Genomic DNA, 60,948 nt, shown 5'->3' with positions numbered 1-60,948 from the left:
AATTGATATAAAAAATATCGGAAGTAGGAATGATTTTTACATGAGATGTAATGCTCGTGAGCAATTCCTGCAAAGTCACTTGATTTTTATGTTCCATAATATACAATTTATTTAAATATTCAACATATAAGGTAGGCGTTGTTTGCGGACTGTCTTCACGGAAGGTCAGCTTCATATATTAGATAATGTCTCGAGATTTTATAATTTAAGTTATAGTTAAAGATTTCTTAGTTATAGTAGGGCTATTTTATATTTGAAATAATATTTTAATTGTAATTAAACTAAGTCGGAGGTTAAGCGGGACGTCATGTGTGTAATGATGAGTTAAGTGTTTAGAACAGGCCGTCACTGTCAATGGACTATAACTTTTAGTAGTTCTTCAATATCAATGGACCAAACTTGTTGCAGTTTTATGAATGTATGTGTACTTTTCGTAGGATAACATTCAACGATGGGTGAATGTGCTTAAAACAGTACATTCTCCTTATAACGATCGTATTGTTATTTTTAAATTCTAATAAGTTGAAAATATAATTACAGTGTTAGTGATCTTATCATAATTTTTTACTTTAAAGTAGGGGGCAACCAGGCAGGCGGGACTCCATGTTTTCCTTGTAAATATTCCTCGCAAACGGATGGAACGTTATTCTTCCTCCTTTTTCATGTTCACTGAAGGGATTTAAACAGTTTGCCTGCGTCTGTGTTCTTGTTTGTTTGTTCCTATTTGTTTTGTTCTCCCGCTTATAAATCAAAGGTCTTCACCTAAAGTGTGAATTGACTTTTAGTGAGAAACTGCGCTTTCCACCCACAGCTACGATTTCGAGTACCATCAGGTAGCATAAACAAATAAGTATTATAAGTCCTTATTAAAAGGGTGACTTAAAAGAAAGCGATAAGCCCAAGGATACTGAGACTCAGCAAAGTGAAAGCGCATTGCGAACCTTTAAAGTCTGACTTAATGTTTTGAATATAATCCATTTGACAAGGAACCCTAGCCAGAGAGACCTTGACAATGAACGTTGATGGTGATCACCATGCAGTTCGTATTTATAGAGATAATGCATTCGGTGGGCGTCTCATAAGCTGGATACTTCTGTCAATTACAGTGTTAAGACAGTGTGATGTGCAGGTGTTCTTCCGCGGGGGCGCGTCACGTGCTGCTCTCACGTGCTGGTTTACTGCATCTGCAACAAATGCTTTGGCTATAAATTATTAGACGAAGATGTGTTTGATGATTGATCAGTAATTAACCTCCTCGTTGTGCTCTTGAATGAAGCTAATTTCTTTTCATGATTTCCAAGCTATTATTTCTAGTACACAAATTCACAATTTTTTTTTAAATTAAGTTTCATTGTTCTTTATTTCTTTTATAGACATTTTTCTTTTTTTCAAAAAAATATGCAGATTTATTTATTAACCAATTATATTATTTCAATATATTAGTCCAGGATAGAATTTGAAAATGTAAGCTGTTTTTTGAACTTTTAGAATGCTTTCATTTACGGTTACAAAATGTTACATTACTTTTATCAAAATACTTAGAATTCATTAGTAGATCTGACAAATCCTTTTAGTGCTGTGCGACGAGTGTATAAAACAATTAAAACCAGTTGAAAAACTTTCAGGTTTTCTTCTAATCCTACAAAATAAAGTAACGTTCCAAACAGTGATAGTTGTGAGTTGTCGCGGAGTTATCATTGCTGTAGTACGGCTTATTATATGAGTATATTAATAGTTACTGATGTATATTTAAATTACTTTCTGTTGAATAATATGATAACAAGCCTGAGTGTAAAATGATTTTTGCAATAATCACAAAAGATTTCCCATTATCTTGCTTTTATAATACATATAGCTATTTATATTATTAAAAGAGTTTTGTCATTTGAGTTTTCTTACAATTACTATACCTCATAATGAAGGATCAATCTCTTGATGCTTGAAGTCTGAATGTATGAAATTGAATAGATTTATGAATAATCTAATATCCTTTATTTAGGTTTAGGACTGGTTGTATGTGTGTGTATGTAATATGTATGTAAGTATGATTTTTTTAGAAAAGAACATATGTATCTTTGGTGTCTCACTGTAGACTGAGCGGACGTTATGATACATTTGAAGTTTCATTAAAACTACAAACGTTTAGCTAATTTCAGGAAAAAAAATTAAGCTTTTAACTTAAACTGATCATTTAATCAATTCAAGATTTCTGAAAATATGTACATCAATAATCTATTGTATGATATTGTTTAAATATTTTTTACTTCTAAAGACAACATAATTAGGTCGCATACCGGTGTTGTAAATCATTGTAATATATTATCTTTGCAGACATACTGACAGAAGAGCCTCTGATAACGTTAGGAATTTCAGACGCATTTTAAATCTAGGCATCATCTGTATCTAGTATCTTCTAAATCTATATATATAGAGCACAGTCTCATGAAGAGTTATTGGATATTTGGACATATCAATGGACCAAATTTTGAAAGTATAACGGTTTGTATGTATTCAGTAAAAATATTTTCATATCTTTCATGTACTGTTATACATCTCTCAACAATAATAAATATATATTTTAAACATTATAATACATTAAGGTTAAATAAAACATATGTAAAATTATTACAACTATGATGTCATTGTAAATATTCTAGTTGCGATTATAATGTAAATATTACCTCATCGTTATTTGCTGTTCTCAGTGGCTACCTGCTCGTGAATATTTTAAGATTCCATACATAAAACAGTTTAATATTAAACGAGGTAAGTAATTTTTTTACCTGAATTTAGGTTACTAAACCAGATTTATGTCGCCGGAACAAACATCTCGGTTACTTCATAAATTAATCACATCTCGATAGAGTTTACTTGATCTGAAAAATACATCAAACATTTGAGATAACTAACTAACATTTGAATATATAATACTATTTATTTTACTTATTTAAATTTTTAATGTAATACCAAGTCTTAATAATTCTTAAATTTACAACATAACATTTATTTCAATAAAGTTTTCGGATTAAAACAAAGGTCTGTTCATTTAAGCCAATTGTAATATCAATTTTAATGGATAGATCTTATTTCTGAAAGAGTTAAAGATACGGTAATAGATAAAGCAATAAAGTTTACTGTGGAAATACAGTACAATGAAATTGCTGAGATAAAACTATTTAATTGTATTAATTAACTGTTCGGAGTGTGATGAGATGGATGACTCTATAGCCGTAGGTTATACTTAGATACATCGAGTGATCATTTTGCTGATCATGATATATTTTATTGTAAGTATAAAAGTAATTTAAAATATCAATTGTACTCATATAGATAACATTTGCTTCCTTTTTGTGTTCAGATCATTATCTTGAACTTCATCTAATATAGTCTCTCTTTTTTTTACAAAGAGGTTTTTCGTGTGATAAAAATTGTGCAAATTCTAAAAATATACTTTTTTGTTATTGTTCTTTTTCATCTTTTTTTTTATTTACATTACAGACTTAAAAATTTGTAATCTTTCTGTAATAGGAGAGATTATATACGAATATATTTTTTTTATACACAATTCTACATTCCTGCTATAATTTTGTGTAATAAAAAGATTTTTTAAAATAGTTTCGTTGGGAATAAAAATATATTTAATATATTTATTCAAATTGGTAATTTTTTCAACCTGAATGAGGTTTCAATTGGGTCGCGTTGCAGGTAAGGAGGCTGCAAACACAGATTAGATATCACTCACAAACACGCCCGAGATAATGTTGGCAGAGTTGGCAGAGGCAGTTAATTAGACTATTACGAAACTATACTTTTGTGCCGGCTTTTGATTAAATACTGGAAAATTTTGCCTATGTTTTTACATTTTTTTAATTTCTTCTCTAATATTGAGGTTTTATAATTTATGTGTTACATTTTATTTATAAATTAACCGTTTAGAAACTAATTATTTTATTGTGATCAATATATAATCTAGCATCAACTTGCTATCATACGATATATATTCCTTTGATTGTGTGAGGAATAAAGGTATTTTTGTAGGACCTATTCCAATTTCAGCGTTCACGTTAGGTTCGTGTGTCAGTCGCGCTGCTCAGAGACTGCGTGAACTGTTCAAAACAAATTCAACAGCAGTAGCTTAGTTTTTATAATAACGATGTGTGTTGTTTGTCCACGGACCGGGCCGTGAGCGCTCTATTTGACATTCCTCGCAAATCTCCACACAGCAACAGTGAAACTGTTATCAACATTCCTTTACTACTCTTATGACGAAGTAATTATTACAGATTCCATACAGTTACATAAAAATATGACAACGTACTTAGACTTAGACGATTATTCAATTAAATATAATGAAAAATAAGTCGATGATAAAATAAGAGTTTTTAATTAGATAGCACATTATTAGCAAAATAGTATTGTTAGATAATAGTAATAAAATAATCTTTGCTATTGTATCCATTAAATATTAACAAAAAAATATTAACCGGACATATAATATTCTAATTATATACTTTATTTTTTGGTAGTAATTAAATACACATACACAATCTATCAAACATGAAATACTCCTTACAATATAAGCACAACTTCTTAAGTTATAAAACAAATGTTAATGATATTATCTCCATGTTAAGATGTTGTAAGTGTAAGCAGCGTCTGTGTGAGATAAAAAAAAATATTTGAATGTTATTAAAAACATCTAACAACGGAGATAAAAACAATTAACGCGTCTTACTCACTAATAAAATAAATAATTTGTTAGAATAAAGTTTAATGACCGATGTCATGCGATCATGACGTTACCAAAATTATAAATATTATAACCTTAATAAAAGGTAATTCAAACTATACTCTAACAGGCTAACAGCTACATCTGATATAAAAGGACTGGTTGAACAATACACAGCTCTTAGATCACCGCGATTTATAAGACCTAGGTCAGGAGCGTGGCTGTGGTCAAATTACTTGGATACACAACAGAACACTGCATTCATTCTTGCTCCTGATAATTGGGAAGCCTCCGATCTTATGAAAACAACCAAATTAGAATGACATTCAAAAACATCATGTTTTCTAGACAATAACTTTGCTAAATATATTTATACACTTTTTTCCTATTCTGGCGTTGAGTGTGATGTTAAAGAGAACGTGAGCACGAGACAGAGAGAGATCAACAGATGTTGGTGTACCAATATGTTCATTTTTCCTTAATTTATTCGTCTAAAAACAGCGTTAAGCTTGGATATAACTACACATAGTTCCTGAACCCAAAAAAATATAACTTATTGATATCGGAGAATTTAGATTTATTCCGATGTTATTTTTCAAACTTAAAATATAACCTAATTAGGTTTTAATTAACTTTACTGCTTTAGTGACTAAATCCACGCTTATCTGTACCTGTAAAGAATACCTACGACCGGACCTGTATTTATGTAGAATTACGTAGTGCTGTGTAGTTCTTTAGGATAAGCTTAGGTCTAGATGACAGATAAAACATCTGTGTACTATAGGACTGTTAAAATACAGATTATTAATAGACAAGCTGATATTACATCTGGCTTTTTAAGGTTTGATCACTTCCATAGACTGAAAAGTTCTGAGAACCTCCTTGTTTGTAAGACTTGGCATAAAGGAACAAAAATGATATTTTGATTTATTTTCATCAGGGTTACATTGGTCTATGAGTTATTTTATGAAGCCACATCGTATATATGTGCTATTTTCTCTTTAAATATATCTCTCTATCATAAGTTTACACTTAAAATTCAAATGCACTGTAACTTCATTATAGAAAACCTTCACTTGCCATTTGCCGGTTCCCCAAAAATAATCCTCAAAACCAAAGAAACCTCAATTCACTAAGAAGAATGCGTTACTTTATTTTTATTATTACGAAGGATATTGTAGCACATTATGTTATACCTATTCTTTCTAAGTTATAGCAAGGAAATGTATTAATTTTACTAAAAACTTATTAAACAAACTGCAGAGACTATACATTTTCTAAAGTTTTATAATTGTATTGCACAAGCTACTTAATTGAATTTCGACAAGGCGCAAATCGTTTTTATACCCGGGAGTTAAGCGTCCTTTCACCTCTGTGCTGTCTCATATGACGATACGAAACATTAATACCATAAATACCACAAAAATATCCTGGAAATAATTGAGATTTTTAGTTTTAATTTAAATCATGAAAAGTATTTTTATGAGCAAATATGAAACAAGGTAATTGTTCTTTTAATATAAATTACTTTAATAAGAATCTTTATCCACATAATAAATTTGAATATCATTATGTAATAATCACATTATCTTTTTTTTAACATTTCCTGAAACAACGGTTGGTTGTAAAAGATCACATTTAATAGTTCAGATCGTCTCTTGTAGATCGTAAGATGTTATACGTTATAAACCTTTTATTGTTTTTAATATATAACAGTTAAAAATATTATTAATTAACGAGTCTACAACAAGACACTGAAAAAACGCAAGCTAAAATGATATTCGCAGTTAATATTAAAAATGAAAACTTAATTTTTGAACTCCATAAGATATTTTTCAAGTCTGGCGATAATCCATCTAATTTTCTCTTATTCATTTGTAGTTTTTATTATCAGAAACACATTTCGTTTCAAAAATAAATTCCAATCAATCGTGACTCACAGTGTTCGATCGCCCGCGTCACGAGCATACAGCGAAGGTCATGTTTTCAGAATTAACACAAAATCTACATTCAATCCGATTGGAAATTTGAACATTGGCTACATGAAAGTTAGCTTTAAGAACTGTTACTGTTTGATTCTTTAATTTTTATAGATTAATTTTTAAGAATTTCCCATTCATGTCCCGTGATATTTATTTAATAAATTTGTGTTATCTTTAACAATATTAGATTTTTTGACGCCTCGTCGGCGCAAACAACGGAACCAGAAATATAAGCGAGTAGATTTGAAATCTATATATTTCTTTAGTTAAAACATCTATATAAATTTGAGCTGCCAAGAAGATCCTGGCACGACTGGAATGCGGCGTTGGTGTCTGTTATAAGACGAGTCGCAGTACCACAGTTACACTTAAACAAATTAATCGGGTACTAATTAGTACTTTAAGTATTATGTTGCTTCTATTGTTATAAATAGAGAGTTGTGTAAAATATTTGTGTTATATTGTAGTCATAAAAATATTATTTATATCAAATTAATAAAGTAATTAATAAATTTGACACAGAATTTATGTTTTATTCATAAACTCACCAGCAATTTAAACGACCTTCCCTAAGAATTATAGTAATAAAAATATGTACGTGTAAGTATAAGCTCTTCAAGAATAATGTTACAAATAAAGGAAAATAATCTCAATAGGATTATATACAAGGAATAATCTTCTAAATATACAAAGAACGAGTCCGCGACGGAGGGCTTAATAAGCAAAAAATTTTATAGCGAAGATCTAGTTAAGTGAGGCGATCTTTTTACCCTCGCGTAACTTGATTTTCATATTAAAAAAGTCTTTTAGAGCAAATTGTATCGTAAGCTCTGGTGTTAAAGATATTTGTGTAACGACAACTCGGAACTGAATAAAATGATATTATTAAAAATAATAGTTTCCTATAACAATTTCAACAGATTACTTTAATCTACTGAAGTTTCATGAAAACCGATAAAAAAATTCCAATTAAATTCAACCGTTCTCAGCTTCGCGTTCCGTTACCGCGACACGCATCAGCGGTTAAAAAGCGATGCGTTGCATTAGTTTTGGTTCAGATCAAGGAGATACATTAAACAAGCACCTACTTGATCGGAGCAATAAACAAACATTAGATAAAGAGCACTAATAACGTAACGGAAGCATACATCTAGTGGGCATACGTGCGCGCGCGCACTGTTTGTTCATTGATAAAGCTCGCAATTTTAGTCAGTCGGTAGTGAGCCGTCGTCGGGGACGGACCTGTTGATGGTCCATAGCGGCGTCTGACGAAGAAGTGGCATGCTCATTGTGATAAAATAAGGGATAATAAATATTACCAGACGGACCCGCTCCGACGCATGTTTATATTTGAAAAGGTATGTTCAGTTGTTATTTAATATTATAAATATTTTATGTCACAGCGACTGGTCATTAAGGATGTATTTGTTTTCGTTACGTAGCTTCTGCTTTATGTCATAGATTTTTCATGAAACGGAAATACATAAAAAAAATATTTGAACTACTATTTTATTTTCAAACATTTTTATATATATATTTTAAAAACTATTTGATTTTTAAAAATTTAATCTAATATTAATTTATAAATATTTCTTTACTATAGAAAAAGTACTAGATAATTTTATTACTATGAAGTATTTTATTATAAAGATAAATGAATGTAGAGTCGGGACAACACCTGGCTCGTGATTGATTACTATAACTTATATTCATCATTTACATCACCGACTGTTTTTACATTATAATTAAATACCATCTCTATCGTAGAGCCGCACGCAATAATAAATTTTGTAAACTCCAGTTACGACTAAGCTCTACCGGTACTTTATAAAGATCATCTCTACAGTGTAGCAATATATAATTTTCCAAAGCTCTATTTCACTATCAAACATTTAGCGTGAACATCCTCCGCGAATAGGGCCAGGGTTAGTGTCTTATCAGTAGGAACAGAAGGCTAGTGATTTGCGCAATCATAACATATCACGTCCGTTACTAAAGTCAAATTTGTGGGAATATAATTATAACAAAAGCTGTCAGTCGCCGGCTTGCTGAACATTTTGTTTGGCAAACTATATGATATCATATTTATATTGAGACTACTGACTGCTACAGAATAATAATCAATCACAAGTTAAACTATTTCCTATTAGACAATCATCTTTAGTAAACCACATTCCTTTTGGTAAAATTTTGATTTTTTTTTTTTTGTAAAGCCTGGATGAACTTTTTTATTTACATAAAAAGTGTGTCCATTAATAATGACAGTTTTGTAAAAGCAAGACTCGTAGATGAATAAAATAAAAATTAAATAAATACTGCAATAAATAGATTCATAAAAGCTAAGTAATTTAAGAGATTGCATCAGAATTCCCAAAATAATATATTCTATTCAAAATAATAATCATAAATTGACAAAAAATATGATAAGTGTAAGTTGGGTAGGTGTAGTTTATATTGTCGTTTTATTGTGTGCACAATTATGGAACATGGAAACTTATTTGGTCTCGGATAAATATATTATGAAAAATAGGATACTTCTCTGTTAACATTTTTATATGATTTTATGATCAAGTTAAACGAAAACGTTTGTTACGAAGCTCAACAGAAAATTAAGGACATTGTTCCGCGTTGAAAAGACGAAAAATTAAATTTTTGCGTATTCCTTATAAGAGAATTTCTTTCTCAAGAACTTCGTTATATTTTGTCGCCCAAGTTGAATTACTCTTTTCTCAGCGTAGAGAACTGTGACTAAATAATTTTAACATACAGTATGATGTGATTATTATAATAATTATTTTTTCATTTCCTGTATTAGTTAACTTTTATCACTGTCATGATATGTTGTCTGATGAATCATTATTTGTTTATATATCGGAGCTTAGTACATGCCTCATGTAGGACTCCGCTACACGATGCCCTACAAACTGCCCATATATGTAAAGATAAAAGTATTTTATAATTAAGAAAATAGAAGTCAAATGTTTGACAACAGGTTCCTAATGTTTTGATCTGTGTTGGACATCAGATTGTTATAAGTAACTATGTGTTATATTTTAAGAAGTTTTAATGACCTTCTAGAGTTTTTCTTGGTCGTTGATATTACATTCTGTTATAAATGCAAAAGCTAATGAGATTCCATTTTGTTGAGCATTTTGTACTTTTGTCCATTAATGAAATTACTTAAACTGCCTTTAAAATATATAAATTAGCACATATATATCATGTTTTATAATTTGGGAAGGTTTCCTTTAATTTGGGATACTGTAACTGATAAGAATAATATAAAAGCAAAATAACAGAACGCTTAATATTTATTTTAACAGTTTATAAAGAAAAGCTTAATTTGAGAACCTTTTAACATAATTTTACCGAACGGATTCTGCTCAGTAGAGGTAAGACTACAACACACACAATAAGGGTATGGTAGAATTGTTCTTAAAGCTTTTCTGTTACATCGTCTTTTGGTTCAAGACTGTACATATTATTCTTCCTCTCTGTTTTCAGGGCTTCCTCCTGATATAATATAACTCTACGTATATTTCCTTTGAAATAAGCTCAGGCTATATTTAATATTAATGGCGCTGTTGTCATTGGACCGTTGCTCCTTTCATAAGTTAATTTGTCATTGTATTTGCGATTTTACTGGCCAATAATTCCCACATACAATCTCAACAAAGATAGCGTTTATTACATTGTGTTAAGGTCGTATTCCTTTTGAGCGTTTTGCAATATTCGTAGGAATAACTGACGATAAATTATAACCAGCTGTTAAGAGTGACGTTCAGTTCTATTGTTAATAGACATAAAAATATTTAGGATTAGATTTAATTTGGATTACGCGTTACAAAGAAGCAGTGAATTATTCATGTGCTGCCAAAGATAATGACAAACGGTTCCTTGTCCAAATTGGCTTTATTGTCTTTGAAGGCTTAATAAGGTTAGCCTTATATTTGGCTAGTTCGTTAATTGCATGATATATAGTAATAGCCTTGCTAGCAAATTTTAACAGCTTTCTATATAATTTTAGTTGTTTCAGATAATTTAATTGTATTACGTGATACTTTATAAGTTGACAATTTAAATCCTTGTGAAAGTGAAATGTGTGCCGCGTGATAAATAAAGATATTATTGTTTGTCTTTATTTAGATATCTGTTTGGAATTTTAACAATTTAATTTATAATCAGAAAATTGTATTGAAATTTTGACTAAAACTAGGAGTTAAACGATATTTTATGTACTTAAACAATTTTTTTTTGTAATTAAAATTTAAAATACTGAGATTATTCATTATAAATACACATTTACGTTAAGATTTTTATTAGTAATTTAATCCGATCTATGTTTTTATTAATAACAAACATTATCTATATTAACGTAGCACTACCGGGTGCGGTTAGTTAGTTCGTCGGCACACTGTTCCTTTGATCTGAGCGCAGCATCCGTGTCATCTTTATCAACGAAGCTCTGTGCTTCAGATAGTGTTATGATACAAGAGACTTAGGATGAATACCTCTGGCTAATTTGTTATATACTTTAACATAATATAATGGAAAGGTCTGGGATTACTTGTTACACATTGAAGTATTGATTTGGCATTTAGAAAACTATTACAAATAAGAATACTTTTTCTAGCATGTTTTACAAGTAAGTCCTTTGTATTTCTATAAACACGTATCGTATTTGCAAAACAAGAAAGACGCTTTTATAAAAGCTATCATAAATATTACATATGTCGTTTTCATATGAAGGTCTTTTGTAAAATAGTTTTAGGATACAAGGTCGTATGAACTATAAAGGTCGTCCTGCAAGTTGTCACCACGAAGTCATCAATCACAGTACATTATCATTATGCTGACGATTGTTTTACATCAATCTATTGAATTACGATTGATTGTGAACATCGTAAGATATAAATTAATTTAGCTCCATCATTACGTGTAAATTATTTCGTTTTATTTATAATTTATTAAGGGTTTCGTTTACTTTTACATGAAGTTAAGTTAAGTTAAGATAAGTTCTTTGTCATTTGATGTATCGAGAAACAAATATAATACTATAGAAGGCAGCCTTCAGCTGATTGTTCAAATTAATTATATTGTTAAAAAGTATTATTTTTATATTGTTTCAATGTATCAATAATCAAGATATTTTTTTATTTATAAAACATCTGGATTTAAGACAATCTTCTGTACCTTTCTGAAAAAAGCTTTGATGTCCTAATCAAACTCGTTTTTACAGAAAAATGAGAAGAAACCATGGACTTCTCTAAGTTTGAGTAAAGTGACGAAATAATTTATAAAACAAATACTGCATTTTCCCAAAAGACATTTTTAAATTGTCTTATTATTGTTAAATTTACAAAAATCGTACACACATACTGTTATATAGTGTGAAAGATGATAGTCGCGACTTTGTTCACTTGCTATTTATTTTTATTATATACTTAACAAACATTTTACATCAGTTAAACTTTTTTATTTTCGGAAAAAACGTAAATGGACACGCAAAAAAAAACATTGCCTTCTACAGCTCCCACACACTAATTTGTTTAATGATAGGACACAATACCTACTACTATATACCTACTGTTCTGTTATACGTAAATATTAAATTATATTTTTTTATTAGCTTCATATAATATATACTTGTGTCATTTATTTACTTGTATTATTATTTGATATATAATAAAACTTGTTTACTACACTCTAGAATTGTTATGTAAATCCAAAACCTAATATATAAGAAATCAGTTTACTTTACAGTCGCCTAATAAAGTATACAAATACTATAATAATTTTAATTTATTTTATAAAGGTTCTAGTTTACGAAGCCAGAGTCAGAGCGACTCCGAAATAAGTCAAAGTCTTCGCAATTTATCTAATGTGAATTGTTACAACAAACATGATAATATTGTGAATTATGTATGAGTAAAGTAACTTCTGTATTTAATCTCCAGTTTACACGTTATTACCAACGAATTGACACTCTCAGTCTCACACAACACTTGCGATCTGTCTGATACTTTCGGAATACTTACCAGACTTAAAATATTTACCGAATATTGTAAAATAATTTTACATTATTCGAATATTATAGCTTGATGATATAATGAATCCTTCACCGTTGGTTATAAAGATCTAACAATGAGCTTTAAGTAAATGATGTTGTCTTAATTTTTCGAGTAAAAGATCGTGTCGGACGCGTTCTCCGTTCACTAAAAGCCCCCGGTCCAAACCGAAACCATACAATAAATCAAATCCCCGCATGTTCCGTTCCATTTGAAACGAAACTAATTTGAGACACGTTACGTGAAGCAGCTTCTAATGTTCCATAACAATATTGTGGAGGTTCCCGGACGGTTCACAGACGAGTGAGTTGTACATTCATAAGTTGTCATAAAGAAATATATACCGCAAATAAAGATATAAGCATCACATTTAAATAAATATATAAAATAGAAGGATTTTGTAAAGTGCGTTATCTGATCGGATGCGGCAAAGAGTTCCAAAGTATCAAGTGTTATAAATTGGTTTTGTGTATTCAGCTGGTTTGTAACCGTGGCATCATTAAACGGGTTCGCCTAGTTCCTGCGATAATGGATCTAGTCCAAATTCAATTATGCCTAGGGTTACTGATAAAAGCACTTTAGATAACCCCTCACCAATATTATAAATCTCATTAATATATGATGTAATAAATTTAATTTAAATAACACAAGTTATAGGTTCGTTACATTAAATTTAAAAAAGTGTGGATTTAATACAAAAAAAAAAATTGTTTGAATCTCAAATATATATATGATGAAAGTCGGGATAAAATACTTCTATTATAATAAATACACCTACTATATATTACTTTTTATATAATATTATGATTTTTATTTAAATTGTGTAACGTCAAAGATTTTAATGTATTTACATTGTTAGTCATCTCAATCATTATATTTTAATAACACACATGTCCTAACACACACGCTTCATACATACTGTCTTCATGTTTTCTGTAATATACACGATATTTAAGAAAATATTTATAAAGAAAACTTATGAAAGAGAACTAATTGTAAAGTAAATTGTCTTATTTTAAATGAATCTGAAAAATTTGGCGGCCTAGTAATACTAATGGTAGCCTATTTATTATTAGTGAATGCGTTCCTCAGCAGTGCTATAGAGCTTGTTTTTCCAACGATCCTTCATCACTGTAATGTGTTTCGTTATGTCATCAACTCTACTCTCCGGTCAACAATAACCATAAGTGTACGAAATCTTCTGTTGTGTTAATCTAGTGTCCTAGATAAGGGCTGTGCTCTTATTATTAATAATAGAATCGGGGTCGTCGTACGTTGCTCTTGTTTACTTTTTATATTTAAGACAATCCATCATCTAGATTGATGAATAATTAAACGTCCGGTTTATCTCAAACTTAACGAGGTCAAGAATTATAACAAAACAACATTTATTTATATAGTTCATAGTAATATTTAAAGCCTCTTCTCGGTCACACCGTGACGATATCTCATAATCTACTCCATCTCTGAGCCCCAAAACGTTCAAAAGGTTGTGTATTTTCATTAAACTTTCTCACTTCATTCGTATCTTTTCATTTAAACACATTCAACGACCACCCTACTTAATGCGAGTAATTTTTTAAACCTTCCCAATCTACTGGATCCCGCTTTATTAAAAAGTGGCGATCAAACATTTTAATTGGCCGCATCTAGTGTTGTGCAAGCGTCGATAAGAGTTTTGTCGATGCGAGCTTATTAAGTTACATACAGTTAACGTAATGCATCGGACCGGTTGTTTCTCTGACAGTAAGCGTTATTATCAATCGATCAATCACCGGCCGTCACTGTCAGTTGTCATTGTATGGCGCCTAGCTGTCTACTTAGCGTGGGTTATCGACCCTCGAAACTTTTTGTGGCAATATTTTTACTAGGAATTCTTTTCTTACATTTGTCAAACCAATATTATATGATATAATAACTAAATTAACAATATAAAGAACTGCAAGCTTTAAGTAAGTGTAACATTATGAAAGGTATAGATGTCGAATATAAATAAAAAAAGCAACTTCAAAAATGAATTTTATAAAGCATTTCGATCCTTATGTTCTTTGAATTAAGATCTAAAATTAATTTTCATCAATTCGATCAACGCAAGGACTCTTTGAAACCAGTCACAAACACTAAATTCTTTTGGAGTCGTAACCAATAAATCTAATTAATAGTATATATTAATATGAATAATGTCGGCGAAGGGACTTCATTAATACTGGGACAGCAACTTAAATTAATGGACCGCAACACAGGATCGTTAGAAAGGGATGTTCCTAATTAAAACAGAAAGAAGTAAAACAACGAACACGAAAACATTATAACTAAATGTTTAATACTTAATGTTTTCTACTGAGCTCTGGAGAATACTTAACGCTGTGTATTTTGTATTAATTTATAATTATTTATGACAAATTTGACTAATATGATTTAAGTTTGGGTCCATTTATAAAGAATAATAAGATTTTGTAATGCCATCCTTGTCGTCTGAGGCTTTTCCTAAGTGAAATGTTTTTATTTAATGTTAAACTTTACGTATATAATTTATTTTTTCCCAGAAATAGAAATATTTTTTTTTTCATTCAATAATTTTAATGTCACACATATTATTTTAAATGTTAACATACAGACATAAAGGTATATCTATGTGGTTGGAATAATGAAATGCAGGCTCATGGTTTTGTTTGTTAGAGCGCGGGCGCAGCGTGCATTAATAGCAGAACAATTGAGAACGATCGATTAAACGCAGCACAGTGGACGAGAGCAGCGTCTAGCGATTTCCTTACTCACAACTTTAAACCTACTACCATTAAAACTTTAGTAAAATTCCTTGGATGTAACAAGTTCAACTCGAACCTCTTCTCATTATAATACAATACATACCTATATTTTACTTAGTGAGGAATGTATTGTATAAATTTGATGTAGTAATTAGTTTGTGGGAGGTCGTGCAGTGTGTCCCGGGGCGATATTCATCTAACGCGCCGCTGTATCCTGCCTGTACTGGTATCATGAGAGCACGCGTGTATTGTTGACGCATTTCATTCTAACTGCTCTGTTCTCTGATGCCCTGGTATGTTTGAATAACTGTGTAATAACAGGGACTTGCGAATGCGTTTTATTTTACTTTCTGTTTGTTGTAACATACTATTGACGATATTGATAAGTTTGAATTTGATATATTATGCAAATTACATAGCACTGAACATGAAGTGCTCATAAGAATCTTATTTCTTAAATTTTATATAAAAGGACATAGTAATACTTTCTGGACACACACTTATTGTCTAAAATATTAAACTTATTCAATTTAATTGTAATATTCCCCTTCCCCGTTGTTCTGTCGTGAGGCTCGCGCTACGGTAGACCGGCGTCATACTGTTACATAGATATTATAAGTATGGTAATGTATATAGTTTGCAAAAGCAAAGTACGCGGGTAGAGTCGCAGTAAACTATCAATATATTACTTCAATTCCCCATGAAACAGTTTCTTGTTATGCTATAAGAGCAATTTAATTCCTCTATCCAGTTAAGAAGAAAATCACAGTGAAAGATGTTATGATTTAGTAGGAAGCATGTTTTATATATAATACATACGTATGTACCTATGTGGCTCATCGATTCAACTGCTGGAATATCAAGTAATGTGGGCCACGCTGCGTGTGATGTGTATTATAATTATTACTTTGAATTGAATTTGCGATGAATCGTTGGATGATATTTTTATTATTAAAACTATATGTACATTGTATTGAGTATGATAATATATGTATTTGTATACTAAAACGAAATATATATTCTGATGAATATAAAACTTCTCTTCTCTCCAATTTATATGAATTAAAAAAAGCGTAAAAGTTTACACAAAGACGTATAAAATAGACGTAGAAACGTTAAACGTTGAAATATAGGAATAAAATCTTGAAAAATGTAACAATGGCGAGTGCATTATGTTTACTCAGCCTCCCATCACATTGATTGAATGTTTAGAGAAAGTTCGTTTCTCAATCTATTCAGGATTATTTATTATTCCTATGACTCAGGAGGATCCTCGTGAACTTCTGCCTCGTCTTATTAAAACTTATTGAAAATAAAAATGTATTCACATCACTAAACAAATATCAAATATATTTATGTTAGAGGGCCAAGGTTACAGTCAAATATGCTTTTAATTCCTGGTTACAAGACGGAAGGTGGGTGGACAAACCGACTGACTCACTCACCCGACACTCGCATATCATACGTTCATATATAAAGCATAAACGTGTATACATAAGGGAGCAGTTTATTAAAATACGACACGAATGTGTTAAATAGCCATAAGTATTACACGATCTATTACAATTTGTCAGTAGCTTTTGTGATGATAAAAAATACACGAACGTATCATTGTGTTACGTAACATGCAAAATGTTTTTATATATTATAAGAATACGATAACCTTTATCGCCAGTTCGACCTCATTCATTGAAATAAGCGAGTTGAGATTACAGCGCGCAGCATCCTAAACATTTAGAGAATGTATCTTAAATGTAAAACAGTTCTCGTTATAGTCATTGCACTGGCTCCGTGTCCTGGGCGGTAGTTCGTCGCCCGACGGCCGCGTCTTATCATTTCGGCTAGGATTCCTTGACCTGTCCACTCTCGCTATCAGCGCTATTGTTTGATGCTTTCTAATTATAATTCTCATGGATTCAATTTTTTTTTACTATATTACATAGTTATCAGTTTATGTATCAGTAGTTAATAGTTTAAAAGGAGTAATTTTGTAGTTCAAGAGTATGTATATGTGGAAGGACCAATATGCGGACGATTATTTTTATTTCACCTTGAAAATACTTTTGTCACTTTGAAACCATGTTACTCTGATTTTTTAGAATTTACATTGAAGTTGCAAGAAGCAACTACAGTGTAAGACATCATCGTTTTTAGCCTTATTTTCACAAAAAGAAATATATTAAATCCCTTAAATATGAAGCTCTTTTGAAATAATTAGCCGGTTTAAAGCAAAGTGAATTTGTACTTCCGTAATTTATGTTAACCATTATAACGTAAAGTGAAATGTGACGAAAAATCATTACTATCAACGGGGACAGTTTAACTTGAATGCAACAGAGAGTAATGCTTACAGATATTTTTTTGAAGGAGTTCCGGTGTTTTATCGTGGTGGGTAAATGAAGATAATAAATGTTTATAAATAATAATTGGTTTGTTGATAGGGTGATGGTGTCACAATGAGAGTACTGGTGTTGATCGTGGTACTGTCGCTGGCCGCAGCGGAACCTCGCCTGCACAGCACGCCTCGCCCGAGACCCTGGCAGCGAGGAGCCCGCACGCTCTCTGACGTCAGAGGAGCGCCAGCACAGTTCGTAGGGTAAGTCACCCCTTCCGATTACGTGCTCTATTCTATATAAGTAAAATACTCTAATGATAATCATCACATAAATCATACTATTCAATCTAAATTGATATGTGCCGTTAAAGTCTCGTTTATTTATTATTATCGATTCATATTGAATATGGAAAGTAACAACCATCCAATATACTATCAGATAGTTATTTTAACGATTCGGTTCTATCCAGATTACTTTTAAATCAGTTGTATGTTGTATGTTAAAACTGTTTGTAATAGAGAAGCATCGCAAATCTGTAAAAGGAATCGTTTTATTCAGAGAAACGTGAGTCACGTTCAATGAGTGAAAGAATGCATTGCGGTAATCGCGGGCGCATCGGTCCTGGAGCTGCGCCTGCGCCGGCCACGTGGCCTGAATGTGAATATTAAGATCTATGCACAGACTTGGCATACTTAAGATATCCTTTAGTTAGGAATTCATGCACCGTTCATTGTAAATATAAATGTATAAAATTCATTTCTATGCAGCATTGTTATTAGTATAGAGATGTTTATAACGAGTAATGTCATAGGCAACTTAGTTTAGCTCATAAACGTTGTACATACAATTTGTAGTATGATCCCTAACATAGTGGGTTGGTCTGACACAAGTTTTAGTAATTGTCACACATTCATAGACTTCGTCGAAAACGTTCCCACAATTACCTGTAAAGTATATTAGTGACGGCCTTGGTTGACCTGTCCCAGTGAACTGCTGCTCCAACGCCGCTCCCAAATCCGAGGCGTGAAGCCGTGACAACATTGTGTGGGTGTCGTCTTTCAGGGGAACGCGACCGTGTAAATGAAGACCTTCCATTGTTTTTTTATAATTGTTCTGCGGTTATATACTGGTTCGAAAAATATATCCTAATAACAGGATTATGGTGTCACGATATTCTGTTTTTGTTTCTATTCTATTAGTTGTGTTTTATAAGGCAATATTACTTGTTAAATATGTACTGTCTGTAACAAAATGTAGTCTTTCAATTTTAATAATTGCATCCCTGTTAGAAATGGTGCAATGTGTGACCACGAACGAGTATCCGCTGTTTAGAGTAGCGTCACACATGACCTACATATTGAATGATTTTAAAAACCGCAGCGAATTGATAATGATGCTTTAATTTGGACAGCTGAAGACGATTCACAAGGTTATAATTATAATACAAGGTGTCGTGTCGCTTGTACAATATAAAATATTTTAAATACCTCGTCTTATACTTTATAGTTTATTTAATAATTTTGTTATAGATTCCCTTCGAGGTTTACTTTACATGAAATTGGTAAACCTCAAATAATATTCATCTAACAAGAATTTTGTTTTAAGGACATTGCCAATGGCTTTTATTTCGTAAGGCAAAATATAAAATAAAAAATATGACTGTTAGCAAATTTTCAAGCTCTTAAATGTTAAATTATTTTATAAGCTCTCATCATGTTTCTGCTAATTTTCACACTCGTCTCATAAAACATAATGACCAACGTATCTCGTGTGCTCAATAATGCCGAAACAAAGGTTTTAGTACTCGTACCGACAAATATATTATTTAAGATGTTGTTATTATGTAGCTTTGTAAATTACATATTATATAACATGCTTTTGTCCTTGGCTTTCCTGAATGAATGCTTTTTTTATTTATCTATATGTGTTGTCCTAAGAACAAATTTTCATTTGTATTAGGTGATTATTTGTAATCGACAGCGAACGGTTAATATATCGATGGCATATATTTCCAGATGCATTCAGAACGTATTAACTGTACCTTGAGGTCTGTCAATGTGGTCACGGAGGGCGGTCTCTGTGTCTTTTTTATCATGATAATGTTCACCCACCTTGTGGAATAGCATGATCTTTTTTTGTTTCCACACAAAGAAAGTTTCGTAATGATTTAAGTTCTTAAATTTGTCTATAATCAATAATTGTAAGGTAAATTTCGATAATTACCCTAAATTTTTTTGCAAGCAACAATGTTATTTGTTTATCTGTGACTGAGAGACATCCTTATAAAACCTTTGGTTTTATTGTTTTTCCACTGATGAATTTATGCTTCATTCAAAAGGGTTAATAAATTTATAATATCATATAAGTTGCGCAGAAAAGGGAACGACATAAGAGTGATATGAAGATAAAACGATATTTTCGGAGCAGTGAACTAAATAATGGAAATAAAAATTAAAAATTTACAATTTACAGACTTTTTGGTAAAAATTATACACATACTTTGTATGTTCTTTTGTATCTATAGATCATCTCTCTCTCTTTCTCTCTCTCTCTCTATATATATATATATTTAAATTATACCAGCATACATATTATGTATTATATTTTATTATTTCAGACCCCACGTATGTAAGAGTCGCAACAGCACGCATTGCTGTCCGGGTTGGACCTCGCGACCAAATTCATTGCTTTGTGTTGTTCGTAAGTAATGATATGTTTTTGCTAACAAAAGTACCTTTTTCAATTTATACCTGAAAAAAAAATTGTTTGAAGATAAGTTGTATGAGAATAGCACCACAATTATGATTGAAAATCTATTTATTTTTGCCTCACTTTGGCTTTGTTAATTAATTATTAAATTTACAATATATATGCACATAATATTAACTTAATTAAAATGCAAAAATTTAAATAGATAGCTAATAATAGATTTTTTTTGCGTTTTGATGTTTATTATACATGTTAAAAATATTAATGCTTGGGGTACAAAAAGTTAAAAAGCCTTAAATAGATATTGTGTAAAGTGTATTGTTATTGTGCTGTCAAGTTAAGCGATATAGAGAGTGGAATATTAATGGTATATATGATTATTCTGATCCGAATACAAATAAAGGCAGAGTAACCAGAAACGTGTGCTAATAATGTTCTTTAGTTCCACAAGTTGTCTAATTATAAACTTCTAACACGTATCTATAGCTATGTACAGCAAGCTTCTGCTTTCAGCTATATGTCGCCCGGACTGCGGGTCCCCAGGGTCGTGTGTGGCCCCCAATATGTGTCGCTGTGCGAGTGGAATAGAAGCGCCTTCTTGCGGCGGTGGCGGAATGTATCCTTATCCAGGTCCGACACATATTGTATCTTATAGAAGTTTTTCAACATATCAAAACAACATGATCTTTGAGATAGGAATTCACCTGTCTTAAACCCAATGTTCGGGATCAGTAATTACCCAAATATCCTTTTAATTACTAATTACTGCTTGAATTACATGGTTCTTAGATTGGTGACCGTATGTTATTAAGTCTAATATAACGTTACTATGATTGCAGCTCGTACACGAGGAGGATGTCGTCGTATATGTATGAACGGCGGTACTTGTACTAATGGCACATGTGCTTGCGCACCCGGATGGAGTGGCGAGTTTTGTACTGAACGTGCGTATCATGCATGAAGTATCTGTAATATTTGAAAATATTATAGCTGCTAATATCTTTATAATATTTTTAGCGATCTGCCGTGAACCTTGTCTTCATGGCGGTAGGTGTATAGCTCCTGACAGATGTGTTTGTTTCCATGGACTTTCTGGTACAAGATGCGAAATAGATAGAAGGACAGGTGAGTTAGAACTTTGAAGAAGCAGAAGAGAAGATTGAGTTAGGACAAATAACTTTGTGGTTCAATACAAAGAGTATCTTCTTAAAGTGATTTCTAATGATTCATAATATAAAAAGAACGAAACAAATAAAAGAAGGGTTTAGATTCGTTCTTGTTAAAAAAAATTAGTGCTGCTCAATGAAACAAATGGCTCCCGGAAAATGATACGTGAATCTATTCTATTATCTAAATATTTATCTTAATCAGTCTTGAATTAAACTCTCGCACTTTTCCCTTATTGCCACCTAAATTACAAATATTGTCAGGTCCTTGTTACACTGACACTCGCGGCGCGCTTTGTACTGGCGCGTTAGAGGGAGTAGTGTGTACAAAGCAACTGTGCTGTGCCACCGTTGGTGTGGCCTGGGGTCATCCTTGTGAACGCTGCGGGGATCTCGACTGCCCCACTGGACATCTGAGAAACTTAGCGACGAAAGAGTGTCAGGTAGACAAGCTTCAAATTAAAATCCTACAAGAGTTGTCCACGCTGATATTATTGAAATACGAATGTATATTTTATTAAGTTTTTGTAAAAAGAAATATAAATTTTAGGATATTGATGAATGCGCTGCGGTGCCAGGTCTTTGCGAAGGTGGTCGCTGTATTAATTCCATCGGGTCCTTTTCTTGCGAGTGTCCTCCTGGTCAGAGACGCCACAGAGTAACCAATAACTGCGAGGATATCGATGAATGTGAAGACCCTGATATTTGTCCGGTAAGAATAAATAAATAAGTTGCCCCAACTTAGTAGTTTATATGATTGATAAAAAATATTTAATTATTATGTTTCAGAATGGAAAATGTGTAAATACAGAAGGAGATTACTATTGTCTTTGCAATCCCCACTTCATTCCAAGTCCTGATAAAAAATTCTGTATCGGTAAGTATTTAATCGACCGATCCACAGGAGTGATATAAAATTAAGTAAGGACTTCACATTACGTGACTTAACTCCTCAGACGGGCGTGTTGGTAGTTGCTATACATACTTGGGCGAAACTGGCGAGTGTGCGGATCGACTGGCTGTGCCATTATCGAACAGAGATTGTTGCTGTGGATACAACATGGGTCGTGCCTGGGGAGACCTATGTGCGCCCTGCCCGCCTCGAGGATCTAGTGAGTAACAAACTTTTCACAATGTGTATTACCGCCTCAACCAATATTTTTAAAATAATATGACACGTCATCTGACATACAATATCGGCAATATAAACCTAAAACGTAAAATGTTTTATAGATAAAAGCTCTTTCATGTTTATCTATCTATAGTAGACCGAAAAGAATTGATTTCAAAGGTATTTTTTGGAGTATAAATATTTAATGTCACGAATCAAATAAAAGTAATCTTTTTATTACAGCTGAATGGACACATCTTTGTGGTGGTGGTATAATCCCACCAGATTGGCGTCGAAACGATACAAGTGGTGGCGGAATCAGTGGTGGTGGCAGTGGTATTGGGGGAGGAATCGGAGGAGGAGGAGGGGGAGCCCAACCGATCGCTAAGATCAACGAATGTATGCTTCGATCCGGTATATGTGGATTAGGAAACTGTATTGATAAAGATATTGGGTATGTATCATTGCTACTTACTCGATTATTTTTATTTAATTATAATCATAAGTTAGAAATTTTGTATTTCTGATGCCCTTTTTTATAATATAAAATCTAACTAAATGAACCTTAATTTCAAGATGAAAAATCTTATTGTTTTCCTTTGACACCACCTTACATTCAACATTTTGGTAACAGGTACCAGTGTGAGTGTTGGGACGGCGCAGAGGCAGCCGAGCAGGATGGAAACCCGACATGTATCGACATAGACGAGTGCGCGTTACAATACTGTAAGGGTGGTACTTGTGTTAACAAGCCCGGAGGATTTGAGTGCAGGTTGGACTTACAAACATTATTTTAATATCGATAGGAATTAACTAACGGAACTATTAATATGTTGTTATTTTGGTTTTTTCAGGTGCCCACCAGGATTCGACCCCGTCGAGAACGGGTTGAGATGTAGCGATAAAAACGAATGTGAAATGACGAACGGTGGAATGTGTACCAATGGAGTATGCACTAACATCGATGGGAGGTATATTACTATAATATGAAGTCTCAGTAAATTGTGATATTTTTTTGACAATTTGTTACATCTCTATAGTTATTTAATTTCAATGTGACACTGAACTTCCATTCTGTGGCATGAAAATAATAAAATATAGTTAGGAAGGATAAAACTGATCTTACAAACTACCTCATCTATATAAAACATATTTCAATGAACTCCAGTTTTGAGTGTACGTGCAACCCGGGATACGAGTCTACTGCCACTGGTCACGCGTGTCGTGATGTGGATGAGTGTGCAGACAACCCTCGTGTTTGTCGTCGTGGCCGATGTCGCAACACACCGGGCGGTTACGACTGTGAGTGTGACGTCGGCTTCGCAAGAACCGCTCCAGGATACTGCGCTGATATTGACGAATGTGTCGATAGATCGCTGTGCCAGGTATACAGATATAATTCAGGAAATCTAATTTCCACGGACTTTTCTTTAATTTTTTTTTATTGAATGCTACTGTTTGGTGAGAAAGTAATTTTTGGAACACTCCTAGTTCTTTTTGATGATTTATTCTTCAAAGTTTATAATTCGGCATGATGCCTCTTGATTTAAATAAATAAATAAATAAATCTATGAATACTTTTATGAGGGCTGTTAATGCTACGTAAACGAGTTCTATTAAAAATATTTAAGCTATGATCCTTGTATAATACAGGGTGGTCGTTGTGTCAACGGAGAAGGATCCTTCCAATGTGTGTGTGAGGCTGGTTACCGACCGACCCCGGATCGCAGTGCGTGCGTCGACGTCGACGAGTGCGCAGAGCTGAAGGTCTGCAGAAACGGACAGTGTCACAATACACCAGGTTCCTTCAGATGTGAATGTCTTCCAGGATTCACTCTCAGCAACGATGGAAGAACATGTCTTGGTAATATTCTAAACGAAAGACTTCAAGAATTTATTTTCAAAATATCATTTTCAAAATACTTATTTTTATTTCAGATGAGGTGCAAGATTTGTGTTATGAAAAATATGAGGAAGGGCATTGTACTGGACCAGGGACTACGCCTGTAACGAGATCACAGTGTTGTTGTAGTGCCAGTAAAGGTTAGTAGAAAAATCTATGCATAATTGTAAAACACGGACTTGTTGTTTCTATCCACTGGAAGGTCCTTGGCTACGACTCCGTCTATTGATAAGTGGAAACAAGGTCATGGTTAGTGAACGCACCACCTCACTAAGAGCTTTTGCCTTGTATCGTATGCCTCACTTATAAACTAGTTACAATGTTTTTTTTAATATTAATTGAATATAGAAAAAAATTCATGGGAAGGTAAAAATCATATCTCTGGAGAAAAAAGGGACCTTGGGTTAACTATAACACATATTTTATCCTTCGCAGGGTTACATTTAGGATGGGGCGTGTCCTGTAAAGCTTGTCCAATAAAAGGTACCAAGGACTACGAAATTCTGTGTCCTGAGGGAGCCAGCAAAGACAATGGGGGGGCTGATATCAACGAGTGTACTATGATCCCAGGCATTTGTCCTCATGGCACGTGTGAGAACCTAGAGCCGGGATACAAGTGCATCTGTGATCCGGGGTATCATCCTGACGCTGATGGAATTTGCAGAGATATTGATGAGTGCGACATGCATCAATCGGTGGGTTGAAGCAGTTTTGTGATGATTTAATAGTTTACATGTTAGACGATCATATTTGTCCGGGTCTGTCAAAAAAACTTTTGTATCTGTTAATACTAATCCTAGGCTGAAATATTTTTGTGCAATATTATTATTCTATTTTACGCATTCTTATTTAAAAAATTATTTTATTTTAGTACTGTACGGGCGGGCAATGTCGTAACACGATGGGCAGCTTCACATGCGTCTGTCCGCCCGGCACTAGATACGAGCCGGAAGAACAAGTCTGCAGAGATATTGACGAATGCGAGGGTGAGGTTATTTTCATCGTCAAGGATTATGACAGAGGAGACATTCCTCCTATGTTCCCAGTTGCAGGTTACAAAACTTTGTGTGTCACCACACCGATTCATACGCAGTGGCTTTCTAACATAAGGCCAATTGTCATGTGATATCATTTCGCCACTTCGATGGTATTAAAGTTTCATTTGCTTGTTTTGTAATAACCAGTCTTTAAACATACCAATGAATTAGTAAATTATTTGTATGTTATGAAACAAGTTGATGGATGTTCCAAGTATTTGTCAAGATCTTTTTAATATCTTCTGCCCAAATCCCTAAAGTATAATATATTTTATATAACGTGTAATGAGATCATGGAATAAGTTTAATGATTTAATGACTTCATATTATACAATTCACTTCATACGACAAAATCATTGCACTGCTTTAGCAATACCATATAATGATAAAAGTATTAATCAAAATTTTTACAAAATATAATAAAAATATAACAAATTTAATACGTATAAGTTACTTATTTAATAACTAAATAAAATAAAATCTTAAAAAGAAATAATTAATTTAGTTTTATAAATATTAATCAATTGTGTTTTGTCTGTTATGTATTTTTTGTATATTTTATTATTGAACCATCTCTATCTATAATAACAGAACAATCGAATCCTTGCGACAACGGGCGTTGTATCAACACACATGGGAGTTACGAGTGTGAGTGTGAACATGGCTTCGTGTTGGATGCCACTGCACAACATTGTGTCGGTAAGGATGTCTATCAATTGTTTTTAAAAATTAATCGGACCTTCTTCTACAATAATCTTAAAAAATTCCAATGTGTTCTATATGATTATTATAAATATGATAAGATCTATGATTGTTTCGATTCAACAGATAACCGTCGCGGCTCATGTTGGCGCCGCGTTGTAGATGGTCAGTGTGAGGCTGCGGCGCCAGGCACTCTATTGAGACAGGAATGCTGCTGCAGCGTTGGCCTGGCCTGGGGTTCGCCCTGTGAGCCTTGCGAGCCCGATGACTGTCCGTGTCCCAAGGGATTTGCTAAAGTAATGAATTTAATGTCATATATTAAAGTATATCTTCTCTTTAAGATTTCATGACTCCTCAACATTGAAAACTTTTTGATATTTTATATATTAATTTAAAATTTTAATATTAGCTGGATGGAGCCACGTGTCGCGACGTGGACGAGTGTTCGTTGGATGCTGAGCTATGTGTCGGCGGAGACTGTATCAATACTGATGGTTCTTACCGTTGTGAATGCCCCAATGGACTCACTCTAGATTCTTCCGGTAATTGTTTCATTGAGCTTGTAGCAACATTTTATTTAACATTTTAAAAGTTTATTTTTTTCACAGTTATTTTTGTTCACTTTTGGGGTGTCGATTTTCCAATTGGTTGAACAAAATAAGGAATAGTTAATATTTATCACAAATTGTTGTTCTGCCTGCAGATAACGATTTTTCTTCTCTAGCCAATACATACGTTTCAAAACCGAACATACTCAATAGTTTGACAGTAATTCCACAACTGTTTCGTTAGGTAACCGTTGTGTGGACACTCGTCGTGAGTACTGTTACACTGAGTACGCTGGAGGTCGTTGTTCGGGTCCGCTGCAGGTCTCGGTCCTGAGGGCGGTTTGCTGCTGCTCATCGCTTGGAAAGGCGTGGGGCGATGGCAGGTGTGAGGCCTGTCCTAAGAAAGGTATGTATTGATAGTAAGAATACATTGTTTTATGAACGATCTTAGATTACATAACCTAGCTAGGTATTCCTAGCTAGATTATATGATTTTTTAGTAAATAATTCCAAATTAATCCACACATAGCCATGTCCCACGTTTATTATTTTGATCAAAATACAGGTTATTTAGGTTTTGCAGTGTATTCTCTTCTCCTTCGGAAATCATAATAATTATAATTATTAACAAACAATAAGACACTTTTGTCTTGTTATATACTCGTGTTATGATCTATTATCGTTTATTCTATGAATAAAAAAATATTTTCAGGAACGGACGCCTATCGAAACCTCTGTATTTCCGATGCGACTGGCCCTGGTGGTCCTTGGGATAGACCAGGAATTGGAGGACCAAATGGAACTGGAATTTGGAGCCAGATTGATGGTGGCGATTATGGCGGCTCAACTGGTGGTGGTGGAGATATGTGGGGTAATGGAAGTATCGGCACTTGGGGCAGACCGGGTGGTCCCGGAGTGATACCAGGACAAATGGAAGTAAATGAATGCGCAGCATTCCCTGGCTTGTGTGGTCACGGTCGCTGTAGAAATATGCTCGGTTCTTTCACTTGTGATTGCTTCCCAGGTTATGAAAAGGTAATTTTATTATATTTTACTGTTATTATAATTAAAATCAATTCAAATAATTGATAAGCTAAAAAATCAATGCATTAAAGTTTATTAATATTAAATTAATTGGACTTTTAAATTAATTAAATTGCAAACATAAATAATATACATATTCGAAACAATATAATTTGGACGAAAGCTTTATAATTATTATTATAATAAATATAAAAAAAATATTTCAGGATTCTAAAAATCATACATGTGTGGATGTCAACGAATGTGAGATCGTTGACGAAGTTTGTGGCGCCGGTGAATGTCGAAATACAGAGGGAAGCTTCACTTGCCACTGTCATCCAGGATATATAACAGATGAATTATCTAAAGTTTGTGTCGGTAAGGATATAACTAAAATCGTGTAATATTTGTAACAATATCTCATTTATTATAAAAAAGAGAAAAATAATATTTCCCTAAAGAGATAGTAATATAACGACCGTTTCAGATATGGATGAATGCCGTGAAAACAGCGCTCTCTGTCGCGGTGGCCGCTGTGTCAACACCCCGGGTTCGTTCCGCTGCGAGTGTGCGCCCGGGATGGAACTATCTCCTGACAGACTCTCCTGCAAGGACGTAGACGAATGCTCTATAACATCAGGTATTTAATACTATCGCTTGATTGGAACACACCTAATTTCAATACTAAAGAACTGATATAATAACTATTATTAGTTAATGTAAAAGATCAAATAACAATAAAATTATTATCATTATTTTCCTATTGAAGTACATCTTTATGACCTTTAAGTACTCTAAATTGGGCATTTTCTTAACCTGTCTTGTTTAATAGGTTGTAAAGTAATATTATTGTTTTGTTATAAGTTTTCCTAAATCTCTTCATTTCCTGATCCTATTTAATTAACAATGGGTTTAATTCAGGTATTTGTAGTAACGGTGCTTGTGAGAACTTGATGGGAACGTATCAGTGTGTATGCGACGAAGGATACGCACAGTCAACCGTAAAGTCCCACTGCGAGGACATCGACGAATGTACTGAGGATCCCACCAGATGTCAACACGAGTGCGTCAATACACCGGGATCCTATCACTGTACTTGCAGGTCAGAAACTTCAATTCATTGTTAATATCATTTCGTCCATACAAATTATTTATTACTAAAATTACTATATTTTAAATTGTTATACCTATAATCTAGTTAGATTTCACGATGAACTTGTTATCGTCATGAACTCATAAGCGTAGGATTATACAAAAATATATTTTACTCTGATCTTTTAGCCTAATTAAAATCTCTGGGATTGATTTATAATAATTAGCAAATTGCTTTGGAGCAGCCACTGGTTTAGCTACAAATCTTTTTGTGTTTTTTGATTGAAGAACCAAGCCCAGTAGTTGATTACTTTTGTAGAATTTTTGTATTCATAGTATGAAATTGTTAAGACTAAATAACAGTAGTATTTTGTTAAGTTCATAAATATTTAAATTCTCATAGTGTTCTGGATAAACGATTCCTATCAGTCCATTAAAGCACATGGTCTGCGGAATTCATAGTAGGTTTTTCAAATCAACAGAGACGGTTGGCACCTTCGTGCGGACGGTCGCACATGTCGTGACATTGACGAATGCGGCGGCGGAGCGCGAGTGTGTGGAGGTGGCACATGTCGGAACACTCCAGGAGGGTATATCTGCACGTGCGGGGAAGGATTGTTGCCCTCGCCCGATGAGAACAAACCCACCTGTCTAGATATCGACGAATGCGCTGATGTGAGTAGTCTTCTTTTTAGTTTTTCATCATTTTTGTAGAATATTTTAATCAAACTTGAAGTATAGTAGGCTGTTTTTTCTTATTCAAAGAGCTAAAGAAAATATAAACAAAGAATTTAATAAATACCCACTTATATTTTTAGTAAATGACCATAAGAAAAATATTATTAGCTTTAAATTTTAATAAAATCAGAGGTTTTGTTTAGTCCACAAAATTATTTTATTTATCTACACTTTATTTCAGTATCTGCTTTCACAATATAGTATTATATTTATGTTATTTTGTTGATCAGATTCCTGAGCTGTGTGGTGCTGGGGAGTGCCGCAATACTATCGGTAGTTTTGTATGCCGCTGTCCGGATGGTTACAGTGTGAAGCCGGAGCAAGGTCCCGCTTGTACTGATGATGATGAATGCGAACTCGGCACCTGCGACTGTCATCCCTCTGCTGACTGTATCAATCTACCGGTGAGATTTTATTTTGTTACGGGAGCAAAAGTTTTATGTTAGTTTGTTGAAGCCTGTAGTAGAGAGGATATTGAGAACAATTGTGTGACCTTAAAGAGGTGTGTGAAATATGCTTGACAGTAGTTAGATGTATGCACGAGATATCTACGAATCTGAATTATTTATTGAGAATTCTTAGTAAATTACATTGGCTAAAGCAATTTTTTTATTTGCATATATTGTTTCAGCATTGTATTAAAAATAATTTGATACTTGCTTATGAAACTTTTTTAAAATATTAGAAGGGACAAATTCTTTCAAATAAACGGAACAGCACCTAAAAGAGTAATGCTATTATCATAATGTATTGCAGGGATCATTCCAATGTCGTTGTCGTGATGGTTGGCGCGGTGATGGTACCGAGTGTGAGGATGTTGACGAATGTCTCACCAACAACGGTGGTTGTCACCCTCGAGCCACCTGCAAGAATACTGACGGGTCATTCATGTGTCTATGTGACACTGGATACAAGGGAGATGGGTGCGTTTAATAAAACTGATACGGCTAAAATAAACTATATACGACCGTCTTGCCTAAAATACTGGACTTCTTTGATATATTCCAAATTACATCTCTCATTAAAAACACAAACAGTTATTCGTGCGTCGACATCGACGAGTGCGCCAACGACCCAACACTGTGTGAAAACGGTCACTGCACCAACATTCCCGGTGGTTACGAGTGCGACTGTGATGTTGGGTTCACTAAGTCACCCGACGGAAAGTCCTGTCTCGGTAAGAAAGACTTCAATATTTTCATGCCTTATGCAGTTAAAAATATGTAGTAAGGAAATTTTAAAATACAAATAGCCTTAAGAGATGAATTAATTTAAAATGAACATCACTTGTAGATATGGACGAGTGTGCAACATTTGACAACGTTTGTGTCTTTGGTCGTTGTGTTAACACTTATGGAATGTTCAAGTGCATCTGCGATAAGGGATACCAGTCCGATAGTATTGACGATCGTGAGTAAATTGCGCTTCTATATTGAATTGAGAACTAATAAAATTGTAGTTCCATAATCTTTTTTTATTACAGTAATGCCAGGATTCAATTGCACTGATGTAGATGAATGCAAATCTCCTCAATCTTGTCAGTATGGTCAGTGTATCAACACTCAGGGCTCATACGTTTGTCGGTGTCCACCGAACTATGAGCTTGTGTCTGATGGCACCGCTTGTTATGGTGAGTATCGAGGAAAAGTAAAAAACAGATGTTAATAAATTGTCCTGTTTTTTAATTACTTGTTGCAGCGACATGGGATCTATTGTAATGGCATTATGTGTGTATCTTGTCTTAGACTCTAGGAAAGCACGCTGTTACGGTAAAGTAGATCTTCGATCGGGCACCGAACAATGTCATGACAGCGATCAGTTGTCTGAAGATGGCACAATGGCGGCCTGCTGTTGTTCTGTTGGTTAGTATTTCATTTTGTAATGTAAATATATATTTGATTTATATCAAAAAATATTTTGTAATTTAAAATCGTAAATTTTCTGAAATTTGTATAAAATTATTTTTCTTTGTGTTTAAGGTGCGGCGTGGGGAAATTACTGTGATCTATGTCCTGAGCCCGGTTCTGAAGCGTATAGACAGTTATGTCCTGGTGGACCTGGATATCAGCCTGTTTTAGAGCCTGTATATATTTTTGTGCTAAACATATAATCAGAATTCTTTTGTATCTAAACTTTAAAATACAAGGTATTTGATAGTTTACCTGTTGTTTTTATAGCCTTCGTACGTGGTAACGCTAGCGGACATCGATGAGTGCGCTCAGCACCCATCTCTGTGTGCACATGGCACGTGCACGAATACCTTTGGGTCGTTTGTGTGCACATGTGGACCGGGTTGGCGACTGTCAGCTGACGAGCAACGTTGTGAAGACGAGGACGAATGTGCAGCACCTGACGCCTGCGGACCCGGAGTGTGCCGCAATCTACCCGGCTCATACGTGTGTCTTTGTCCGGAGGGATACGTCGCTATGCCTAACGGAAGTTAGTATTTAATTTATATACAGGGAATAAAAACTGATAAAACAGCAGCGTTTTAAAAAAATTATAATTGATTGTTATTTGAATTCTCTTATAAAGTATGCTTTAAACGTTTTCAGAGGAATGTGTCGATGTTCGTCAACGACAATGCTACATGGACTGGGATCCCGATACCGGACGGTGCTCAGCTGCAGTAGGAGTACCACAGACGAAGTATCTTTGCTGCTGCTCCGTAGGTAAGGCCTGGGGAGCACCATGCGAGGCGTGTCCAGACAAAGGATCTCAGGAGCACATGGCTCTTTGTGGAGAAAAACCTGGAGAGTATATAAATCCTATGACGAATGAAACGAAACCCATCAATGAGTGTGATATAATGCCACAACTATGCAAACCCGGGACATGTCACGATACACCTACTGGATTCCAATGTGGATGCGATCATGGGTGAGTTATTCGTACATATATAGTTTAAGTATTGATAACGATATGGAGGATCAAAATCGAAATGACTTTTTTCAAGTCGGATCGACAAGAAATTTAAATCATTTATATTTTTAAATCTGACTGAAACTGATGAACTTGGAATAGAGTTATTCTGAGCAAATGTGAATGCTGGTGCTTAAAAAAAATCATTTAAATACACCGATAATTAAAAAAAGATAGGAAAGTGGTATTCTTTTTAAACGTGAGTTTATCAAGAATACGAAATACATGCATAGAAAAATATAAAAAATATAGGACTGAATATATAGTATCCAAGGCGGAACCAGTTCCCAAAGATGAACTATGTCAACCATCGCTCATTACTCGGACCAAATAGTTATTTGAAAAATTTACAAATAGATACGAGCACGACAATACGTCTCACTTATGCCGAGACATCGACGAGTGTCTGCGTAGTCCGTGCCGCGGGCTCGCCCAGTGTGTCAACCTGCCTGGAGCATTCGAGTGTCGCTGTCCGGCCGGGTACCGCCTCGCCACCTCGCTAGATCAGTGTGAGGACGTTGACGAGTGCGCCGACACACGGCTGTGTGAGCACGGAGAGTGTAGGAATACTATTGGATCCTATAGGTATTTATATATTTATCCTTTAAGAAGCATATTGGATTATTTATACTTAATTTTTTTAACTTGTTTATGCATTTTTTGAGACTTAATGTGTAGGTAGATAGTTTTTGAATTTGTACTGCAAATAATCTTGTTAATAAATACTCAAATAATAATATTCTTATCAAGGATATTTTTTTATTTTTATTGTTATTTTTTTAAGTTTTAACTTAGCGTCAAGAATAGGTTCTAAGAGCAGAATGATAAGAAATTAAAATATTAATTTTGACTTTTTATTCTACTATATTACGAAAACAGATGTGAATGTAAGCCTGGGTACACACTTCGCGATAATGCTTGCCGAGACGTGGACGAATGTAGTAGACCACGTCCACTGTGTCGTAATGGAACATGCGAAAATCTGCCCGGAACATACGTTTGTCATTGTGATGAAGGTTTCAAGCCGGGTCCTAATAACGACTGCATAGGTAAAAAAAGTGGAGACTGGAAAATTAATCAAAACAAAAAATGAATATCCATCAACTATAATGTTTTTTGTCTAACAGATATCAACGAATGTCGTGAAGGTGGAATGGTATGTCGCAATGGACACTGCAGAAATACAGCTGGATCATTCCGTTGTGAGTGTGCACCTGGGTATACACTGACGGGTGATGGACGGAACTGCCGAGATGTCGACGAATGTACGGAACTTCCGACACCTTGTGGAAGAGACGGTTCACCATCATGTACCAATACAAATGGAGGGTGAGTAATCAAACACTTCCAAGTACATTTCAGTGTTAGTTATATTATATTAGACGGCTAAGATGAAAACAGTTAGAATATTGATTCTATACTCACCTGTTCACTTATCTTTTATTTCAAATGTCTATCTTCATTGTTTCACACTTTCTCTTATACATAATTTAAATTATTTATTAGTATTTTTCATGTAAATTGTAATCAAATAATCTTTATTATTCCTTATCAATGCTATTAGCTACGAGTGTTCTTGTGGTGCTGGCTGGCGGCTGGTGGGGCGACGCTGCGTTGATCGAGATGAGTGCCGTGAGCTACCTTACGTTTGCGCCGGCGGGGAATGTCACAATTTCAATGGAGGGTATGTTCCCTTGATATACCTAATCTGGAGCTTTTAAAATACACTTTCGGTGTGATGAGAAATTGTTTTTTCATTTAGGCTCGAGAGTTTCAACTGTGTACGGTATGGTGTAGAAATTTCAATGAGTACTTTAATTTTCTTTTGTATCGCTTTTATCGGTTGGGTTGTTGTAGCTGTTGAAACAAGTATGTCAATCACATTGGATTAAGTGAAATATATACTCGCACTCTGTAATGTAGATAGATTAGTTGGAAATTATTGTACAAAAGTAAGCTGGTCTGTATTACTTATGCTTTTCATAGTGTCTTATTATTATAATATATATTAAATATAGGTATCGCTGCGACTGTCCCGCGGGTTGGCGCTTTGATAAGGCAGCCGCCATTTGCGTGGACGAACGCAAAGAATTGTGTTATGACGAATGGGATGCGGGCCGTTGTCACAGAGCACGACCTTTACAGCTAGGAAGACCTGACTGTTGTTGTTCGGAAGGTATGTACTTTATGTCTTTTTTTTTCAACTTGTAATCTGGTAGAATTTGCTTTTAATATAATATTCTTAATTTATAGGCGCGGCTTGGGGAAGATATTGCGAAAGATGTCCGACGCCAAATTCTCCCGAATTCTTGCGTATTTGCCAAGGAGGAATGGGACGTCCAAACTTGACCCAAGATTTAGATGAATGTAAAGTTCGTCCTGATGTGTGTAAAGGCGGTCACTGTATCAATACGGACGGATCCTTCAGATGTGAATGTCCACCTGGATATATATTGGATGGTACGGGTTTGGTTTGTGTGGATTCTGACGAGTGTGCAGCGGATCCGAGGATATGCGGCAATGGCACATGCACTAACACCCCAGGAGGCTACGAGTGTAGATGTAATTTCGGATTTACACAGGGGATTGACCAAGTAAGGATTTTGTAATTTTTCTATGTTTATATTATATTATTAATAGAAAAGTTTGTGTCAGAAATTCTGTACATTACTTCACTTTGCTGTGATAATTAATAGTTTACAAGAAATATAAGAAAAAAAAACAACATGCTAAAATCTTGTGCCATACCCCTTCCGACGACGTTGTCAAAGCCATTAGGGCTAACAACTATAGTCAAGTCGAAACTAAAAAACTAGTTCCCTGAAAGAAGTTTATAGTAATATCGATCTTTATTTACACAGACATGTGTAGACATAGACGAATGTGCTGAAGGTCGTGCTACATGTTCATTCCGTTGTCACAACACGGCGGGTTCCTTCCGTTGTACGTGTCCTTTCGGCTACCGGCTGGCGGATGACGGCGTGCACTGTCGCGATTTGGATGAGTGCGCTGACACGGAACACCCTGTATGCCCGCACGCTTGTGAGAACGTTATTGGATCTTATATCTGCAAGTGTCCAGAAGGTATGTTATTAAGTATTCCTCCACGCCATATTACTGAATTCTTTAATATTATTGAAATTTCATTGGACTAGGTTCTTTTCCATAAATATTTTGTAATATATCTTTATAGCTATTTCTTCTTAAATACACATCATTTTGTTCAACTTTTGTGTTTTGCTGACCAATTGTTTGTCTGTTGGTATTATTTACAAGCGGATTTGTATAACCATAGTGCTTATTACAATTTAAATCTTGTTATTATTTCCACTCCTAAAATTGTTTCAGTAAGTGTGGGTAACAAAGTAAAGCAAAATTCAACATTTATTTCAGGAATTTTTAATTCATTTACAGTTAGACATTTAGAAATTGATATTTACATAGAATAAAATACTATCGGAATGTCTTATTTACCAGGATATAAGCGAACATCAGCAGCTCACGACGCAGTGGACGCCTGCGAGGACGTCGATGAATGTGCGGAGAAGGCGGACAAGTGTTCTCCTGGAGTTTGTATCAACACGGAGGGAGACTACGCGTGTGACTGTGACGCCGGATATGAGCCCAGTGAAGATGGACACGCTTGTATAGGTAGGACTAGGACGATGTGAAAAAATCTAAATATTTCGAATGTTGTCCAGTGTAACAAAAAAATTTGGTAATAATAAAAAAGTATAGCATTAATAATCCCATTGTTGAATGATTAATTGCGATATTATAATTTTATGAAACCATGAATATTCTCAAAGGAACATGTTCCATTTTTATTAAAACTATTATGGTTAATAAGTAATAAAATCTATTCTAGATCGGCGCACCGGTATGTGCCATCGATCGTTGGTGGCAGGACGTTGTGTTCCAGAGCCGTGGCCAAGATCTCTGGCCTCTACACCAACTCCGCCTACTCAAGTTACTAAGTGAGTTCCCTAAATAGATATTTGTAAAATAAAAATATTGTTTCTTGAATGAATATTGGTTAAAATTATAAATTGTTTTTTTATTTTTTTTATTTTAGAGCTCAATGTTGTTGCACTCTTGGAGTAGCGTGGGGTCCGGAGTGTGAACTTTGTCCGGCTCCTGGAACTCCAGAGCGACTGGACCTATGTTCCAGAAAGAATTTGATCTCCGACAATATGGGCGGTGGAGGTGGTGGTAGTGGTGGTGGCAATATTGGTGGTATTGATCACCCGCTTATTCCGGATATATACGGTGATGTTGATGAGTGTGCGGCTATGCCTGGACTGTGTGCTCCCGGAAGATGTATCAATACTATTGGAAGGTAAGTTAGTTTTTTTCTTCATTTTTATAGAGTTTATTTTCTTCAAATTATAGAATAAGAAAGTTGCTTTTTATGATTCAACTTTTTGTACATTCACTTCTTTTTTATTCTTTAAGCTTCCGTTGTTCATGTGGTCTTGGATACAAAGCAGCTGGTGAGATTTGCGCAGATATTGACGAATGTCAGAACAAACCTTGTGAGCATCTCTGCAAGAATACAGAGGGTTCATACGAGTGTCTTTGCCGTTCTGGTTATGAGATTGACGAAGACGGCGCAAACTGCAGGGACGTAGATGAATGTGAGAGAGGTACTCATACATGTCAGCAGACTTGCACAAACACTGAAGGTTCCTTTGAGTGTTCTTGTCAAGATGGATATGAAAAACGTGGAGATGCTTGTGTTGGTGGGTATTTCTTGTTAATTGATAAATAAACTATAACCTAGGCTTTTTTGTACTTTCTTCATTTAACGACAGATCAACTTTTAAATGGATATATAAATGTAAAGATCTTTGATAACGGTATAATGACTTTATATTTAAAAACCAACATATATTTTTAAAGATATCAACGAATGCCATGAAGAAGGTCTGTGTCCGCCACCGGGCAAGTGTATCAATTTGCTGGGGTCATATCGGTGCATCTGTCCACGCGGCTTTAGACTTGATCTTACCGGCACCCGTTGTATGGACCGTGACGAGTGTGAAGAGGGCGGTTGTCAGTCGCCCTGCAGGAACTACGCTGGAGGATACCGTTGTGAATGTCCGGCTGGTAAGTGCTCATATATTTGTTTTCAAAAATCCTTAAAAGCGTATTAACCTTAAAACTCTGTATGTCTTAAAAATTTTAACCAACAGACAGAGATGCATTTTCGAACTTGCTTCTTGTAGTCATGAATAAAATTTTGTTATGTTATGAATAGTACACTATAACGAAGACCCCTTTTTAGGTTCAATTCGCAGCGCAAGTGGAACGTGCGTCCCGCGTGACTCTTGCGCAACTTCACCCTGCGGCTCCGCCCCGTGCTTCCCCCTCGCCGCCTCCTATCGCTGTGGTTGTCCTGCTGGATACGGCTGGAATGACGAGCACGCTGTATGCTTGCAGGTATTGCTTGGAACAAAGTATTTTAATGTAAAGTAAATTAATTGATAATTCTGTTTAGAAATATTATGAATTCGAAGTTTCCATCTCGCCATAACAACGAATATATTAATATTCTAAAATCCATTTCAATTATGGATTGCGGATGAGAATGTTATTTTTATTATTTCATTTTTAATGTTTACTAAACTGTACAATTGAAATAAACATAGTGTTGTAATGTCCAATATTTTACTCAATTAAAACACCAGTAGGTTTTATAATACTCATTTTAGATTATTATTTTTAAATCTTGGTTAATTATTTATAAAATCAGAATACTTGTGATTTATTTGAAAAGGTGAAGTATATAGCAGTAAAAAATTTAAAATTGTTGTAAATAGTTGGCAGGTGGTTGCGCGACGGCGAGTTGTCTCTTCGGTTGCACGACCTTTGGTGACTCCTACCAGTGTGGGTGTCCGGCCGGGTACAGGTTGGTGGGAGCCGGACACTGTCTCACAGCTCTGGATGGTGCATTGCCACCAGACGACATCGGGGATGCACCCGTCTTCCCAGTACGCGACCAATACAAGATAGGTGGCAAAAACGAATTAATCTCTACAGAAGGATGCTTCAGTTGCAAGGTTTGTTGGGACATATATCAATCAAAATATTCAAAAGAATTTGGCGTGAATGATTAATTACATGTATTTTTTTTATTTTTTCAGATTAACGGACGTAGGCGTAGAGCTCCCGAGGAAGGCATTATATACGCTAATGGAACTACACTTGTAAGACGTCGAAGAAGACGTAGCCGACGTATGTCTCTCTATTGACTTTTTATTAATTCAGGTTGTCATAAAGCTAACTGATATTTGTTTTTTTTTTTGTGTAGGTCGTCGTTCCATCCTGCAGACAGAAGCTGAACTGATACTTGTATCCGCAACACCCAAACAGACTTGGGGTCGCGTGCCTCTTGTCCGACTGATACCAGCGGAGGGTCAAGGGAAACCTCACTATCGCATAGCCTTTGGGGATCCAGAGAAGAACTTCGTGCTGTCTAAACGAGATGGGACGTGGGCACTTAGATTAAGAAGGCACCTGAAACCACAGGAGGTTCTAGAAAGACAATTGGAATTGGAAGCGAGATTCGTGTCTCCGGACAGTGGTAGGAAAAGAAACAGAAGACACGTGGACGTGACGGTGCCGGCACCTCTGCGGCTGTACGTGTCTGTAAGGATAGCGCCTCTTAAACGTTGATAGAGGGCTTAGTAGTGAGATAAGCCATCCACGCTGAATCAAACCTAAATTAAAGCACATTAAAATTTGTACCCCTTCTTGAATATGTCTGTTTGAATTAAATCTATTCGGTGTGAGTGGTCGTGCATGTATTATCGGAAACACTGCCACAATTGAGTCAATGTTGTATTTCACTGCCATTATTATAAATTTTATTACATATATAATTGATTTATCGATGTTTATGACGGAGGTTTGTTTCACTACATTATACCAACATGGTATGTTACGATAAGATAAATGCGGTAATCGAAAATATATACATAAAAATATAAAAAACAGGAAAGTGTTGCAGTGTTTGCATTACATATTAGAAAAATATTTTGTTACGAAGAAATCATAAATAAAATAGAAAAACATGATTATCGCATGCAAAAATAGACATCGGGTCGTCATTTGATTCAAGTGAGGCGATCTCGCGGCAGTATTAGTAATGAGAAGTGATTGTATACAACCAGGAGTGATAGTTGTACACATTTCAATTAGTAACGGCTTATTAAACATAACTAATTACTTCAAATAATTATCGATCAGGTTTTTACTGTTAACAATAGTCGTATGTCTGTCGTATATATTTTTTATTAGTTTTTTATTATTCCGCCATCTTATAAGTGCCAGTGAATAGAATAAGAAATGATGATTATTTAAGAAAATTATTTATTTTTTCACATTCAAATAATATCGAAAATTTTACGTTACTTATGATGATTTTATACACATTTTAATGATATCCTCTATATTTGTGCAAAGTTTTGATGCAATAGAATTTATTTTGTAAATATGTGCATAATAATGATGAATAATAATATTTATATTATAATGTTCGTTGTATAACAATGTTTTAACTTAGGATTTAAGTTACAAGACGCAAATTTCTAATTGAAAGAAATAAACGAAATTTAAAATAAAATAGTGATTTTAATTTATACTTATAACTGTATTTGGAAATTAATTTTCTTTAATTTAACGAGTATTCTTATCAAGAATTTAATAATGTTTGAACTGACTTATGTTGTTCGATCAATTAAAGGTGCAAAAAATATAAAACTAAATCACGTGTCATTCCAAATAACTTTAATATCAAAATTTTATGTATTATTGTACTACCCGCCCCTACTACACAAGCAGGCTATAATGAAATCGATAACTTTTATGCGACACTAAATAGGGCAATAGAACTAGCGCATAAAGACTTCAAACTGATGGGCGACCTAAATGTTAAAATTGGGATACCAAAAAAAGAGGAGCATTTAATTATGAAAGCACGAGGGTATGGAATTAGCAAGAGAGGACAAAGTTTCATCGATTAAGCCAGTGAAAACAAACTGTCAATATTGAACACTTTCTTGAAAAATAAGCCAAAAAATAAATGGACCTGTCGATCACCGGAAAGAACAAACAAAAATGAAATCGACTTTGTGTTGTCAAATCGACCACGTCTGTTCAAAAACATAGTAGTAACACTGAACATTAACTACCCTTCGGATCACAGGCCAGGAAGAGCTACAATATCATATGATACACATCTTAAGAAAAGTAGAACAAAGTTCACTAACTGTCAACATAACATAATAAAAAGCGAAGAAGAAATTTCCAAGTTCAAAGAATATCTATATTCCTACATATCGAAAGATCAAACGTTTGATGAGATTATTGTCCCAGTCCAGAAATATTACGACAATATTTGGTTCACAAACCAAATATTGGTATATTCTGTTAAATTATAGTAGCGGAAGCCCTAATTAGTCCATCTTTTTCATATTTATAAGACTCAGACAAGACTTTAGTCACTAAGACAATAAAATTTTTTAACTCTCCGTGGTTAATGATAGACGAACTAAACATAAGTTGCACCATCTGTTTGTTTATCTTCCAAGAAACGGACGGAGAATGAAAGTGTGGAGAAACAGCGGGTCACAGCATTTTTCTCACGTGATTATATTACTGTAATGTACTGTAATGTGCTGTGGAATTTGGTATGCTGCTTATATATCTCCAGTGGGTACTGACTGGTAACGCTTTTACGTCAGTAGAGGGTTACTTCAAAAAAGTCAACGGTAACTGCTGGTGTTTTATAAGGTGGAATGTTAAACCTTTAGTATTTTCTTTATTTATAAATTCAGTCGGTCAAAGAATATCTTCTATCTACCATAAGTATTCATATGATCTCGAAATTCACATATACGCCCGGAATAGGAGCTTCTACAAATTATAAAACAAATTAGTCCAGAATTCCGAGAAATTAATAGTTAGAGCAAGTCTTATGTCTTTTTAAGAAGTCCAGCTCAATCGTTAGTTATCATTCGTTGTGAGTTCAGACATTTGTAGCACGTATATCCATGTTTCATATTTGGTCCTTTCAAATATGTCTTAATGTATTAGTGTCTCGATTTCAAGTGGGTCCCAATTATTTATACATATTCAAAATAAGGATTATTAGGCCCAGTTTGTTCCTGATATTCTTTATCTTAAGAACAGGAACATTTTCTTGGCTGACACTCACAAAGGTTCCTTACTCTCGAAGAATAATCTTTTCCCAAAAATTTCTGTTCATTCCTGTTCTTATTTGTCCCATTCCTTTCCAGAGGAAGCTTACCAAGCCATGAAATCTTTGACTTCTCCTGTAAGAAGTGTTACTTCCCTTCCCTATTTTAGAGATGAAGATAAACGAAAATTATCTCACTAAAATCTGTTTTAAACTATATACATATTATTTCGACACACCTCAACCCACTTTTATCTCTATATTTCTTCTACTCCAAACGATTACATTAAACAAATTGCCTACCAGCGATAAGGTCACCTTTGGTTCTTTACATTTTTTAATATCACATTCAGTACTTAAATATTTCTTTTTGGTGTACAATAAAGCATATGCTATCTATCGAACTATATAGTTATATTTATAATATGGATTCTTTCACTGGAAGGCTGTCATTTATGTATATATATAGGCTGAAATATATATAGGCTGAAATAAACATATTTTACGTATAATATCTTTATGTAAGACATATTTAATAGAAAGCTTTTGGTTATATTATATATAACTTTTCATATACTTGTAAATGTGAGACAATTTTTATAAGTTTCATATAACTAAATATAACATGTTTTTAGTTTTATTACATTAAGAAACTCTCATTGAAGTTTTTTTGTAATTCTAAATGTGTATCTTGATATTTTGTATCTTATAATTATAAATACAAATTATTTTTAAACAAAAAAGAATAATAGACGAATTTTTCGAGAAAATAAAAATGAAGTTTAAAATATAGTTTTTGACAAAAATTGCTTTAGTATTTATAAAAAGAATAATTGTTATTGTGTTATGAAGGCATGTGTTATAAAATCACATTCTATTTTACTCGATTTTCTAAAACAGTGTTACCATTCCGTATTTTTATGAAATTTCAACAGCAATCATAATAGGTAGAGAAACTTTTTATTTTGAATTATATTATTGGCTGAATTCTTTTTTCTCGTCCGTTTGCAAAATGTCACTGTAATTAAATCTTTCAACTTATTATTTTGAATAATAATATTTTAATATCAAAAAGATATTTGTAAACAACCTTTAAAAATCAAATAAAATGGCCAAGCCCAAAGAAGAGTTCTCATGTGAGATGTTCAGTAATAAATACTTCATGCTATGTGGTGCGGGAGGCGCCGTCGCCTGTGGTAGTACTCATACTTTATTAACCCCCTTGGACTTGGTTAAGTGCAGATTGCAAGTTGATCCAGGGAAGTACAAGTCCATATTCAAAGGTTTCGGAATATCCTTAAGTGAAGGTGGAATAGCAAACCTAGTAAAAGGATGGGCCCCAACGCTTATCGGTTATACCCTCCAAGGATCTGCAAAATTTGCTGGGTACGAATATTTCAAATATAAGTATGCAACTATGGTGGATGAAGAAAGTGCTTATTTATACAGAACATATTTATACTTGGCCGCGGCTGCATCGGCAGAATTAGTTGCAGATATTTTTTTAGCACCGTTTGAAGCTGTTAAAGTCAGAATGCAAACGACACCCGGTTATACGTCTCAGATGAGAAAAGCTATGCCACATATGATGTCTACAGAAGGGTTTGGTGTTTTTTATAAAGGTTTGACTCCTCTTTGGGGAAGACAAGTTCCTTATACAATGATGAAATTCGCATCTTTTGAAAAGACACTAGAGTTTTTATATGAAAATGTAGTTCCAAAACCAAGAGAACAGTGTACTAAAGTTGAGCAGTTAATAGTCACCTTTGCTGCTGGATATATAGCTGGTGTTCTTTGCGCCATCGTATCACATCCTTCAGATACAATCGTCTCCAAATTGAATAAAGACCCGAGTTCTTCTATCGGAGGCATAATATCAGAAGTTGGAATGATTGGTATATGGCGCGGGCTCGTTGCTCGTATAATAATGATTGGGACTCTCACAGGTCTTCAATGGTTTATCTATGATGCCTTCAAAGTTTATACTCAAATGCCACGCCCTCCACCGGCTGAAATGCCAGAATCTCTGAAAAAGAAATTAGCTGGAAAGTGATTTTGCATAACCACTGTTGTTAGTTTTTGAATTGTTACTAGAATTACCTTTTATCATGTTACTTGTTACTCGGAACTAATAAAAATAATAATATTCGTGTGTATTTATTCTTACTTCCATTTTAAGGTTTGTTTAAAAATGCAAAGCAGAAAAAATAAATGAACGTGCCACGTAGGGAAAGTAATTTAAATATCGAAAATACAAATCTTGCTCAAAGTCGACTTTGTGTTAAATAAAATGATTATTGCATTCATATAAAATCTTACTACAGCATAAAAGCAACACCGCTGTTCCACGGAAAGTGCCCTTTTTATTTTACTTACTATTTAATAAATCAAATGAAAAGCAATTAGTTTTTGAACTCTCCTGAAATTTTCATTTTCAAAAAGATGAAACCTCTCAGCATCCCATGGATTCACCGTACGGGTGCCGCATCCATCGTCTTCAGGGAGAGGAGCGTCAACAGTGCGTGGGATTTGCGACCCAGGTGTACGTTTAAGAGGTCCCTAACGAACGCGTTAAACTCTCAACTCCACCGTCTAAGCTCCTCACTCTACCTAACCAAATTTGAAAAGAACTTACTAGGGCTGCCTTCAAAGTACGTTCCAAGAATGAATCGATATTAGTTCTGGACAGACCCTAGTCTTTTAGTGAGTTGTAGAGAGATTAAGCCGTTATACCTTTCACTCTCACTTCTACCGCGTACAGATCCACGACGAACCTATTTCGAGTGAGTTCGTTTATGAGCTCGTAATATTTATTGACCTTGATGGCATGGGCCTTGGGGATGTTGGTTTCCCAAGGAACCGTAAGCTCTATTATCACAACGAGCTTTTAAATTCGCGAATACATAAATAGGTCTGGGGTCTAGAGGCCGACGCACAAATATACTATGGGATTTTGTATTGTTTTTCTTACGTATCCATCATTATAGTCCAATCCTAAACCGCTTTAAGAATAATAATAATGTTATGAATTAACAAATTTTGAATGAAAATATATTTCTGCAAGTTTCTTTAAATCAACAAAAAAATAAATAATAATTTTAATAAGTAATTTTTTTAACATTTTGCTTTTGTTTTATTGTCATTTTGACTATCCTGTTTATTTTCTTTTATCGAAAACTAGTCAAGTGGTGATTAGATTTGTTGAACATTATTTCCAATTTAATTTTTTCTTCATTACTTAGAATCGTTCCTTCCTTAAAATCGATTTTATTAATTGGTCAAATAAAATTGTCACCTTCACTAGAGCTGAATCCCAAATCTTGGTATAATTTCTTAAGAATATATTTTTTATTATATTTTTAATATTTCAAACTGTTTGTTTCCGTAGTGTAGTAATATGTTCAACTCTGCATATATTTTATTTCTTTATCACAATGTAACAATAGTGTAGGAACGTGGGTAAAAGTTTTTGTTATTCCCTTTAGAGTTTCGAGCAACAAACCAATGCAAAACCTTTTTAGGAAACAGAATTCTATACAGACGTGTATAGAATTCTCTTTACTATTTTCATACTATGAATAGTGTGCATTTCGAGTAACTATGATATTTTAGGCATGTGCTTTGCAGGCGAGATCTGGCCGACCAGAAATGTCAGACACTTGATATTTGTGGCATGCCTACATCCTGACTTTGCGGGATATTCAGAACATTAACGAAATAAAATAGTCCCTCAAATGACATTAATATTACGATTATATTATTTATTGAAATTATTGCTTTTTCCATTCAGTCTTGTTCAATGTGGTTTTTAGTATATTTTATATGGAAAAACATCTTACCAAAACAATGCACTAACATTGTTTTAATTAGGTTTGGATAGAATTTAAATGAGATTAATATTTTTCGGATCTACTACGCTTGCTTTATTTTTGTAAAAAACTACATACTCCCGATGTTTCGGCTACTTTTCAGCAACCATGATCACATCTCGTCTGACCGTACTCGGACCAAGAATTATCGACAGTGTATGTGCGTTTAATTATTTTATTTAAAACATTAATATACAAGCACGGCTGTCTAGGCTCAAAAACTTAAAGTATTGCGAATGTTGTGAAATTTTATGACAGAAATTATTAATGGGTTGAAAACCAAAACCCCACAAGATACGGTTTAAATTTCTTAATGTTACTATCTCTTCGATACTTATGATGGTAAGATCTCATATTTCTTGAAGTAAAAAATAAACACAATAATTCACGTCAAATTATTGCCTGATGAGATCCATATCTTGCTGAAATCAAATTATAGAATTTTCTACTCAAAAGTGTGATTTTCTTCATATGTCTTGAAACTTTTATCTAGAAAAAAATGTAAAAAAAATTCTCTATTGCTCATATACAGAAAAAGTCTCTATAAAAGATCCACGTACATTAATGCTTGTTCACGTCTCCTTAGTTAAGACATAAGATATCTTATGGAGGCGGCGGCTCTCTGAGCCAGTGATCGGTTTGCGCACTGTGGAGGCGGTTCGGCTGCTGCTTAAGGAGCAGATTGACCGGCTTTCGGCCGGATTTCACAAATCATTAAATATTTTTGTCTTATATTTAATAAATATAAAGATGAGGGAGATGAAAGCTCTTATGCAAAATTAATACATTTAATTAAAATTTTATAAAATAATTTATGTTTAAGTGATTTTTAGGACTTAAGAAAGTGAAGACATTAACTCTTCGCTATCCGGGGCATTAACAATAATACGGATTTATCCGTACATCGTGCTCCACTTACGGGATTCAACCGGGACGGGCAAATGGGCCGGTCGCCCGGGCAATGTTTTATAAGTGGACGACCGATTGCAAACACTAGCCCAAGCATTTAACATAATCTCCGACTTATCTGGACCTCGTTGTGTTGGGTCAAATGCGGAATAACATTGGAATAGAGAGAATTAGAAAGATATGTCGTTGTTTTATATATTGGATTAAATTTAAATTATAAGATCAATGTACTCTGTATAATTATAAATATATTACTATTAATTCTCATAATATATAAACGACAATATATCGTAATTTTATCACATATAAAAATAATGTAACTGAAACTCTTCTAAACGATGATGCATTTGACGCTATAGTTAAAAGAAATGAATGAACACAAACGTTTGCGTCAAAACTACAGAAGGCAAGTGAAGAGATGGTTATGTTACGCTCTGTATGGTGCAACCCAATTCTATCATTCCCGTGTATGAATCTGTTTCATACGAGACGATTTAGAGCTGATCTGTCAAGGGGAGGTTTTTATTTCTTAATTGGAAAATAGTCACTTTCACTCCATCGCCTCGAATGCTTCGATGATAATATATGACTATATATTTTACTTAGTACTTTAGGTAATCATTCACGGTTAAATACATCAACAGTATTTTTGAAGCCGAATATATAAAACTCTCATTTTTTTTGTGCTGATAGCTTATGTTTACCTGAAAAAGTATAATAGATGAGAAAAACAATACGTATGCATGTGCATAATATGTGAGTCACGTTTTGTTTCGGTTATCGATCACCTTTCATCTGAACATACTGTGTGAAATCTTTTCGTAATTATCATTAAAGACTTCCTATTTGGAATTTAGTTTATGCAGAAAAAAGGATATTACATTTACTCTTCTGTCATCTTAACCTTAGCAGTTCCTACTTTCATGATATATTTTGATAAATAAGAGATCAAAAATTATGTGTCAATACTTTTAGTTCATAATTGATAATTATATATGTCGTTAGTTCTAAATTTTCCTTCTTGAAATGAAACGGTACGTCCAAACGGCTCTATTCAATTGACACGTCATTTCAAATTGCAATGCAAAATTGTTACAGTAGCTTGACTTAAATTTGACTATTATTTTAGTTTACATACTGTTTGTGTTTTAACTACAAGCTACATAATAACAATAGAAGGTACTTTTTTCAGTTAGACCCAGAAGTGACGATGGTTATTTTTACTCGACTGACGAACGGAAGTTTTGTTTTTCGCGTTGGAATTTCATATTTCTCGATTGAACCTGACCCATTGTTATATTTTTAATTAAAGTGAATCCTTTGTTAGTTTGTTTGTAACAGAATTTTCGAGAAATGTTAGTTAATAATATTATTTATTAATGACGTCGGCAATGACAATAATTAAAATAAGTGTTAATTTTAGTTTGATTAAGTATTTTTGGATTAATGTAAATATGAGGTATTTGTTTGACACTTGTGTACCTATAATTTTGGTTTCTAGTATTTTAGGATGCTTACTGAGTATTTATTATTAGAATTGTTTATTGCTAAATACTTTTTATCTTAAAAGTTATAATAATATTGTTAGACGAATAAATGTTCAAATTTTTTTTATATATTAATCAATGGATAAAAATAACTAGGAATTAGAACTGTCTCACATTACAAGTATAAGAGGATATTAAATGAGCTGACCTTCAGTGATGTGTTGTATTAAATTGATTGATTGCATATTTCCAATGCATTGCATTATTTAAACAATTGTGTGTTTCAAATTTACCTGTTAATATTGCATGACGAGGTGGCCGAGTGGTTAAGGCGTTGGACTGCTAATCCAATGTGCTCTGCACGCGTGGGTTCGAATCCCATCCTCGTCGATATAGTTTTGTTTTTCTATTTTATTATACATATACTTAATATACGTATATACCGCCATAACGCTATAAAGGCCATTTAAAGATCTTATTTTATTTCCCTTTATGTACACAATAACATAGCGACAGGTGTTTTTTAATATTTTTCAAACGCACCTCGCGAATCTGAAACATTAAAATTTTAAAACAGATGTATATTTCGTATATTGTTGGGACCTTAGCTTACCTTGGCTTAACCTAACTTGTTATATTGTTGCAAATGTATTAAAAACTTGAAATTAACTCTGTTAAGTCACAACAAACATTAAGATGCTTGGGCAAAGACGAAAATAAAACTTTGCCATTTCACTGACTAGTGTTGAGCGTTCAAAGTTTTGAAATAGCGAGTTGCATACAACGTAGAGAAAAACGACACTAACGGAAACATTGAGGTTATATATTATAAAAAATAAATTCGCTTTAACGATTTAAAGACTTGTAAGAAATTATAATACTAATGAAAAACATGAACTTGGTTCAATATAAAATCGAAGGAGACACATTTTTTAATTTTCTAATAAAGTTAAACCAAGCTCTTGTTTCTCCCCTGTAGGTTAATTAAAAAAAAAAATCAATTAAGCCCTTATCTATCGCTGAATGTACCTGACTGTAAGATATGTGAAAAAACACTGGTTGTTACAATATTTGTTTGTCTATTCGTATGTGCTTCTATGTGAGTTTATTTTAGATAATTCATAAAGGATGTAGGTTGAGCTCTTACTGTAATGTTGTAGGCTTCATAAAAATTGTCGTATTTGTGTTATTTGAATCGGTTAGTATAACAGTTATTCCGATTTCAGCACAAACGAAGTCGAGCTCACGAGCTCGCAGCCGGTGTAAAATATAAATTAGTACTCTTCCATGAAGCTATAAAAACAAAATTAAATGAAAATCCATTTGAATGATGAGAGCGAGATTCTGGATAAGATTTTAATTCACTAATGACTTAGTTCTGACGATCGTTCGAGTAAGTCTCCAGTAATGGCTGCGAGAGCTATGTCACTTCATCGCGTTAATATGTAATGTAACTCTTAAACAACCGAAAACGTAGATGTTATCGTTTCAATACTACTCCGCTCATTGAATCCGAGTATAAAATCATTATTTGAATTAATTATAAAGCTTCATTTTATGTTCAGATACTCATATAGGTACTATACTTTCACTAGGCAGTTAATTTCGAATAAACCGATTACAAAACTCGGTATACGAGTATCTGTGAGTAATGAGACTCATTATGCCTACTGTGTTTTATGTCTGCCTCGGGGTTGCCGCACGTTACAACCTGATTTCATAACTTAGAACATTATTAGTGACGATTACAATACAAGTTATTAGCTCTATCGTTCCATCACGAACTTGTAATCTGACTTACCATTATTAGGATTTATTTATGTGAATACTGTATCGCGGTTACTTATTTAGTTTTATTATTTTATGAAAGTTACTTTTCAACTTGAATTTGTGGCTTGAACTTGAACTTGAATTTGTGGCTACTTAAATTAAATTATACTTTTGGAGCTATACAAAACAGTAGCAGCCCTGTCTAAAAAATGTTAGGCGGAGGTTGAAAATTACTCGAGGAATCGAGTCTTTGAAAAGAATCCATGTGTGAAATTATATTGTAGCCGTGGGAAGTTCCTGAAGCACATTTACAGAGAATTATTTTATTTATTCGATTTTCTAATTTTATGAATTCATTTGAATATTGGTACAAAACGTTTAACCTTTTAATGAGGGTTGCTAAGTGCCAATGATTACTAATATAACTGTTTTTACAGTGCAATAAGATTTAAATCCAAAGTATTCGATATTATTTAAAAGATCGTTGGGTGATATATTTTTTCCTTACTTTTATTAAATAACTGAATCATAAAGGAGGCTCTACAAGTGACACGGACTTTTCTAGGAAATAACGGTAGCAATGGAATTCTTTGGACGATATCTCATGCAAGTGTAGATGAGGGGCTGTGTTAGTCCAAGCTGAAAACTTGTTAGGGTTTGAAATTAAAAAGCAGTCAAACAAAACAAACAAACAAAACGCTTTCCTCATGCACAGATATCCTTGTCTGTATCCTTTGTTTTTCTGATTATACAAAATCACGTTCTGCTTCGAAGACTAACACGATGTACAGACAGATGATTGTATGTTTTATATTTTCATTGCAATAAATTTAAAATGAAATTATATTATTAACATTTCAATTAAAAAATATGCTACATTTTATAAAGAATGGTAATGTTTTTGATAAATTGTTAAATCACAAAAACTTACATGCTAGTATTTAATCATTGCCAGAGTAAATACTTTTGTTCACACCACTGAACCAATATATAGGATTAACTTAAAAATATAGGCTTTGTTGGCATTACAATACGTTTGTTTGCTCTCTAATATTCTGCTTCCTTTATTAATTAATTCCCAAACATGATCGAGATATTTATTATTATATACGAGTTTCAATATTAAAGCTTAAAATTTTATGCTTCAGAAGAAAAAATTGATTATATTAGAGACTTCTCACCAGATTAATAATAAGAAGATTATCAGAAAAAATATAAAGTATTTTTTAATTTTTTTTTAATATATTAACTACAAAATTATATAATTACATAGTCTTTATAGTTATAATATCAGAATAAAAGTTAAAATGATGAAGAATAAATTTTTTTACTCTTAATTTGTCTCACCAAGTAAATGTTGAAAGATACGATATTAAATTCTTGGTACTATTAATCTAAGATATTATTTTTGAATTATTTTGTTCTTCTGAAATAATGCTTGTTAATTACCAAAAAAAGATAATAAAAACAATGTTAGGAGCGAGGAGATTAGTAATAGAAATAGTTATGTAATGTATTTATGTCATAAATTCTATTTTAGTTTCCCGACATAACTCGGTTTAGCGGTGACTGCTGAATTATATGCTTTTATATGTCTAAGTTAAAATGATAAACTACTCACTTATGCTACATTATTAATTTAGATCAACATTAGTTACGTTCTTTAAAATTATATCGAATAAACCCGACAAAATGAGCTTCTCTAACTTTTATTTAACTTTAATAAGCTACAAAAAGGTTATTTATATTCAACGTTTTGAGTTGGGTTGTACCCGACTCGAAAAATATTTTTGTTACGGATATATTTCTTTTGTAAAACTGTATAAAATGGAAATGTAAATTAGTTGCTGGCGCTATTGAAATTGCGTGACAGAGATGCTGGGGTCTGACCTAAACGACGTCACTACTTATAGGGTATCTCTTTGACTGAAGAATGTGACATTGTGTGGCAAGGAGTAGGGGGAGGGGGGAGAGGTTGAAAGCTTTTTGATTTCTCCTGGTACATTTTAAAATTAAAAATTCTCAAACGTGAAACTTATATGTGAATAAAAATGTGATAGTACTTTAGCACTCCCGTTTTAGAGATTATCTCTCAAACAACAACATATAACTTTTATTGCGATGCGGTAATGTTCTTGGGATACTATAAATTTCAAGTATTCGTGTAGCGTAATTCATGGATGACTTCTAATAGAGAGATCCCATTTTCTTCCAGCATTGGTTGCTTATAATCTATATATTCTATTACGAATCATTGCTATAAAAAGAAAAACCCATTCTTTGTCAAGACATAAGATTCTCAAGACATAGAGGACTCATAAACCTGATAAGATGTTCAAATACTCACTAAAACGATACAAAGTCCATCATATCGATTATCTTCAACTTCATTGAGGCAAACTAAATTGACCAATGACAATTTCAACGAAGTTGTGTTAGACATATGTACATGTTACCGGCGTGGATCAAGAATTCAACTCAAAATTATTGCAAGTATCGGATTTAAAAAGATACTTTTTGTCCTTAGCCAGGATACATAACGGTTGCTAAAATGTGTCTTTACATTGTAAGATGGCATAACAACTATAAGGAGGAACACGTAAAGACATTCGGTTTATAGCTATAACGTGTTTCAATTGTGATCGTAAATTGTCAAGGTTCAGATTTTATGGTCGATGTTTTTAGTAATTCTTTATCTTTCACATTATGAAACGGACTTTGGAACAACAATTTACTCACACAAGTGTTTGTTCGCAAGGCTTCTTTCCCGTTGTTTTAAATTTTGTATACAGGCAAAAGCGAATGTTTATGTCCTTAATACCATAGATGCGGAAACAAAGGCTAACGTTATCTGCTTCGTCACTTAAAACTGTAACGATGTAATCCCGTGCAAAAACCACAAAATAATCTGATTCGATGCCATAACTACATTATTGAAAAATTTCATAAAAATCCGTTCAATACATTTTAAGTGTAAGAAAAAAAAACATCCATACACCCTGCACTAACTGCTTCATTTATAATAAATAAGAGGGATTTAAAAAATATCTTAAAAAACAAACATATAAAGAAATCTCCTGAAAGACAGATAAGAGTACTGTGACATTAAAGGTATAAAAAGTCACTCAGGTACAAAATCTCAGACCTTACAAACTTGTTTTGGACACGAACCTTTTATATAAAATTTTATATTCAAATCTAATCATGATTCAATTTACCCAGAGTACATCAGATTACTGAGACAAAGTCTCAGATTGCCACGGTTTAAAGCTATTGAAAAAATATATATTGTAAACATTAAAATAACAACAGATCGTAATAATAACCTTCAGTTAGGAGACTCACCATTTCGACTAGAAGACGTCAACTCATATTCCATAAAATATAATATAATTTAATTGATATCAAATATCCTGGAGCCCACGTCACACTAATGATTTCTTAAAGTTACTTCAAGATTTCAATTTTTTCATAATATAAAAGATGACATTATATGTAATTTACGTAATATTACGTAAATTACGTAGCTATAATAAAATAGACTAGACTTTAATTTTTTCAGCACCATGTCAGTAAAAGATATATAAATAAGTAGAAAAATAAATTTAATAAAGGAAAATTTTATATTACTAATTAAACCTCAATAAATAGCTTAAATCCATAAGCCGAACATGGAAACGATTGTAGGACTCTGAAAATATTTTTATGAAAAATCATTGATGAAAATGAGTTGAACTGTATTATATAATTGTATGAAGAACTTAATATCTAGAAAATAACTTACAATTTATCTGATATTGATGTTCTAACAATTCACTCGATATTTGGCAAAAATAATGCAATTTATCTTGTTGTCTTTTGAACTACTTTTAAGTGTATTAGATGATTGATTTAGTTTATATGATGGATTCACAGATCGCATCAAGAATTTTGGGTTATTTTTAAATGACTTTATATAAAAATAATTTTTGTGTTTAAAATTCCTTTTGACCCTACTACAATTAAATCTGTATTATGCCTATTACAGTACTAATAGAAAACGTCTTTTATTTTACAATTATTTTAATCCTTTATATTGGATATGAACAAGATCTGTACATATATGTATTCATGGTCCCATTACTTATGTACAAAAATGTGTATAGGACAAGTTATGAAGCATTTACATATATTGTTTCACTCACATAACTCTACATATTTGTCGCTTTATCATAATGAATATAATATAATCGGTCCAAAAACTCCATCACTCCAGCACTTACCATTAGGGAGTAGCCTGGCAACTTACCAACTCTATCTGGACTCTCTTTATTACAAGGAATGGCAAGCGCTCATAAAACCAAACAAACATGTCAAGTTAGACTTTCTTGGAAATTATCATCAGAAGCTCCTTTAGTGGTAACTAGAAAGGAACCGTCTTCTTATCATCAGCTGTGCGATTGGATGGTATGATATTTTAAAGTCATTTAGATTACATGTAGTAACACTTGATCCCAACCAGAAAGTCAAGTTAAACGTGTTTAAGTAAAAGTACGTAAGAATGGACCATCCTCGATTCCTATAACTTGTCCTTTCACCGCTACAAATGGTTTCTAGTTTTCGGGTTTACAATATAATCTAATGTTTTAGTAGAAATCAATAGATCACGGGCGAGGATAACTACTTTAATATTAGACCCACGTCAAACCTTCATATTGGCTTCGATATCGCACCTACCCTTTATAGCTTTGGTCCGTTGGGGTGTTCACGCCATTTTAATGTTTATCGCCTTACGTTACAACATACTTTGGCTTTAAGACAGTATGTCTGGTGCTATTTCAGCATAGTATGGGGAATCTCAGGGATTAAAATGTCACCCTTATATGAATGAGCTTAAATGCCAGTTTGGAATGCCGGAAGCAACATTTTAGGCAACGATTTAACACGTTCTTAGTTTTGCTTCATTAGTGATGTTAATGTTAAGGTTGTTTTGAATATAATGTTGTTTTAATAATTCCTTATCTCTTCCCTTCCGACGTGCTGGCTATTGTATGATTATTTGTTTATTACATATCATCACAATATTTTTACTTTAAAAACATATTAAACGCATATAAAATAAAAGAAACTTCAAATTTACCAAATAACATTGGATAGAGTGAAACCTGGGTTTTATGAATCAAACAAAGTTTTTGCGGATTACGATATGAATTCGTTTCATCATCTCACCGAAGCGAAAGTACAATATTTTGCTGTATTTTTTGAAAGCTCCATCAATCAATGATGGCGTTACCTAATTTGCAAACACTCAGTAATTTCATTAATGCGATGATCGATGAGAATGTTTGTACATGAACAAACATAATTTCAGAGATTGTCAAATTAAGATTAACAAGCTATTCTTAATAGACACTTTGTTACTTTGTACTGTATTTTTTTATTCCGTAAATAAGTGGAATACGATTAATTTATAATTTATCAAATAATATTCATGAAAATTAACGTAAATTCAAATCGAGTTTTGTGAATAAAATCCGAAACTTCACAACTTTGCGTTAACGAATTGAAACTTTTGATTGAAATGAGTTTCCACTTTTAAATTGAATTGTATTCCAACCATCAATTAAGTGGGGAACTGGAATTACAATGAAAAATGTAATCAACAATATGAGATAAAAGGACTTAAAAAATTATATTGTTAAAGTTACAAAAAATATAAAAATATTTGACATAAAAAAACGATATTTAATTCTGCATGTAATGTAACCTGCATGTGTACTCGTATTGCATGTATACTGTAATATAATACGTCGTGAAACAGATAAAACGTCCCAAACATTGTTTAATATTCTAAAATCTATTTGTAATAAACTCCGCACAATGGAATTCACTAACTCGTACAAATTCTGCCTTTCATACAACAATTTTCGGAATAAACGATGCGTAATATTTTGTGAAGGTAGTTAGAAAAATGTTCTTTGTTTTCAATCCATTCACTGGCTTTAGTTAGATACAGGAAGTGGTATGTTTTTATATTATATAACTTCATGGATGTTGTTTTGAAAATTTGATCCTAAAGCATTTAGATTTGTAATAATTGTATATTGTCATTTAGTTTCCTCATGATATAGAGGATCCTAATTTAAATATTAATAAAAAAATGTTATTATTTGCTTCAGGAGATTTTAGGAATTGGGCAACGGGAAAATGATTCACCTCTTCTTATATTGGGGGGTAGTATGTGAAGTAGCCCTTATGTAGTCTGTAGTCTAACTGTATCTAGGGCAAGAACTATTTTATAGTATATACTGGAATATATTTTTCTACGTAGTAAAGACTGGCAAGTTGAATTTAAGTGGCAGGAGGTACTAAAGCTGCTTTGATTCTCAGTATTTTACAAGAAACGTTTTAAGCAACTAATTAACTCCAACATTTGCTTTAGGGTAGTTCTACTTGAATCCAAGTAAAAGCTTCTTCTTTTCCTATCCAGCATATTTTATATTGCCTTCAATTAATATTACATAAAACTTCTTATTCATTTTAAGTTTTCTATCTTAATGCAGCTTAAAAAAACTTTTAAAGTAATGGAGTAGGTTCAATCAATAATAACAACCAAATAAAATTACAGTCTTACTTTTAGATTAGAGATAATCTATTATTTTTTAGATTTAATTTATTCTCCTTAATATGTAACTTTAATTCAACATTCTGTATATTTTAACATCCTATCGTAATCTATTAGGAACACTGTCGCTCAGAAAACCAGTTATTAAGGTAACAAATTACAGGACATGCTATATGGCAAGTCGACGTGTCGAAAGCATTCTTTTTAATCTATTCACTGTTATTATTTAGAACTTTCCTCCACAAAATTGTGGTGTGCACAAAATGGCATATGGTTGACCGATTGCGGTGAAATCCTTTTTCGCGGTCACTTTTAAGATCATTTTCTTTTTAGGGTAGATGTGTACATAATAATACCCCAATACTCCGTTATTATTGATATGAATTTATTAAAAAAAAGGGTAATACCTAAGTCTATATTGATTGGTCGCAAAACATAAGCAAACGACATGTCTTTATTTCACGTTGGCATGCGTTGCCAGTAGTCCCCGCGCAACGCTTGCAGATTATAGAGAAATACATATATTTTAGCCTTACAGATATAGAGATAATTGAAATCGAATTAATAAGGAGGCAGTGCAATCGTACTTTGTCAATACCATTTGTAGACACACCAAACTGGTGGCCACATCCTAAACGTGGAGGATTTGGTATCATAAAGGGCCGGAGTTGAAAATAGATTTCTTAGCGGAGAGATACTCATACTTTAACGCCTTAATGACAATTATACTCAATAACCACGTTTTTGGGACGAAGGGACTTCAGACGAAAAGAGCAAGAGGTTCTTTTTAGTTTCTAGGTGGAGATGCACTAGTAAGAGTATAGAGCGCAGACTCTTGCTTTTAACAACATCTTTATTTTTTAAAAAATGTCTTCAAACTAACAAGCAAAAACTGAGTCTAAGCATAGAAGTTTTTTAGTTTAGAATTGATATATGTAAAATTATTTAAATATTCCAAAGGAGTAAAGAGGGTACATAAAAATTGATATTTTCGTAAATTATGATTTTTTTCCTTTTATTTACTTGAAAACAATACTTTTGTTTAGTAATTTTTTAACTATTATACATATATTTTTTGTAACTGAACAAAATTTGGTACTTTACAATATAAAATTTTGTTAATGATACATATTTATAATAAAAAGAGAAATATAGGTATTACAAGATAAAAATCTTATGAAATTAAATAAAAAAAAATTACCACGTTTCCTTGTAATATATTTGGCGCTGCATCGAGACAATGACGATATTTTACAAAATTAATTCCCAAGAAGCATTAAAGTAATTCAAGCAACAAGCATTCTTACACAAACTTGACAGTTCGGTGGCGCATTGCGCAAAAGTGAAAGCTGAACTTCTTTCCTCTGTCTTTGCGTTGAATTCAACTCTTCACGAGAAGAGAAAAGCACCGCCGAAAACTCCACATTGCATAAACAATTTGCACGGTGCACGTTTAACATAAAACGCTATACCAATTCTTAGAACTCTCTCAATATCAAGAAGTCCAGCGGTTCAGATGGAATGTTGTGCTCAAGACGAATGTTCGAGGGTTGGATTTGATGTTAATGTACCTATTCTAGATTTTTTATATCATAGGAATTGTTCCGTATTTGTGGAAGATAGTTAATGTTAAGCTAATTCCCAAGAAGCGTGACCGGATAAATCCATCCAACTACAAGCTTAACGACTACACGCTTGTCCACTAACGCTGGTGCATCCCAAGCTTCGATGCTACCGATCACACTGTTTATCCTATATATAAACGAGATGTTGAAAAACAACTGCGGATACTCGGTACGCGCAATGTTTTATGCCTCCATCGTGGTATAAAAAACACTCATCGAAGTACCAAAAAAAAGTATGTATGTGTATATATTATACCTATTTTGGTACTTATACATATCGTGTGATATTGTATTAGTAAACTTAAATAATATCGCCCTTAAGCTATGATGTAATAGGCTTCTGCGATCATGTTAAAAATAAAATAAATTCAAAGTCAATGATAACCATTTAATGCTATCGCTGTTACTGAAGCTCCAATGATTTGGTAAAAAGGGGCCGCGGTAATGGGATTACGTATCTAGCGGTTCTAATTAATTGCCATTCAGAGCAAACGAAACCCTAAAACGTCTATAATTAATTTACAACTTCACTTCATAAGCTCTCACGTTCATTTACTCGTCTTAACTGAGAATATTTACCGTGTCCTTGAGGAACTGACGCGGTTTGTAGACATATTTGATACGTGTAACTAAAAGTTTTTGATTACTTTGAACAGTTCCACTAATTGAAGTCGAGAAAGAACAACTAAAGCTTAAGGATATTTTTATTTTTAAACAACAACAAATGCAAGATACTAGTCAACTATCCTCGACGCCCTACGTGAGTAGACTAGTTCTTAGCATAGAGAAATATGTGATTTTCATGCTAGTTTTAGAATAAAGCCGAACATTTAAAGAGAATTAATTTCGTTACTCAGCATTTAAAATTATTTATTCGTTTCATAAACTTTTGGGGTATATTTTAAAATAATCTAAGATTCTGGAGTGAAAATGTTTTCAAAAAATTTAAAATCATTTAAAGGTGGTAACGAAATATACATAATGTTAAATCGTCTTTATTTTAGTTTGTTTACAAAACATGTTTCACAATTAAACACAATGGAAAGGCAAACTAAGCATTCCAGTTCCATTCCAAGAAGCCTAACTCACTGCTATCGTGCGCTATAAATCCACCATAGACATTGTTACGCCCATAGATAAGGCGGCAAAACAGAGATAACGTTAGTTCGATTGATCGTCAATGAGTAGAAATTCATTTATCTACTAAAATATGAAGCATCATACAAAATTCAACGTTATCCTGATGCAACAGAACACAAATTCGGATGTAGCAGTTCTGTTATAAGCTTTCGTTTCATGAGATATTATTTTCGTATTCGCTTTTCAAATTTTCTGTCATTAAACTATACAAATGTTGGATTCCTGGAAGTCGGTTTGTTAATTTAAATAAATGAGATGTTATTTGGATTATAATAAAAGTCGTTTCAAACACAAGTCATGTCATATTCGAATATCATTTTCAGAATATATATTAAAATTACTTTATTCTTATGTTTTATATTTTATTTAATCTAATAGTATATTAATTGCTTCGTGTCGTGGGCGAGGAATTGTTGCTTATTCTAGAAGGAAGCACATAATTTGTGACCGCTATCGACACATAGATGAAACCGTTCGATTCGGCGCGACTTTAATTCCTTTCCTGGCGATAAATGTTCAACACACGTTCCTTTCTTATTGGTTGGAAAAGAAAGGGATGGCATAAGTCAGCGTCTCCGGTGTTAAGACAAAATAAAAATACAGCAATGAAAAGCAATAAGTTGCTTTCAGGTCAATTGTCAATTGCTTCGTCTTTATCTCGGAGCTTTAAAACGATTTGAGGAGAGATCCGACGAAGAAATGTCATCATTTCCATTACAACAATAAGCATGAAAGGATTTTATGAATACTGTAGATATAAATCTATGTGTATGAATAATAAAGATGGCGTCTATCATTTACTCGTGTCGGATATAAGACATCAATATTTTCATTTTATGTTATACTCCCAGAATATATGTAGTGATGTATCGGTGGGACGCAAGTCTTTGCTAGTGATAAAGCCTTACGACACTGGCTTGTAATAGATGTTCCTTTTCCGTTAGCGAATCTGTGTACAGAGCGTGATCTTACGAGGCACTGTTCTAAACTGTATCTGAAATAATGCAACGGGGAAGATATTTATTTATATATTTTTTATTCATTTACAGATAAATAGAAAGAAATTAATAGAATTGGAAATATAACTATAATACTAAGGATACTTTGACAGTCATCTGATGGAGTCAATCAAAATATAATAATTGTAAACAATCTCCGCAGAACAGTAGTCACAAAGTTCGCTTACCACAACATTATGTACAGTAAAAAATGAGTAAATCTATAAATATATGAAATATTAATCATTATTCCAATAACTATTCAAAACATGTAACCTTAGTTCCATTTTAGTAAAATATTCCAAACATGACAGTGCAATACCGCTGCGTTATTGCCTGCGAGATATTCTGGCTTATTCTGACCAGGGCCATAATTGAGTGTGATCAAGAATATTCAATTTGGACAGTTACGTAACGTGAGATATTAAACAAAGAGGCTGTGGGAGGTCTGATTAAATTTCAAGTGACGTTTAGGACCGGACAATAATAGTTCAGCTTTCATCCCTCAAT

General features: G+C 33.4%; 2 protein-coding genes, 1 long non-coding RNA gene and 1 other non-coding gene across 5 annotated transcripts; all 4 read left to right on the top strand.

Annotated features, from left to right (window-relative positions):
• Positions 1–2,621: 2,621 nt before the first annotated feature.
• On the top strand, positions 2,622–3,846 carry LOC133319362 (uncharacterized). The gene is made up of 2 exons (XR_009753000.1): positions 2,622–2,766; positions 3,706–3,846. It is a non-coding gene; the product is annotated as an uncharacterized LOC133319362 (long non-coding RNA).
• Positions 3,847–7,911: 4,065 nt separating this feature from the next.
• On the top strand, positions 7,912–40,461 carry LOC116767999 (fibrillin-2-like). 2 transcript variants are annotated; one of them, XM_032658605.2, is made up of 52 exons: positions 7,912–8,069; positions 17,989–18,143; positions 20,501–20,583; positions 21,106–21,222; positions 21,432–21,536; positions 21,610–21,717; positions 22,023–22,201; positions 22,309–22,470; positions 22,548–22,635; positions 22,715–22,870; positions 23,113–23,323; positions 23,504–23,641; positions 23,724–23,840; positions 24,038–24,254; positions 24,523–24,733; positions 24,808–24,912; positions 25,208–25,467; positions 25,644–25,758; positions 26,401–26,508; positions 26,638–26,807; positions 26,921–27,053; positions 27,304–27,465; positions 27,772–28,094; positions 28,310–28,460; positions 28,570–28,722; positions 29,004–29,184; positions 29,657–29,849; positions 30,143–30,316; positions 30,669–30,835; positions 30,950–31,089; positions 31,206–31,322; positions 31,396–31,542; positions 31,658–31,774; positions 31,892–31,995; positions 32,090–32,351; positions 32,468–32,792; positions 33,192–33,419; positions 33,714–33,883; positions 33,962–34,163; positions 34,399–34,518; positions 34,853–35,010; positions 35,088–35,428; positions 35,696–35,918; positions 36,312–36,485; positions 36,703–36,811; positions 36,910–37,173; positions 37,290–37,576; positions 37,737–37,943; positions 38,122–38,276; positions 38,657–38,896; positions 38,981–39,071; positions 39,148–40,461. In XM_032658605.2, exons 1-52 carry the CDS (start codon positions 8,052–8,054, stop codon positions 39,510–39,512), a joined length of 9,006 nt encoding a protein of 3,001 aa, XP_032514496.2. In that variant the 5' UTR covers positions 7,912–8,051; the 3' UTR covers positions 39,513–40,461. The 2 variants fall into 2 exon arrangements, with proteins under 2 accessions (XP_032514496.2, XP_032514495.2); XM_032658604.2 differs by having other exon boundaries at positions 25,644–25,824.
• A 2,563-nt stretch (positions 40,462–43,024) lies between these two features.
• LOC116768017 (solute carrier family 25 member 3-like) lies at positions 43,025–44,182 on the top strand. Its single transcript, XM_032658635.2, has one exon. The coding sequence runs from the start codon at positions 43,145–43,147 to the stop codon at positions 44,087–44,089; it is 945 nt and encodes a 314-aa protein (XP_032514526.1). The 5' UTR covers positions 43,025–43,144; the 3' UTR covers positions 44,090–44,182.
• Positions 44,183–48,609: 4,427 nt separating this feature from the next.
• Trnas-gcu (transfer RNA serine (anticodon GCU)) lies at positions 48,610–48,691 on the top strand. Its single transcript has one exon. It is a non-coding gene; the product is annotated as a tRNA-Ser (tRNA).
• The last annotated feature ends 12,257 nt before the right edge of the window (positions 48,692–60,948 follow it).

This window comes from Danaus plexippus, chromosome 19 (genome assembly GCF_018135715.1).
Source record: "Danaus plexippus chromosome 19, MEX_DaPlex, whole genome shotgun sequence".
NCBI lineage: Eukaryota > Metazoa > Arthropoda > Insecta > Lepidoptera > Nymphalidae > Danaus > Danaus plexippus.
The sequence above is the reverse complement of the archived record's forward strand: the minus strand, read 5'-3'. Positions and strand labels throughout refer to the sequence as shown.

Coding starts and splice junctions, on each gene's coding strand:
- LOC116767999 (XM_032658604.2), top strand. Junction 34,519..34,852: donor TGTCACAATTTCAATGGAGG/GTATGTTCCCTT, acceptor TATTAAATATAG/GTATCGCTGCGACTGTCCCG. Junction 36,486..36,702: donor AGATGGACACGCTTGTATAG/GTAGGACTAGGA, acceptor AATCTATTCTAG/ATCGGCGCACCGGTATGTGC.
- LOC116768017 (XM_032658635.2), top strand. CDS start 43,145: ATGGCCAAGCCCAAAGAAGAGTTCTCATGTGAGATGTTCAGTAATAAA.